At 43.2% G+C, this 60082-nt stretch overlaps 2 protein-coding genes and 1 pseudogene across 3 annotated transcripts; all 3 read right to left on the reverse strand.

Annotated features, from left to right (window-relative positions):
* Positions 1-3691: 3691 nt before the first annotated feature.
* LOC139408746 (protein phosphatase Slingshot homolog 1-like) lies at positions 3692-33395 on the reverse strand. 2 transcript variants are annotated; one of them, XM_071153029.1, is made up of 15 exons: positions 32889-33395; positions 31251-31288; positions 23891-23991; positions 18667-18731; positions 18453-18574; positions 18286-18354; positions 17676-17741; positions 16999-17193; positions 16718-16811; positions 16352-16480; positions 12013-12059; positions 11633-11779; positions 11204-11404; positions 8585-9221; positions 3692-8332 (listed from the first exon to the last, which is right to left on the reverse strand). In XM_071153029.1, the coding sequence occupies exons 1-15, from the start codon at positions 32967-32969 to the stop codon at positions 7202-7204; spliced, it is 3123 nt and encodes a 1040-aa protein (XP_071009130.1). In that variant the 5' UTR covers positions 32970-33395; the 3' UTR covers positions 3692-7201. The 2 variants fall into 2 exon arrangements, with proteins under 2 accessions (XP_071009130.1, XP_071009131.1); XM_071153030.1 differs by lacking the exons at positions 31251-31288; positions 32889-33395 and adding an exon at positions 25820-26062.
* A 6179-nt stretch (positions 33396-39574) lies between these two features.
* LOC139408759 (synaptic vesicle 2-related protein-like) lies at positions 39575-50151 on the reverse strand. Its single transcript, XM_071153053.1, has 16 exons — positions 50080-50151; positions 45639-45778; positions 44969-45054; positions 44749-44847; positions 44411-44482; positions 42678-42802; positions 41880-41943; positions 41622-41747; positions 41353-41481; positions 41149-41222; positions 40936-41012; positions 40655-40762; positions 40408-40519; positions 40150-40231; positions 39967-40056; positions 39575-39851 (listed from the first exon to the last, which is right to left on the reverse strand). The coding sequence occupies exons 1-16, from the start codon at positions 50139-50141 to the stop codon at positions 39627-39629; spliced, it is 1671 nt and encodes a 556-aa protein (XP_071009154.1). The 5' UTR covers positions 50142-50151; the 3' UTR covers positions 39575-39626.
* A 1430-nt stretch (positions 50152-51581) lies between these two features.
* LOC139408750 (forkhead box protein N4-like) lies at positions 51582-57825 on the reverse strand (annotated as a pseudogene).
* Positions 57826-60082: the final 2257 nt, after the last annotated feature.

Genomic DNA, 60082 nt, shown 5'->3' on the forward strand with positions numbered 1-60082 from the left:
TGTGAATACTTCCTGAAGACACTGTAGCAATACATGTTCAATGTTCATAGGGTGTTGATTTAGTAGACTACAAAATGGAGTGACTAAACATATATCCTATGGATGAAAACCAAATGAAGACATGTCCATGTTCCAGTATCTGTTTGATTCCGCAGGGTGACGTGATTGAGGACAAACAGGTGACAACCTCTTGACCCTGCATCACTAATCCTGCCCGCTGCCTCTCTAGCTATTTCAGGCTTAAGTGGTGCTGAGAGCCACTCACTGATTTTTTTAGGCTTATCCATGTAGGCCTAGAGAACACCCTTGTCCAGGGCTACTCGTATATGAAACATTTTCAGTAAGCTCCCCAGACAATTATACTGCATTAAACCCAGCCCCGCAGTGATCGTTTTAATAATCATTGAATATGATAACACATATATATATATATATTTTTTACTTTAAATTCTGACAGGTCAATACAGTAGGGAAGAGTGTGTAAGTTGAGCCAAAGGGGTAAGCAGAGCCACCCTTGTTTATAGGAAACCATACACAAAACTCATAATTTGACCACATTTTTAGGAAAAGGTCATCATTTCATGGAGTCTGAAGGAAGAAACCACATGGAAAAAGTGGTAAGCAAGTCAGGTAAAAAAAAAACAGATTCACAAAAAGTCAAATTAATTTGCGTTAAGAGTTTTCATGATGCTTGTATCTAAACCAAAGTAGATCATTTTAAGATTGTTCTAGACATCAGTTGGAGTCTCCATAAGCCAATGACCATGGGGTAAGTTGAGCCAATGGTTGATCCAATGTCAAGTTGAGCAAATGGAAGTGTTTTCTTCCCAGGTGTAATGCAAGGCATCACTGGGATATGAGGTAACAACAGGGCCTGGCCTATGTTAAGTGTTAAAAAAGTACAAAGTGTTTGTTAGGTGTTAAGCCTGTGTTCAAATAAATATTAAAATACAACAAGCGATTGTGTTGGGGTAAATAAAGATACGGTTTTTAAAAAGGTAGTGGTAATATTTAATTCAGTACAGACATTTGTAGGAGGCTTAACTTACCCTGTCCCGTGATTCAACTTACCCAATAAGTAAGTTGTGGGATAAGTTGTCCCAAGAGACTCCTTTTTTTTGGACAAGCTCTATTTTCAAAACTGTAATGATGACATGAATTCAGACTATTTCCAGGGATACACAACATCCGGAAACATATGCAGATATCTTTGTTAGAAAGAATAGTATACTTCCCTTGACTGAGTGATGCTGGAAAAAAAAAAATGTCTCAACTTATTCCACACAGCCTTAATTTTGTGGCTCAGTTGTTGAATTGAATAAGAGATACAAACAGGTCTGACTTTGTAACCTTCACCTGACGAGAAATGAGTCATGATCATATACACATATCACACACACTTAAGAGTGGCCCAATTCATTTATTCTATTCTCACAATGTTGTTATGTTGTAGCAACAAAATAAAAATCACAGTGGTATGCTCATCTCAGAGTTCCTTCCGTCTTGTATCGAAGGGGTTATTTTGAGATGGATGTGTACAAAGTCTTATAAATGGCAGCAGCTGGCAGCTGTGGGAGGCATCTGTGACAACGACCTCACCCAAATATCCCCTCCCTCCCGCTCTTTCCATTTCTCTCCTATCATGCGAGGACACTGAGCATCAACGAGAGACATGTGACTCAGATTGAACAAACTCTCAGCAACTCCCGAATGTCCCAACATAGGCTGTTTTGAAACAAAAAGGTGAAAGTAGTGCCACATAGGACACACATTTAAACAACTAATAGAAGAGTCAAATAGGTAACAGCTATGCAGAGCCTAGTGTGACAATAAGCCTGCTATGTAATTATTCGGTAGGCCAGAAACAGATAACTAACTACACAAATACCCCTGCTTACTTTTTTGGCCAACTTCAGAACAGCCTATTGAGAGGTGCAAACATGGAGTTGGCTCTGAATCATCATGGCCATGGATGGAGTGGGATGGTTGAGTGTCGATTCCTTTACCCGAGAGTTATATCATGACATAAACAACTGAGGCACATGCACCATGTTGACTGACACGTGAATGCAAAAATATGTCACTCAGAATAACATCAAATAATATGCTGCTCTAGTTGATTCCCCAGAGAATTAGGACTATAACATTGCTCTAACCCACACGTCGACAAATATAACTCAATCTGAATTTATGTAACCTATCCATAAAGTCTGCATCTCTGTCGTCATGGTAAGAGCATTTTCTTAATGTCATCTGAGGCTAGAGATTCAGAATGGAGGTAGGGAGGCACTCACCCCAGTCCCAGTTGTGGAATCCGCAGGCCGGCCTGCCTGTCTGTCTAGCCTGTTTCCCTGAAGGACTATAAAGTCGTTTTGTTGGAGGTACTCCTTCTTCCACTGTCAGTCTCCTTTGCTTCCTTGCACATCCCTGTCCATCCCGTGAAGTCAGAATGACTTAATTTGACTAACTCAATAAGAATTCTCTGCCTTGTGGATTTAACCAAGCCCATGCAAAAGCTAGAACGCAAACAGATACTGCTGTTCACAAGAGACAAAAACCCTCCTTGCGCATCCCTGCAAAACAAAAGCAGATCTCAATAACATCCCCTTTATTTGACGCACCGCAGTAGACCATCAGTCCTTTCTTCTAGTTAATATAAAGCTGAAACTCTGCAAGGTCTATAAGGGGTCAACACTTATCAGTCATTATATGGGTACCATAACATTAAGATTCCAGTGAACCATATTTAAAACTATAAATAAATGTCTCGCATTTGAGAAAACGTTTGTTTCACGCAGTGTGGAGGAGGAAACGGAGGGAACATGGAACTTCAAGCTGGCTGTATAATATAGCCTATTAGAGTTGCTTTTCTTCGAGGCATCATTTTGTTTGATGCAGGAAAGTCAGATTAAAGTGAGGCTTGGAATTTGTTTTCTTGTGTGGTGTGATCCAGAAAAGATTGGGAACCAACGGTCTATCTGCATGTAGTTGCAATGCAAGTGTCAGAAGAGGGACTGTCTCCTCCCCATTAAGTATGATCCACTGTAGGCCAGCAGATAGGTTATGCAGAGGAAATGGTTTATTTCCATGATTCACATCCACTGGACATCCTTTTAACAAAATGTAAAATAAATGTTTAAAAAAGTGCATTACACATTAACATAGTGCAAACAATAAGTTACAGCTTAAAATGTAAAAAAGAAAATATAACAAAAACAATCAATGTAAAAAAAACTTACTCTCAATATGATGATGTATGTTTTATGAGTTTTCATTCATTTATGCCTTATATGCAAAAACATTCTAACACTTGTTTATGGAAGGAATTGAGTATCAGGGAAAGATGGCAACTTGTACTCTTGACATGAACTACTATAAGTTCCCCCTCTTCCTATGTCTCAGGGTCTCTATACCCAGCTTTCTGTCTCACACTCTCAAAGCATTGACCAGTTTAAGGATTGTCAAGTAAGGGCAGGTGAACCCTAAGATGCCTGGGAATGTATGTAGAAAACTTTGTTCTGTGCCCATTTGCACAAATAAACCCCTCAGACTTTGGTCTCAATAATAGAAAACAAAATAATAGCAATTGATGAGCCTGTCAAGCAAATACACGTGTGGGAGTGAGAGCTTGTGTGCTCCGTGTGTATCAAGATGTAGCTTTCGAGGGGCATCAGGATAATTATTTTGGGGGGGGGGGGGGGGCAGAGGGCAAGTGGCGTTTCCATGGATACACTCATTCACAATGACTCTGCAATGCCTGTGACGAGGTTAGGACAGACAGAACTAAGGCCAGGGTTAAGGCACTTAAGTAGAAATAGATATCTTTTTAAATAAAAAAAACAGTGCAGTAGCTTTAAGCATAGCATCAGTTGTGATGGACTAGTTCAAGACACTCCTTTTGACTGCACTTAAATCCTCCGTCATATGGCCTACTGTTCACTGCTATGAGCATGACGTAACACTGGGCACCACTGGCCAACCAAACAGATTCTACAATAATGTCATCACCACACCAGTGTCGTGAAATAAATATTTGAACCTTCGGGATCTAATTCCACTCTTTATAATATTATAGGGTCTTCTGTAACCCTTTTAATAACCTGCTATGTCAGAAGTTACATCATGCTTATAACAGCTACATGAAGGCATTATAACAGTGGGTTGGAATAAAGCGCAAACCCAAATGATATATGGTGACCTCAAGTGCTAGACATCAGATTGGCTGAACTATATTCAATAAAACATTTTTTACATTTTTTAAAAAGGGACAGGGGGCAGTTTTGTAGACAAATCTCAATTTAAAACACTACTACTTCCTATTCCATTCTAATAACTGTATTTCCTGTGAGGCAACCTCTTTAAAATTGAATACCTACCAGTGAACACAGGCAAATTCACCCAGTGCCTTAAGTGCAGTAACCTTAAGCAACCTTAAGTGCAAACACCACAAAGTGTTCACTGACCACAGAACCCAACCCATTAATGTGGCTTGTACCCAAATTAAATGCAAATTTGCTTTAACCAGTACCTCGGAGTAACAAACACTGACGATAGTTGCTAATATAAAAAATGCAGAGCCACTCATATGATTAAAGGGATAGCTCACCCAAATTACACAATGGTTTCCTTACCCTGTAAGCAGTCTATGCACAAGGTATGACAGCAATCCATTCTTTGGTTTAGTTACTCTGGCACCGTTTCTACATGCTAACATCTTAGCATTTGTGGCACAAATTCCATTCAAGTCAGGGGACCGATATTAGAATTTTCCGCGTTATCATGTCCAAATCATCCGAAAGTATCCAAAATTGATTGAGAAACTCAGTCACTTATAGATGTTTTAAACATGATGCGCAAGAAAATCGAATAAAAATGGGGCCCATGACTTGGAAACAGTGCTAGGGAAACGACACCATAGCATGGATTCCTGTCATACTTTGTCCATAGACTGCTTACAGGGTAAGGAAAACAATGTGTCATTTTGTAATTTGGGTGAACGAGTAATTTTCATGTTTCTTTGTTCAGGTATCAGGTATATTCACAAATCAAAAGCAATCTTGTCTACATATAGTATAGGCCATTGCGTCAGTGGCAACGACATATGTACAGCTCAATTGAAAAAAAGTCAATTGATCCCCTACTTTAAAAGAGCTACAGATGTTTTCCACTCATACACAGACAGCTTTCCCATCGTCACATAGCACTCCTGTCACAACCATGGTAATAAACTCCTGATGTATGCATGCGCCTGCACACACACACACACTGCCACCATCACACATATTATCCTTGCACACTCAACATGCCAAATGCATTAGTTTATAAACAGCCAAACAACTTTCAAAAGCATAATACCCTTTGGGGCAAAGTAAGTTTAGGCTGGCCACAAAGAAGTCAACTACCTGCATATTATGTGCCAGTTTATCAAATTAGAACCTGTACTAAATAAATACTCTAACTGATAAATATAGGGGTTAAGTTAAGGGAACATTGGTCAAACAGCATGCGGGAGGGCAGAGCTTCCAGTCAGACTTGGCCTGTCATACTGTGCTGCTGCTCTACACACAGCTTCGGAAGTTTCTCATGTCTGCTGTAAATAAACTAAAAATTGTAGTAGCTAGCTACTGATATTCTACAGACTGCAACAGAAAGCAGAACTGTAACCCCTTTCTGAGAAACTATGACGGTAGATAATCGTCTGTTCCTTCCAATGCCTCAACTTGTTTTTTGTCCCAACTTCCTTGTTTGGCTGTTAGTGTTGCCGTGCGAATGCAAAAGGCTGAGAAAAGCTGCTTCTTTCCCAAACAGATCCAGCTAAAGCCCATTACGCTGTGCTGCTAACATCACAGACACATTTGGAACTCCCAGGTCTGTGAAAGCAAAAACAAGCTGTTCAAACAAATGTGACGTATACAGTAGTTCTGCTTCAATGTATGGCAACGATTCCATTTTTTTTTTTGTTACAGTACAAATAAAGGGAGTCCAATGTTGCTCTGGCACAATGACAGTTGAATAAAGCCGGTTTCACAAAGCTCCTACACCTACTGTGCAATACCACAAATGTGTGTCAATAGGGAGGAGAATAAATAGAAGAGGAATGCCGTCAAAAAAAACGTGAACCTAATGCATTTGATTGCCTTTTGAGAGTGATGCAGAGATGATGGAAGAAAGATATGGTGTCAGACACAGTATGTCTGACTACAGCTGGTCTGGAGAAGAGGGGACAGAGCACTAATCAGTGGTAAAGTAGAGTAATACAGCATTGTGAAATCCAATCCCAAAACAATTTGAACTCTTTCAGTTGCCCACAAATCCTCTCAAACCATACAAGGATGATGATGAGTTCTCAATCAGATCATTGAACTACTGTACCTATTTCCTTTGCACAGCAGTGGGGAAATGCCAGCTGTGGCAAAAACTAAACAAATCCAACGTTTATATGCTCCCTCTAAACTGCTTCAAAGAAACAAACGAATCCAGGAGAGAATGGAAAACGGGACTTAGTCAATATTACTTCTCTTTCTGCGTTTCTTCCCATCATCCATAGCATTGCTCAAGAAGAGGCTGTAGCCGTGACGACGAGGACACGTTGTGTAACACTGTACGGCCATGAATAGCATATTGATCACTTTTCAAGACATTATTTCATGAAGTACCTCAAATGGAGGAGGGCTGGCTGAGCCAGTCATTGAGAAGAGAGGCAAGTCAACAAAGACAGTCATGGACTAAAATATTCTTGAGATGCTTGTGTTCCGACTGAGGTACACTGCGTCGCTTGAAGAGGCAGGAAGATGCTCATATGATGAAGTCGTTATTCGGTGACACAAAAACGCAAGAGGAAAATACAGTGAGGATTCAATATTCAACCGTCAGTCTGTTCAGGGGCACATGAGGAGATGTTGAACGAAGCGAAGCAGAGGCTCAGTTGCACACATTCATTGAGCTCCATTGAGAGTACCTTCTCCAACAGTATCTCTTATTTGGATTGATAAACAGACAGTACATGTATGTATAATAGGAATTGTGTTGTTATTTTTCTTTCTTCCAGCCAACATGCTGTTAATGTCTCGTGAGACAGAGGAATCTCCAGGCATGTCTCCAGGACACCTCTAGCAAACCTGGCAAACTTCATCCTCCTTCAAACCTGCTCCCTAAGTTCTGACTGCGGAATCTGTCTGGAGGAGACACACTGGAAACACAGTCAGCTCCTGGGGGTGGATGGGGGCTCAGAGGGTTTCTCTCTCCCTGGTGTGGAGGGGCAGGCTGGTGGCTCGGTGGAGAACAGCTGGGCCTGATCGTCAGCTAGGTCTGAGAGGTCATCGGTGGAGAAGGTGAGGCCTCCCAGCTTGGCCAGGGAGCTAGAGCGTTTGAGCAGGGAGGGGAAGGTCAGGCCGGCCAGCCTCATGCGGGTTTCTATCTCCTGGGTGCGCTGCCGGACCAGTCCTTGGTGTCCCCCGCGGTTGCTGTGGAGGCTGTCGCTGCTGGAGCTCCGGGTGAGGGTGGAGCCGTGGGGGGAGGACACGGGGGTCCAGGTCTGGGCGGAACCCTGGGGGTACGACACCGGGGTGGTGTTCATCTGGGGGTCTGCGGCTGTGACCATGCAGCTGGTAGTTGGAATGGGGGTTTCAGAATGCATCCCTACATCCCCCTCCATTTCCTCCACCGCCAAGTGCAGGTCCATCTGCTCAGCAAGCCCAGCCCCTGAGAGTAGACCCTCCATGGCCAGGCCTGAAAGCCTTTCCAGCTGTTCTGCCCTCTGCCTCACCAGCCCCATCCCCAGCTCAGGCCCCGTCCTCTGTAGCTCCACTCCACCACCAGGAGGCTGAAACTCCACCCCAGCAGGCTGCAACTCCACCCCTTTACTAGGAGACTGACCTGCTGGCCTCTCCCCGTCCAGGCTGAGCTTCATAAACGTGAGCTCCGTGATGGCTCCGGTCCCAACCTCCCTGCCTGGCCTTGGCTCCTGTTCTTCCTCCTCCTCCTCATCCTCCTGCAGCTCGTCCATGTCCTCCGTCTCCAAGGAGCAGTGTCGGTCTCGGGGCAGCTCCTCGCAGCTCATGGGCGACACCAGCCGCTGGCGGTAGGCCTCCAGGCGGGCAATGGTGGCAGGTAGGGTGCAGGGGGAGTGGGGGGCAGGGGTGTTGGTGAAGTGGGTGCCAGGGGGGTCTATGGAGATGGTGGGGACCACCCCGCAGTGACGTGTGGGGTTAAGGCGGTGGGTGCGGCCTCCTGCTGGGCGCTCACAGCGCCGCCCTGGTGGCAGACGCAGGCAGTCTTTACACGACTGGTAGGAGGGCTTGACTTTGTATGGGTTTCCTGTGCTAGCACTGTCCTAAACAGAAGAAAGAGAGAGAGGGAGGGAATGCATGGTCAGACAGAGGTCTCGAAGCTAATAAAACACCCGATATTATGACACCTATAAGATGCTGGTCCCTGAAATTAATGGGATCGAATAATGACAGAAAAATTAGGCATTACAAGGCATTACAATAACCTTAACCCCAAACAAGTTCAAGTCAAAATTAACCCAACTTTTACACCCCCATTTGTATAGATACAGGTAGCTATTGACTGCCCCACTTACGTCGAAGGTAGCGGGGCAGCTGCGCTTGGCAGCCAGGCGGTTACTGTTGTTGGCGTTCTCGTTGTTAAAGCGGTTCATGTTGACCTGCTCCTTCCTCTCTTCGTCCTCTCTCGCTCCCTCTCCTCCTGCAGCAGTCCAAGCCAGGGCGGCCATCTCTGCCTCCTCCTTCTGCGCCTCCTCCTCGTCCTCCTCCTCCACCGTGCTGAACTCCAGCCTCAGCCTCATGTCCTCCAGGGGCTCCAGGCGGCCCCCACAGGTCTGGGCGGCGGTGCCTTCCCCGGGCAGAGCCAGCTGGGCCATGGGGAAGCCCTCGTCCTCCAGAAGGGCATCCCTCTCCACATCCTCGATCTCAATAAACACCCTCTCCATGCCCAGCAGGGGAGGACCACGCACTGGGGTGGAGGGCTCGCTGTCTAGGGCCGTGTCCGACAGCCGTCTGAAGTAGTAGTTGTAGTTGAGGGGGTCCAAGGGCTCCACCTCCAGGCCCAAGCTCCGGCAGGGGGAGGCTCTGCAGCCCTCTCCTCCCCAGGCCTCACCCTCCACGGGAGTCTCCTCTCCACCACAGCACTGGCCAGACGCCTCATCTGGGATGTCCTCCCCTCCCTCGGGCCTCCACAGCTTGTTGTGGCGCTGCTTACTGGGGGACAGGGGGGGCGGGGTTAGAATGACAATGTGTACAGAGCATATGTATTGTATACAGACAGACATCATAGACATAATGAGATGCTTAGCCACTAATAAACTTTGTGGCCATTATCTGCAGTCTCTCTACCAAGCTAATAATACACGAATAACCTTACAGATTGCTTAACTTAGCTGACCCCGTCTAAACAGCTACGGTGGTAATTTAACGGTCACATTTGATCTGATCTCTATGCAGCGAGTTAGGTAGAATACCTCATGACTGCAGTGGAGTGAGAATGTAAATTAATGGTAGAGACAAGGCACAGCTGGTTACACAGTGCCTTCGGGAAGTATTCATACCCCTTGACTTTTTACACATTTTGTGTTACAGCCTGAATTCCAAATAGATTTCCCCCCCTCGCCCATTTACGCACAATTCCTCATGACAGTGAAAACATGTTTAGATATCTTTTCAAATGTATTGAAAATGAAATACGGAAATATCTCATTTACACAAGTATTCACACCCCTGAGTCAATACATGTTAGCGTCACCTTTGGCAGCGATTACAGCTGTCTTTCTGGGTAAGTCTCGAAGAGCTTTGCACACCTGGATTGTACAATATTTGCACATTATTTTTTTTAAATCATTCAAGCTCTGTCAATTTGGTTGTCATCGCTAGACAGCCATTTTCAAATCTTGCCATAGATTTACAAGCCGATTTAAGTCTAAATTGTAACTCCGCCACTCAGGAACATTCAATGTAGCCTTGGTAAGCAACTCCAGCTTAGATTTGGCCTTGTGTTTTAGGTTATTCTCCTACTGAAAGGTGAATACAATAACATGATGCAGCCACCATTATGATTGAAAATATGGAGAGTGGTACTCAGTAATGTGTTGTATTGGATTGACCCCAAACATAACACTTTGTATTCAAGACAAAAAGTTAGTTGCAGTATTACTTTAGTGCCTTGTTGCAAACCGGATGGATTCTGCACAGGCTTCAAGGTCAAGGTCTATTCAAGGTCTGCTTTTTTTTATACCCATCTACCAATAGGTGTCCTTCTTTGCGAGGCATTGTAAAACCTCGCTGGTCTTTGTGGTTGAATCTGCGCTTGAAATTCACCGCTCGTCTGACGGACCGGACCGTACAGATAATTGTATTTGTGGTGTACAGAGATGAGGTCATTCAAAAAAAATCATGTTTAACACTTATTGCACAGAGTCCATGCAAATTATTATGTGACTTGTTAAGCACGCAATCTCAATTAAATACATTTTAATTTCAGCCTGTAACACAACAAAATGTGGGAAAAGTCAAGGGGTACTTTCTGAAGGACCCGTATACCTGAACAGACCTACATACCGTAAAACTTAAATTAAAACGCTGAGTCGCAAATAGCCGACTGTCCCTTTTAATAGCCGGGCCTCTGCACACATTTCAGCAAATAAACGGTTATTTCAAATAAACGCTGGGTCTATGTGAATTGTTTACTAGTAAACTTCCGTACCGTAAAGATTGCGCGAAACACGATAAAGGAGACCAACATCATTGCCATGGATGAGACAGCAGTGTCACTCAACGAGTGAGAATGGTGCTAAAGTACGAAATTAGGTTGTATGTATTTATTCTTAATGTGTGTATAGTTATTCATGTAAATTCAGCATAAATCCATAGGAAATATATTGTATTTAATATTTACATATAATAACTATGATGACATGCAGCCTAGTCTTCGCAAGTCTGATCTGTGATGGATCTGTTATTATAAGGTTTATACTGGTCATATTTTGTCACAAACAAATGTGGTAGTCTTTTCAACATTTTCTTGAGCAAAAGCTGTGTGCATTAAGGAAATACACGCCTGGCTCAAATAGAAGCCTGTCTCTAATAAGCGGTGGTTGTGTGTGATTGAAGCAAATAAACACCTGGGCTATTAATTTAACTTTTACAGTATACCTGTATAGTGCCCCAGTCTACCCTGACTGACTCACCTAGCGTCCAGGATGCCCTCATACTCGGCCAGCTGCCTCATGAAACCAGCGTTGGGCCGAGCGATGCTCCTCTTCTGCTTCACAAAGTTGTAGGCCTTCTCCAGAGTCCAGCCATACTCCTTCATGGCATACGCTATGACCGTGGAGGCTGACCGGCTCACACCCATCTTACAGTGGACTAGACACTTAGACTGGTTCTTCCTGTGGGGAAATAATATGTTTTACATTAAAACCCTGCTCATTTAGAAGATGTCTTATCCATAGTTACTAGGCCGTCCACATAGCTTATAGAATAACTTCGGCCAAGACAGAGGCACTAGCCACTATTTAATAGACTATATTGCCTTTACTGATGTTCTGTGGTGAATACTTCACATGTTAGCCGTTCAAGGAGTAGGGTTCAGTTTGTTTTGAGAAGTAGGCACTCACTTGGCTCGGACAATGAAGTTGTAGGTCTCGTTCCAGTGGGCCAGCAGGTCTGTGGCCTCCTCGTCGTACACCCGGATGTTGTGGTAGGTGAACATGCCCGGGAAGAAGTTGTCTATCTCCCTGGTCACGTTGAGGATGTGGCCCACACTGCATCAAGAAGAAAAAACATGTCAGTCTTTAGTTCAGTGGTGCTAGCGATGTTCTAACAACAGACCTTTTTGTATTGGTAGGTCTTTTGAAGGAGAGATTCAACAATGACCTGACAGACATGTATTGTCCTTGAGAATACAGAATAATACAACGCTATGTTTGTGAGCCAGGGCTGGTGGTTAGGGAGCAGTTCTAGACATAGCTTTAGTGTTTGTGAGACGCCCACTCACCCACAGTCCCGTAGTTCCTCTAGATTGGAGGCATTCCACTCAGAGCCCTAGAGAAGAAACAAACAAAGGAATGCACATCAAGACAACTTAGTCAGGTTACAGGGGTGAAATGAACTGTAACTACACCAGGGTTACAGTGAGAGGTGTGGCAGGAGTTCAGAGGTTAGCGAGGAGGACGGCAAGTTACATTTGAGTCATTTAGCAGAGTCATCCAGAGTGACTTACAGGAGCAATTAGGGTTTAGTACCTTGCTCAACGGCACATAAGCAGATTTTTCACAGTCTGCTCGGGATTCGAACCAGCGATCTTTCGGTTACTGGCCCAACGCTCTTAACCGCTAGGCTACCTGCTGCCCTAAGGGCCTCTCTTTTGTACCTACATGTACAGATAAACCATTCGATACGAAAGTAGATCTGTTTAAATTATTTTGTAAGATTAAACTTAAGCATGTGTTTTCGCAAAGCACTGTTTCGGGCCTAGAAACACATCAAAGAACTGGTACCCATTTTAAGCCCAATAGCAAATTCTGTCCTATGGTTAACAACTCCTCGATTAATACCTATTGTAGGTTAGTCGAACAAGAAGCCATGTCAGTATATAGGAGACAAACAAACCACATTCAGAATAATCTCACTAGAACAGAAGAACAGGCACTTAATTAATGAAAGATTCCTCTTTGGTTATTAAACCTGTGGATAAGGGGGGTGCTGTGGTTGTTTTAGACTATGAAAAATAGAAAGAAAAAATTCAGAGACAACTGATCAATGAACATTTCTATAGAAAACTGAGTGTTGATCCCACACAGGTGTTCCAAAATGATATACAGTGCCTTGCGAAAGTATTCGGCCCCCTTGAACTTTGCGACCTTTTGCCACATTTCAGGCTTCAAACATAAAGATATAAAACTGTATTTTTTTGTGAAGAATCAACAACAAGTGGGACACAATCATGAAGTGGAACGACATTTATTGGATATTTCAAACTTTTTTAACAAATCAAAAACTGAAAAATTGGGCGTGCAAAATTATTCAGCCCCTTTACTTTCAGTGCAGCAAACTCTCTCCAGAAGTTCAGTGAGGATCTCTGAATGATCCAATGTTGACCTAAATGACTAATGATGATAAATACAATCCACCTGTGTGTAATCAAGTCTCCGTATAAATGCACCTGCACTGTGATAGTCTCAGAGGTCCGTTAAAAGCGCAGAGAGCATCATGAAGAACAAGGAACACACCAGGCAGGTCCGAGATACTGTTGTGAAGAAGTTTAAAGCCGGATTTGGATACAAAAAGATTTCCCAAGCTTTAAACATCCCAAGGAGCACTGTGCAAGCGATAATATTGAAATGGAAGGAGTATCAGACCACTGCAAATCTACCAAGACCTGGCCGTCCCAGCTTTCAGCTCATACAAGGAGAAGACTGATCAGAGATGCAGCCAAGAGGCCCATGATCACTCTGGATGAACTGCAGAGATCTACAGCTGAGGTGGGAGACTCTGTCCATAGGACAACAATCAGTCGTATATTGCACAAATCTGGCCTTTATGGAAGAGTGGCAAGAAGAAAGCCATTTCTTAAAGATATCCATAAAAAGTGTTGTTTAAAGTTTGCCACAAGCCACCTGGGAGACACACCAAACATGTGGAGGAAGGTGCTCTGGTCAGATGAAACCAAAATTGAACTTTTTGGCAACAATGCAAAACATTATGTTTGGCGTAAAAGCAACACAGCTCATCACCCTGAACACACCATCCCCACTGTCAAACATGGTGGTGGCAGCATCATGGTTTGGGCCTGCTTTTCTTCAGCAGGGACAGGGAAGATGGTTAAAATTGATGGGAAGATGGATGGAGCCAAATACAGGACCATTCTGGAAGAAAACCTGATGGAGTCTGCAAAAGACCTGAGACTGGGACGGAGATTTGTCTTCCAACAAGACAATGATCCAAAACATAAAGCAAAATCTACAATGGAATTGTTCAAAAATAAACATATCCAGGTGTTAGAATGGCCAAGTCAAAGTCCAGACCTGAATCCAATCGAGAATCTGTGGAAAGAACTGAAAACTGCTGCTCACAAATGCTCTCCATCCAACCTCACTGAGCTCGAGCTGTTTTGCAAGGAGGAATGGGAAAAAATGTCAGTCTCTCGATGTGCAAAACTGATAGAGACATACCCCAAGCGACTTACAGCTGTAATCGCAGCAAAAGGTGGCGCTACAAAGTATTAACTTAAGGGGGCTGAATAATTTTGCACGCCCAATTTTTCAGTTTTTGATATGTTAAAAAAGTTTGAAATATCCAATAAATGTCGTTCCACTTCATGATTGTGTCCCACTTGTTGTTGATTCTTCACAAAAAAATACAGTTTTATATCTTTATGTTTGAAGCCTGAAATGTGGCAAAATGTCGCAAAGTTCAAGGGGGCCGAATACTTTCGCAAGGCACTGTATGCTCTAATCTGGGGCCCTATTAAACCACCTCATCTCAAAACCGGAATATGAATATCTTTGCTGCAAATGTGCCATACGTTCATGCTTGTACATTTTACCGAAATTACACAAACCTAAAACACAACAAGGCAACTATCCAGGCAGACCAGTGGTTGCAGGAATAGGCTCAATGCTAGAGCCGTTGTCGAACTTTGTAGACATTTTTATTAAAACTCATGTGCAAGCATTGCCATTATATGGAAAATACTCTATAGACTCCATAAACAAGATCTCACCATTAACGGGTTTAACAAATAACTATTTTGGTCACATTAGATGTCGAGAGTCTATATACCAACATTCCCAATGTGGGGTGGCGGGCAGCCCTAGCTCACTATTTGGGAGACAGAGATACTCTCGAATATCCACCAACTAAATGTATTTTAGAGCTGAATATGTTTTGACGTATAACTATTTCAGGTTTGATGGTGAATACTACCTCCAAACGAATGGAACATCTATGGGCTCCACATTCGCTCCGAGCTATGCTAACCTCTATGTGGGTCTTCTTGAAGAACGTTTTGTTAATAAAGAAAATGAAAATCCATTTTTGAATAAAGTCCTGAAGTGGTATCGATATATTGACGACATTTTTTGCATATGGGAAGGAACTGAAAAAGAGCTGTCAGATTTTAATGGCACTCCTCAATGACATATACCCCAATCTCAAATTCACTATTGAATATGATACTCGGCGTGTTCATTACCTCGATATGTGGATTGAGAAATCAAATGGAACCCTGTTTACTACTCTGTATCACAACCACATATACTTTGAACTCGCGAAAAGTGGGAGATGCGGTCAAGAAACCCTGGCATATTTTAATCATCGGACCCAGCTAGGCCGGCTGAATTTTAAAATATCCACCACTTATTGTCTATAGGTGAGGTCGCAATTTACACGATAATTTGGTTCATGCCAACTGTCAGCCACAAAAGAAAATCAGCCAGGCTCTTTTACGCCCTCTACCAAATGGTAGCTATAAATGCAGAGGATGCGCACAGTGCAACAATAATGATGAAGTGTGAATATTTCTGCCACCCACATACAGGAAAACGGTTCAAAATAAATGACATTATTACGTGTTCCACCACCCATGTTATTTACATTATTAAATGTCCATGTGGGCTCTGCTATGTAGGTAAAACCTCTTGTTCTCTCAAACAGAGAATCACTGAACATAAAAGTTAGATCAGGAGAAAGGACAGGAATTATCCAGTCGCAGTACATTTTAATGACCTAAAGCAGGACATTTCTACCTTTAGATTTTGTGGCATAGAGAAAGTTAAGATATCAGACAGGGGAGGTGATATTAATAATACTCTGAATAAATGAGAATGTTTTGGGATTTTCACCCTCCAGACATTATTTCCTAAAGGACTTAATTATGAAATGCCTATGAATGTTATGTTGTGAATTTGAACATTAATTATGCCCCTATTTAAGATTACTCTGATGTTTTTCGTACAATGTACCCAATGATTAATGAAAACTTGCTCGGTAGATCTATGTCCTCATTGTGGTTTTACAGACGTGTTTAATATATCTTATTTACACACTTTATTTGAATATTTATGAAATGCATACATATTGTTATATTTGGTAGCACTTATTTGTTTTTTCCTTCGCCTCCAACCCCTTTCCATGCGTGGAACTGATGTGGGTGTGGCTAGGTCTACATAAGGGTGCTATTTTTTTTCCTTAAACCCTCAAAAGCTCTGACGAAGGCTGTGAGGCCGATAAGTAAGCTTATTAAAAATCAGTGATACTATCAAGAGCAGTGTGCAGTTTCCTTTTTTCCTTCATGGATACAAAGAGACCATTAGGATGTCAAGAAAGGTTCTTACCAAGTAGAGGTGGTCGAAGATGAGTGTGGCTTTGTCCATCTGACCCAGGATCAGTAGCATCTCATTGTCGATGAACTCTTTGTACTCCTTCAGGTTACAGCTCATATGCTGCTCCAGCTCCACACGGATCTGGTGGGGACATATCAGGTATTAGGTTGCACCATGGTACTATACCATACACATAAGTGAAGTTGGGAGGAACTATGTACAAAAAGTGCTATAATTTCTTAACGGTTCACCCGACATGGATGAAAATACCCTCAAATGAAAGATGACAGTCTGCACTTTAACCTCAGTCATTGTATAATTTCAGAGCCTAAACAACAACATGTGTCACCGCCCCAATACGTTTGGGGCTCACAATACCTCCTTGGAAGTGACATTCTCCAGGTCACGGAACATCATGATGGTGCGTAGTTTGGCTTTGATTGCACACTCGGTTCTCTCGCTCTCCGTTGGCCTGTTCAACATGCGTCAATACATTAAGACAATTATGAATGTAACCAGCACATTTCATTTCAACAGAAAAGGCCCGGTTAACACCATAATGGACATACAGTACCTTCTGAGATTGGTAATGAACTGGAAATGAATCATACTAAAGTCAACTGAAGTGAACTTTGCCAATCGGATGAGCGAGGTCTTACCGATCGACGAACATGGCAGGTGAGTCGGGCCGCGTGGTCTCCAGGTCGGTCATAGCGTTCCACTCGTTGATGCAGCTCTGCTCGGAGGTGATACAGCTCTCATAGAAGCCCATCCAGGTGAGGGCCATGCCCCCGGGGAAGTAGTTGTACCTGCGAGACACCTCGCATGCCTTATGGAGGATCTGCAGGGCAGACCTGAAGACACGCCGGTAGCAGAAGCTCTCAGTCATAATACAGGCTCACAACAGCAACTGGTCAGTAGCTATTCCACTGATCTAATGACATGGAGAGTCAGCCTTTGGATCATAAATGTTTAATGACGGCAGGAAATTCAGAGCACATTATTAAGGCTGCTTGTCAGATCCATAGCAAAATATGAATCTGTTAAGAATGAAAGCAAATTGTAACGTCTATTTCCCAGTAGATGCTGCATGGACACTGTCAGCGTTTTTTTTTCAGCATCGCAGTGTTACCAGCCTGAATAATTCCACTAGTAGTTTATGATTTTCATTCCATTGATTGTTGATATTAAAATGAAACCAACACCACAAGCCCAAGGTGGTAAAGTACAGTCCACAGACAGTCACTATGGTTTCAGGAAATATAAGGTCACCAGACAATGATATTCTGAAGTACCTAAACACAGTAGAAATTAAAAACACAAAACAGATACTTACCACATGGCCTGCACAGAAACAGGCTTGAAGACATGCGATCGTCCTCCTGTGTTCACACTAAATCCTCTGAGGAGAGAGAAGATGGGAGGATGAAGGATTAGGTTGGGTTCATGGACAGAGAGAGGGAGATAGAGTGGTTTGAAAACACAAACAGGGGCTGAGCTATAGTGGCTCGGGGTGCTATTCAGGAAACAAACCAATGGAACATTCCTCCAGCATAGAGAGAGGGATGACTTTAACAGCTCAGCAAGAGCTCATCTGCCACATGGAGGGATGAAAATGGCTGTAGTTCACTGTACTGCCCACTGGAGGGCAAAGTAACTCATTCTGCGTCCCTTACAGGGCTGAGCCGTTTGAACGAGCAGAGATACTTCATGGTTGACTGTGTGAATCCAGCTTGGTTGTCTGTGGGATGTACTGCGTGTGACACATACCGTACCTTTGTGGAAAGTTCCATGTGGGGGGCAACTCTACTGACAGCCACGTTATAGAGGAAAAATGTCCTTTCTATGCCTGTGATGTGGTTGCCCCACCTAGATATCTGAAGATGTAAGTCTCTCTGGATAAGAGCGGCTGCTAAATGACTAAAATGTAAAATAGCAGCACTTACCCATCTCCATCCAAATGGATCTTCGTATCGCTCCAGAGCGGTAGCACCATCCCGATAGAGCAGCTTTTACTGGGAATAATACAACAGAATCAACCATTTCTCTAAGACAACAACAAACCACATTGTAGTCTATCACTGCTGGCTGAGGAGGAAAGACAGGTGGGTACCTGTCCTTATCGGTGAAGTCCATCCCTAGCAGGATATTCTCCTCGGTGTCCTGGCGACCACTGGTGTAGACAACAACCATGTACCGCACGCGGTCAGACCAACCGCTCTCTAACCGTACAGCCTGGGTTACAGCAGGAGGAATAGGTTGCACTGTGTAGCATCTGTGCGTCAATCAATATGGATGGTAAGTACATTTGTTAGGGTTTGACTCACCAGTTTAATGCGGTCCTCAGAGCGGAGGGCGTTAATCATGACCTGCAGGTGTTGCGGTAAGTCACCTAGGAGAGAAGAGAACCACATACCATCATCCAACTGCTTCAGGTGGTGTGTCCCGATCAATCAAACCGATCAACCCATCAGCCATATCTTGTAGAACTATTTCCAGCTCAGCTATCCAGGCTCCTATTTAGATGGCCTCCTGCAGGTTGATCCAATTCCAACCACAGCAACACACGTCTGTACAGAAGTTACACACGGCAAAGCCTGAACATCGCATGACGGGACATGAAAATAATTGGGAACGGTGTACCAGAACATCTAATCTCAAGTACAACCCGATTCAGGAAACTGGACGTAAGTCACGACTTAACAGGAGAGCCGTTTGAACGTGGTGTATCGGAGGATGGCTTTCAACCTTTGTCTCTCCCGAGCCGGTACGGGAGTTGTAGCGATGAGACAAGATAGTAGCTACTAACAATTGGATCCCACGAAAAAGGGGGTGAAAAACAAACAAAAAAACATTATATACATTCGTAACAACTTAACCATTAGGACACTGCTTGACCCTTCAGAAGACACAGCTGTTAAAAAATGGCGGACGGAAGACAGGGTGGTGCGGCAGGTGCCGCTTCTCATTCGAATGCTGTAATTTTATCTAAACCATCAGGTGTACGCCGATCCCAGCTAAGTAACTCATGCAAAGAGTTAAAGCGCAATTATGTGTTTTATCTCCAGTACTCTGCCATGATTGTCAGTTATGTAGCTGCTCTACTGATAATCTCAGTGCGTCCTTGCTGGGATGACACAATCAGTCTACTACCGGAGAATATCAACACCAAACACATTGGTTCACCGTTCCACGGGAGCGGACAGTACACAGCATACCATAATGTTCTGAATAATGGCCAAGTCTACCTCGCTCCTTATTCTACTGAACCGCTTAGGCGTAACAAACACAAGTCCAACATTTATCGGAAACTGTTAAACTACCTGTTCACGACCCTCCTGCTCTCCGGGGATGTACAACTCAATCCTGGGCCCAATATCACCGAGCCAGTGATACGCACCGGAGTGGAGAGCGGTGGATGTCCTCGTCCACTGGTCGTCGCCGCTGTGGAGGTGGGTGAGTGCTATGGTCCTATGGTTTCTCTCGACTCACCCGGCTCCAGGATAGATTTTGACTCTTCAAACATACCAGAGTCGTTATATGCGATCTCTGACTCTGTTTCTGATACGCAAGCTATTTTAATTAGTTCCCCGCATCCAGTGCAGGCGGGAGGGATTGTTAATTGCGCTACCGAACTGCCCCTAATCAAAACGAAACAAAACGGCCTAAACCCAGCCGTCAGAAAACACAGAAAATTTAACTTTTTTCAATGTGTCAATCACTCTCGAGTCATCTGGGACCCACGAGCTAAGCCCAAGGGACTATTAGGGGGGCACTTGAACATTCGTAGTGTCATTCCAAAAAGTGATCAAATTCAACATCTACTCACAGACTCCAACCTTGACTTTCTCTGCCTCTCAGAGACATGGCTCCATAAACACTCTCCATATGCTGCTTTGATTGTGCCTGGCTACAATGTTTTCAGGAGAGACAGGATTGAAGGAAGAGGAGGGGGTGTGATGATTTACATTAAAGAACATATCCGATGTAAACAAATTGAGTGGTCATGTGATAATGAACTAGAATGTATCGGCCTGAACGTTACACTGTCTCCCCAAATGTCTTTTACCCTCATTGGAATGTATAGGCCACCTTCCACCAAAAGTGTGTTTTTTGATCAGTTTAATACCATGCTTAGGGAATGTAATTTTGGGAAAGAGGTCATCTTAATGGGAGATTTTAACATTAATTATGAAGACAAGTGTTGTAGGAAAACCCTCAAACAAATCACTAATACCTTTGACCTTACACAGCTAGTTAAAGGGCCAACCAGGGTGACTTGTTACTCTAAAACACAGATTGATTTGGTGTTCAGTAATAAACCAGAGAGAGTGACTAAATCATTCAATATGGTTACTGGGCTGTCTGATCATAATCTGACACTTATAGCCAGAAAGCTGTCTAAGAGCAGGTTTAACCTCTCTACTGTTAGAAAGCCGGATCAACTCAGAATACCTAAGAGTGAATTAAACTATTTTGAAAAAGCAATTAAGGGAATAAACTGGAATGATCTCTTGTCCTATACAGACGTGGAAGCTGATAGTCAGGTTGTTCTATCCACAATCCAGACTACAATAAATGGCTTCCTAAAGAAAATCAAATCCAAACCTGGCCAAAAGAGCACTCTTACTTGGCTAAATGGAGAAATCTGGAAATTGATGAAAGAACGAGATTATGCTCTAAAAATAGCCCTAAAATCTAAATTAGAGCATGACAGACGTAGGTTTACCATGTTGAGAAATAAGGTGATGAAAGAAATCAGACAGGCCAAGGCAAACTTCTTTATTAACATAATTGGTGAAGCAAAGGGAAATTCTAAATTGATATGGGAGAATCTAAAAAAGTTAACAGGGAAAGACCATAGTAACACTGCAAAAAGACTAGAAATCATGGTGAATAACAATCTAACACAGGATGCAGTCGAAATAGCAATAGCCTTCAATTCCTACTTTATTGACTCTGTCAGGGCACTGACACAGAACCCCTCCACTTGTTTCCTGGGCCCAGTGCTAGTGAATGACACTCAACCTGTCTTCATCATAAGGGAGGTTTCTGAGTCAAAGGTGAACAAGGTGATTAGCTCACTAAAGAACTCTAAAGCCAAAGATGTGTTTGGGATGGACTCTACCTTTCTTAAAAACTACAAAGAGTCACTCATTGGCCCCATTACTAAGGTCACCAACACATCTATTGGTCTCGGTGTGTTTCCAAGGGTATGGAAGTCGGCCATAATAACGGCCATCTTTAAATCAGGCGACCCTGCTGACGTGAGTAACTACAGGCCCATTAGTATACTACCTGTGGTGTCAAAGGTTGTTGAAAAGTGTGTAGCAGAACAACTGATTGCCCACCTCAACAACAGCCCCTTCACATTACACTCCATGCAGTTTGGCTTCAGAGCGAAACACTCCACAGAAACGGCCAACTGCTTTCTTCTGGAAAATGTGAAGTCCAAGATGGACAAAGGGGGTGTTGTGGGGGCTGTGTTTCTGGACCTAAGGAAGGCTTTTGATACTGTTAACCATGAGATTCTCATCACAAAATTGTCCAAGTTCAACTTTTCCCCTGATGCCTTGAGATGGTTGAAATCATACCTTGAAGGCAGAACTCAGTGTGTCAGAGTGAGCAATGAGCTGTCGCCCACCCGTAGCTATGATGTGGGCGTGCCCCAAGGGTCAATACTGGGGCCCCTCCTGTTCAGCCTGTACATTAATGATCTGCCTTCTGTCTGTACTGGGTCTGAAGTTCAAATGTATGCAGATGATACAGTGATATATGTGCATGCAAAGAGCAAACAACAAGCTGCACAAGAACTCACTACTGTAATGGTCAGGTTACAAAGTGGCTCAGTGACTCGTGTTTGCATCTCAATGTGAAAAAAACTGTTTGCATGTTCTTCACAAAGAGGGCAACAGATGCTACTGAGCCAGATGTCTATGTGTCAGGGGAGAAGCTCCAGGTGGTATCCGATTTTAAGTACCTTGGCATCATACTTGATTCCAACCTCTCTTTTAAAAAGCATGTGAAAAAAGTAATTCAAATAACCAAATTCAACCTAGCTAATTTCCGATTTATACGAAATTGTTTGACTACAGAGGTAGCAAAACTGTACTTCGAAACTATGATACTCCCCCACTTAACATACTGCTTGACTAGTTGGGCCCAAGCTTGCTGTACAACATTAAAACCTATTCAGTCTGTCTACAAACAGGCTCTCAAAGTGCTTGATAGGAAGCCCAATAGCCATCATCATTGTCACATTCTTAGAAAGCATGAGCTCTTGAGTTGGGAAAATCTTGTGCAATACACCGACGCATGTCTTGTATTCAAGATCCTTAATGGCCTGGCTCCCCCTCCACTCAATATTTTTGTTAAACAGAAAACCCAGACATATGGCAGCAGATCCACAAGGTCTGCCATGAGAGGTGACTGTATAGTTCCCCTAAGGAAAAGCACCTTTAGTAAATCTGCATTCTCTGTGAGAGCTTCCCATGTCTGGAATACACTGCCATCAGACACACATAACTGCACCACATATCACACTTTCACAAAATGCTTGAAGACATGGCTAAAGGTCAATCAGATTTGTGAACATGGTCCCTAGCTGTGTGTTGCCGCTTTCCATGTTGTCTGTTGTCTGTAGCTTGTGAGGTGTGGAAACACTTTGTTGCTTTTATGAATTTTGTCTTGCTGCTTTTTGTTTTATGTTGCTCTGTCTGTATGCTATGTCTTGCTTGTCCTATGTTGCTATGTCTTGCTTGTTCTATGCTGCTATTGTCTATATTGTAATTGTTTTTAATAACCTGCCCAGGGACTGCGGTTGAAAATTAGCCGGCTGGCTAAAACCGGCACTTTTACTGAAACGTTGATTAATGTGCACTGTCCCTGTAAAAATAAAAATAAACTCAAACTCAAACTCAAACCCTTGGCTAAACTGATACAAACATGCAGAAACAGTCAGTCATATGCGTAAACACACAGACAAACCCAAGGTTTATAAGAGCTAAGCATGGACTTGAACGCCTGGTGATGTAATCAAGGAATCTGGAATGCTCCTCACATTGATCTTGTGTTTAACCTGCGTATCATAGGGGAGGAGAGGGGAGGGGTGTGTTTGGACTTCAAAATGAAGGGCTAGCACTCCCCAATCGAACAAATGTCAACAACAACCCTGCTATGAGACATGCTGTATCAGGCACACATATGCCTACGGGTGCATACACACCACCGAGGTAACATCAGCTGCACTGCGGGTTGGTTAGTCCAGCTAGGTGAGTTTATGTAACATCTTGATGGGAAAATCAAACAAGCAGGATCTAGAAAACCAGATCTACAAAGCCCCTTTACTGCTAAAAGCAATACCTGCCTTGAGGGCACTCAATCAAAGGCCAGGTAATCATTCAGTGAACATGGGTTAAACACAGGCTCAACCACAAAAGCCAACCCAACCTCAGCAAATATGACCTTTTCTTTGCATGGAGCTTTAGCAGTGGCATTGTCACGATTCACTGAACAACAGGCTCAGTGTGTGTCAAGAGTGTTTGTAGTTACCTGCGAGTTTGTGGTGTGTGGGTGTCTTGGGTCCCTGTGCATTGGTGCCCTGCTGCAGGAAAAGGGCAGCTCCTTTGACCATGAAGAAGCTCTCGCTGAGGCTGTAACACAGACAGGCAGACAGGGAAACACACACAGGCAGACAGGGAAACAGGGTTTACAGACGTCTCAGACTGCATCAGTATCTAGTGGTTTGATGATGTAACACAGAGAATGGGGAAGCATTCATTTGAGAAGTGAAAGAAAGAGCACATACTGTACTGTAAGTAGGCAACAGATCATCAGAAAACACTATTTAGGTTTGGGCAAATCATTATACTGCTTGAACAGCTTAAGCAGTGTCTGTGGCACACTGTACTTCTACGGCGTTCTACTCAGAGGACATTAGAAACATTCACTCCATTCTACACCTGTTCGTTCTCCCTTCCCCGTTTTGTTGTGCTCCATTTACGTAGGTCTACAGATGAACAGAATGTCTGTTCTCGTAAAACTACTCAGCCATAGCCTTACTTTACTTCCCATGTCTGTAACAGACACCAGTGAGTTCACTTCAGTGAAGTAAAAACAGCCATAGAAAGTTATGTGGAAGCTCTACTGTAGAATATCATAAGGTTGATGTGGTTCAATTAACTGTCCAACCCACAGTATTCTTCTCACTTATCAATAAGTGAGGCTGTTTTTCTCTAGAGCCAGGAATGGAGACAATGACCTGGAAATGTCGAAATGTACCGAGGGCAGAATCAGGGAGCAGAGCTACAGTGAGAGAAAGATATGGTGGGATGGCTGTTAATTGCTTTTCAAAGGTTCAGTGACCAGCAGAAAAGGACATTCCGAGCTCATCAGTAAGTGAATGTCAGTAGACTTTAGAGACCTTTCCTTGATGAAATATTCCCCTCAGATAATGAACTGACAGAACGTGATTAGGTCCCCTGACCTTTCGGGGAGGGGGGCGGGGGAGATAATTGTGCCCACCACTGTAATATGTCCCCTATCTGGCCAGCACCATCCCTCCCTTGTCTGGCCAGGGATGGGCTCTCCTGACTGCCCTGTGCTGGAGGCACTGACCACCCCCGGATAAAAGCTAGGTTTTCCTTGGACTCCACAATGTCCAGGAGAAACAGAGCTAAGTGTTCACTGGCCATAACATTGACCAAAAGGAACAGAGCTGGGCTTTGTTAACAGGCAGGCTGCCCTCTCGCTCTGCCACCACACAAAGACCGGTATGACAGAGTGGGTCCGTCACAAGAGCTTTTGTTTCTGTTCAGCTGTTACGTCGCATTGTTTCTTTTCAGAATGTCCTGAAAAGACGATGACGATGGCCTCGGTCAAGAGGTCAGAGAGTGGGGTACGATAGGAAATCAGTTGGGTACATAATATGTAGCTCATCTTTCAAAATGTCCAAAGTACTCTAAATCGGGATGTACTGCATCAATAATCACAATCCAGAAACAAGAGTGACAGATGGATGTATAGATGTCCATAACGGTTTATGGAATATGCTCCAGCTACTACTAATCCGTCCATTACACTATTACTGAGAACAAATCAGAGCTAATACCCATGTCTCTAAGACAGCTGGGAACAGAACACATCTAAAAAAGGAACACAAGAATCGAGACAGCAATTAAAACAATACCCGTAAGCAATTCTAACAGTACGGTCAAATGCATAATTAAAAGTACACTTTGAATTTATGTCGAAGAAAAATAAGTTGTCAATAAAATGCAGAGCTATAAAAATGGATGTTACACCTTTTTTTTTATTTGTTTTTACCAATGACTAATAAACAGAAAATGCAGGTCACACAATACATGCACTTCCAAGTTACTACCATTCAAACCATCTTTGCTACCACTTATCAAGGTAATAATGCCAGTGACAGAAACACTTAGGATTGCCTCTCCTGGAGTGAGTGTGCTGAAGACTTACATTCGGTAGATCTCGCTCTGAGTCCGGACTGCGTTCTCCACAAAGTGAGGCAGCATGGTGAGCATGGCTTCCTGCGAGGGCTCCACCACAAGATGCATCCTGATGCTGGTTACTGGATCTCTCCCTCAGTAGCTCTCTGGTCTACTGGCTTCCTCACAAATCATAGCTTCATAGCATTCACAACCATTTTATGCCTCAAAAACTAAATTTGGCTTCTGAAGCACAATAGCCAAGATTGCCTTGGGTTTCTTTTTTTTCTCATGTAGGCCTAGATTGGGTTGAACTAGTCTGATCATGTATCCTGTCTTGGTCTGGTGTGTCTCTCCCTCCTGTCCGACTGAGTTGTGAGGATTAGTCTTCAGACTTCTGCTGTGTCTGCTCAGCTCTGCTGCTTATCTCTTCCTCACAGCGTGCGCTTGAGCAATCAGCACTCCCTCCGCAACACTCCACAAAAGCTCTATTCAAGCATATTTCGCGTTGGCTGGGTTGGGTGGCAGGGAATCTAGCTCGGCTCAGCTTCAGTCTACAAAGCACGCGTCTGTAGAGTGGAGGCTGTTTGACATGAAGGATCCCTGATGAGACACTGAGCCAAAGGAAACATACTACTCATTGAGTGACATATTCAACTTTGTATGAACCACAACTCGTTCACAGAACACATCCAAGTCCATAATATTCCAGATATAGAGGTTGAAGCAATTTAAGAAAGCTACTAGTTAGACAACACACATACCAAGGAGATCTCCCCTTTCTAAGTCCCTGCATGTAACACACACACACACACACACACACACACACACACACACACACACACACACACACACACACACACACACAGTGAGCACTCTCCTTGGCTGTTGCATAACTCTGTCTGGTACTTGGGGTTTCTGGCTGAGGCAAGCAGGGTGCTGTGAGAACCAAGGGCTGCTGGAGAGTTGAATGTGGATCAGGTTTCTGCCTGTGATACAGTATGGCCTTCAGAGGGGGCAGGTTGAAGTTTATTGTCACGAGTATTGTTCTGGAGGCAGAACTGAGCCATTTCCCATTAGATATGCCAGCTGCAAAGTCAAAATTGGCTATATTGTAAAAATTCTTTAAAACAAAAACAAAAACATTTAAGGTTAGACATTAGGGATAGCAATGTGGTTAAGGTTAGGTTTAAAGTCAGATGTATGACTGTGGCTGTGCTAGCTAGTGACAACTGTAGAGCTGCCTAAAGAACAAGATTCATGATTAAAAACGCTAACCTGCTCAGAGAGGCAGACTCACTGACATCACTGGGTCCACAGGACTGAGAGAGGATGAGATGAGCAGGTCTAACGTGGATTAGGCTGGGCCGCTTCCAAAACAGACTCTTCAATAATCAATGGTGTGACTATTCTGCCCTACAGTGTGTATCTGGGTTGGTGACTCTTTATCATTATCAACACAAAAGTCTTTGTTTCCGCCCAGGGGTCCAAACTTTTTGGGGCCGGGGACTCTTTTTGTAATAGCAAATTCATCAGGGATCCCCTCATAATCAGAACACAACTTGAGTTCGATAAAAGGTTTTACTAGGACTTCAGCAGTGAATGACCGGACTAACCAAGTCTCGGGCCCTGGGAAGGAACATTTTAAAGGCCCGCCTCTTGGCATCGGAGAGAAAATTTTGCAGTTTTCAAACAAATGCCCTGCAATTCTACACGTCATCATGGGGCAGATTTTTAGTTGTTTCAGCTTTAAAGCTGATATCCTGCAATCCTACACCCTCTAAAAACATATTCCAGACCCTTTGAACAAAATTGGTTTAAACTGTTAGTAATAAAAATAAAAATAAAAATATAAATTAATATTTTTGATCTGGCCGCAGATCCCCTGCAGCACCTGGTTTAGCCTTTTAACTAAAAAATAACATGTAATGATGCTGGATTCAAAACCCCTCATATCAATCATTTGGTTTAGTTTCTGTGTGTTTTTTTGTGTTGTTTTTTTACTTCTCTCATCCTCCATGCTTCTTCTGCCAAGAGAGCAGGCAGAAGCAGCTCTGCAGAAAAGATTTTACATCATCAAAATGTCTTTCCATCCCACCTTTCAAACATTCCTCTATCTGCCTGGTGCCACCAAGAATGTAGTCTACCTTGTCAATGTTAGAATCTCAACACACCCTGTATGTATCATGTCTACCAGATGAGGGAATATGTTGTGTAAGGCTGAAACCTCCCTTGCCCAGCCAGGTTGGACTAGAGAACAGAGTGTGCAGCCAACACTGGGCCTACTACAATGGCCAAATAGGTCTTATCACCTCTCTTACCAAGAAACTCTGACAGTCTAATCTAGAACAAAACAAGACCCTTACATCACATCCTGCTGTAGCCGAGCAGAGGATTCCATCTGTGCTACTCACCCCCAGCTCTGAAATACAGCTGGATAGTGTTTCTGGTTTGATGGAATGTATGATAGCGGTTGATGGGAATGTTAACTCTGGGTTGAACCATTAACACTGTTACAGTGGATACAACTAGGCCTACATCTAGGTGTAGAAGGGGCCTCTGATAGGGACATTTAATGTACTACTGTAATGGGTTGCAATGGTGTGTGATGTTCCATCCCTTTTGCAAGCGATCATGGTGTGGGTCAACTGATTGGATGATAATTATACTAAACTCAGCAAAAAAAGAAACATCCTCTCACTGTCAACTGCGTCAGCAAACTTAACATTTTGTAAATATTTGTATGAACATAAAAAGATTCAACAACTGAGACATAAACTGAACAAGTTCCACAGACATGTGACTAACAGATATGGAATAATGTGTCCCTGAACAAAGGTACAAAAGTATCAGTCAGTATCTGGTGTGGCCACCAGCTGCATTAAGTACTGAAGTGCATCTTCTCTTCATGGACTGCACCAGATTTGCCAGTTCTTGCTATGAGATGTAACCCCACTCATCCATCAAGGCACCAGCAAGTTCCCGGACACGTCTGGGGGGAATGGCCCTAGTCCTCACCCTCCGATCCAACAGGTGGGATTGAGATCCGGGCTCTTCGCTGGCCATGGCAGAACACTGACATTCCTGTCTTGCAGGATATCACACACAGAACGAGCAGTATGGCTGGTGGCATTGTCATGCTGGAGGGTCATACCAGGATGAGCCTGCAGGAAGGGTACCACACGAGGGAGGAGGATGTCTTCCTTGTAATGCACAGTGTTGAGATTGCCTGCAATAACAACAAGCTCAGTCTGATGATGCTGTGACACACCATCACAGACCATGACGGACCCTCCACCTCCAAATAGATCCCGCTCCAGAGTACAGGCCTCAGTGTAACGCTCATTCCTTAGACGATAAACGCGAATCCGACCATCACCCCTGGTGAAACAAAACCGCGACTCGTTAGTGAAGAGCACTTTTTGCCAGTCCTGTCTGGTACAGCAACGGTGGGTTTGTGCCCATAGGTGACGTTGTTGCCGGAGATGTCTGGTGAGGACCTTCCTTACAACAGGCCTACAAGCTCTCAGTCCAGCCTCTTTCAGCCTATTGCGGACAGTCTGAGCACTGATGGAGGCATTGTGTGTTCCTGGTGTAACTCGGGCAGTTGTTGTTGTCATCCTGTACCTGTCCCGCAGGTGTGATGTTCGGATGTATCAATCCTGTGCAGGTGTTGTTACACGTGGTCTGCCACCACAAGGACAATCAGCTGTCCATCCTGTCTCCCTGTAGCGCTGTCTTAGGCATCTCACAGTACGGGCATTGCAATTAATCGCCCTGGCCACATCTGCAGTCCTCATGCCTCCTTGCAGCATGCCTAAGGCACGTTCACGCAATTGAGCAGGGACCCTGGGCATCTTTATTTTGCTGTTTTTCAGAGTCAGTAGAAAGACCTCTTTAGTGTCCTAAGTTTTCATAACTGTGACCTTAATTGCCTACCGTCTGTAAGCTGTTAGTGTCTTAACGACCGTTCCACAGGTGCATTTTCATTAATTGTTTATGGTTCATTGAACAAGCATAGAAAACAGTGTTTAAACTCTTTACAATTAAGATCTGTGAAGTTATTTGAATTTTTACGAATTATCTTTGAAAGACAGGGTCCTGAAAATGGGACGTTTCTTTATTACCCAAATTTGCTTTTTAATGGATATAACATTAACGCAAGAACAACAAATTCTTCATCCAGACCAACATAGACCTACAATATGTGTAATTCAGCACCAGCGTCCATGTTATTTCACCAGGACATTTCTGTGTGCCTCCTGCTTTGACCTAACCCTGGAATTCCCACTGACACCAGGACCAGGGTCAGGGGTCAATGTCCATAGGCTTTGGGAAACATACTCACCGATCTCCTGGCCAATGTATACCACCCCTCCCCCTACTGGAGCACAACATATCCTTCCAATGCATCCTAAACCTCTCTTGGGTAGGGGGCAGTATTTTCACGTCCGGATGAAAAGCGTGCCCAAAGTAAACTGCCTGTTACTCAGGCCCAGAAGCTAGGATATGCATATAATTGGTAGATTTGGATAGAAAACACTCTCAAGTTTCTAAAACTGATATGGCAGGCGAAACCCCAAGGACAAACCATCCCAAAAAAAGAACAATTCAGCCTACCACTGTTTTCAATGGCTGTCACTTTTATTATAGGGCAAAATCCTCCAAGATTGCAGTTCCTAGGGTTTCCACTAGATGTCAACAGTATTTAGAAAGAGTTTCATGCTGGTTTTTGGAAAAATGAGCTAGAAATTGTAGTTTTTCTAAGTGGCTCCCATTTTGGCTGTAGTGTTTCCAAGTGTGTGGAAGAGAGCGCGTTCTTTGGTATTTTTCTCCGGTAAAGACAATGTTTCTCCATCTTAAATGTTATCGTTTATTTATCTATTAGAGTACCTAAGGTTTGATTAGAAATGTTTGACTTGTTTGGAAAAGTTTATTAGTAACGTTGGGGATTCATTTTGTATGCATTTTGATGGCGGGAAACTGGGTGGATTATTGACTGAAGCGTGCCAGCTAAACTGAGTTTTTATGGATATAAAGAAGGACATTATCGAACAAGAGGACCATTTGTGATGTAACTGGAACCTTTTGGAGTGCCAACAGAAGAAGATCATCAAAGGTAAGGCATTTATTATATCGCTGTTTCTGACTTTCGTGGTGCACCTGCCTGGTTGAAATATGTTTTTCATGCTTTTGTATGCGGGGCGCTGTCCTCAGATAATCGCATGGTGTGCTTTCGCCATAAAGCCTTTTTGAAATCTGACACAGCGGCTGGATTAACAAGAAGTGAAGATTTATTTTTATGTGTTACACTTGTGATTTTATGAAAGTTAAATATTTATAATTCTGTAGTTCTATAATTCTATAATTCTGTAGTTTTTTTACGCTTTTTTTTTTTACGCTCTGCAATTTCACCAGATGCATGCACAGCTTCTCAGGGAAATATGGGGTGGGGGGCTTACCTCTGATTTGCTCTCCGGTCATCATCACTCCCAAAATCCTGCAAGACAAATACAAAGAGAAATTTTACATATAGTGTAGGCCCACTAGAAACACTAACCAGTAACCCTTCCATCATGGCTGTGCAGACAGTACAGCAGCATGGATTGCGCAACAGCAGCACATGACCATATTATGACCTGCTATGTCCTATGCTCCCTTCATTGACCTTGCTATAATAGCTCATCACAATGTCACAGTACAATGTCTCAGAGGATTCCCATCGACTGGTGGGGACATCACAGAGAATCCTTCCCTTGAAAGATTTGGGTATATAGGCCATTACTATGGTGTTTTTGATTTATGTGAACTAGTAACTCAATAAAGACCTAAGGCCTACTGTATAGTAACGGTTAGAGCAATGCTGTAACTCCTGAAGACAGAGGGCAGAGTAATTGTGGTTGTTTGTTGCATTAAGTAAAGTCTGTGCATAAAACTCTCTCTGTGTTCCATGAAAGGTTACAGAGGTTATGGTGCCCAAAAGAGCACTGACATAGACCTAAACTCTGTGCTTGACCCGTGGTGATGTCGAAGAGGTTACCTAATCCAACAGCTCAAACTAATCCAATCACTTGTAGCAACATACTCTAGATACTTTCAGGTATACAAGAGAGGAATACACAGGATTATACTGTAGGTCACCAACTCAGTATGAAATCCTTTCTGCAGCAGTATCTTTAATGATGTAATTAGTATGACATCATTTCTGCAGCAGTCAGCCATGTGTGTGTTTGTGTGCGCAATTGACTGCCACGATGGGAATTCAAGCCATAATGGGTTCATTGGCCTTTGAAAGTTATGATCTAAAAAAAATGCATCATATGCTTTATTAGGGAGATCAGAAGCCGGAGAGATGTACTACAGTGTATGTTTTAACTGAACTTAGGTTTTAAACGTTCAATACACTTGCATTGAATACAGTGTATCAGCGCTCTCTACTGGCCGTACCATCTATGATCTCATATGTTTTGAAATATTAGCTCACACCTGCCACCGTAGTATTTTGACAGTGAGTTGAACCATTAACACGAGCGGGTACCAACCGCAGCATCCCCGACTCAATAGTGATGTAACCGTGCATATTAATAGGCAAGTAGCTAGTTGTACTATTCTGATCAATCTCACTCTATTCCATATGCCAGTCAAAGCAAATTAATTTAAACAAATTACTTACAAAATGTGCAAAAGCCTGAGTTAATATTTAAATTAAAGTACCTACTGTATTAACGCATATTTGTCTTTAAACCACACAAGCTGAAGGCAGAAATAAAATGTTGCCACACGCAATGAATGCATTGTTCTGGTAACTAATCCCCAGCTCAGATTTTGTTTACAAGCTAACGTCGCGAGGCTGGACTAGTTAACCATTCTAAACGCCATGGATTCCAGGAAGTCAACTATTAAACAATGTCCATACAAAACTGTTTTGCCGTGTTAAATAAAAAGTCACAACATTTCTAAAATTCTATTGACAGCTGAAAGCGTTCTCTGCTATGCTGGGCCTAGTGGGTGAGGGACGTGGGTATCGGGCGCATCCCCGGCGTTTCCTCCACGGCGCTGCCTATAGCGAACAGCCCCCGCGCTAGACAGTTTCCACTTACCTCCCCCGCGTTGGTGGTTGCGGTACTGGCGGTGGATGCCGCGCTGGGGGTGGGAGAGCGCTGCAGGGTTACCAGGGCCATGGTGGGCTGCTGTTACGGAGGAGGGGAGTCCTTTGAATGGGAGAAAGAAAGGCGCGTTGCTCTGGGACAAGATGCGCCGAAATTGTCCCTGTCCAGCACTGGAGAAAAAGCTCAGGATCGCATTAAATATTTTTTGCCTCTGATTTCACCATGATACACCCATCACCGGCTTCCGCCTCGCTCATCCTCCACAGTTCGCTTTAGAATAGTCATCTGTAAATAGTTGTAAAGGCAAGTATAACATTTCGTCCATCTGAGTTATATGCCATTTTATCACGCAGACAAACAAAACATCGTAGATTGCATGAGGAGCAGAAATGACATGCGCTTCTGTTTTACTGCCGGATACTAGGATTGGCCAAACCAATTTGCGTACGCGCTGTCATTGGGCAAATGTCGTCAAGGTGATTCTGGACAGACTATATTTTTGAGACTATAGACCACAGACTATTCTCTGCGGAGTCCCCAACAGGCGGATGTTCCGGTGTTGTGCAGAAAAGCTCCCCCTGCCAGAATTCTTCCCCCCTTCGCGTGAATGCGCACGCACTCAATTCTTCATTGCTGGGATTTGCTTGAACGCGCACGCACTCAATTCTCCATTGCCGCGACTTGCTTGAAAATTGAGATTTCTGATCATGTTAGGCTGAGTTTCATTTAATTTGTTTTATATCGGTTTGATCGCGGTGAGGCACTAACGATTTCGGCAAGGCTATTTTCTTGCCTTCCGAAATCCCCCCCCCCCCCCCCCTTCTATTTTGGGACTGCAAGGCCTGGCACACTTCTGAATAATTTTATGTAGCTCATGTTGACCATTACTGTGTTCCACAGAAAGTATTTGACTCCAGCCACAAAATTAAGGAAATTAGGAAATTTAGAGTGTATTAGAGTGTAAAGAAACATAAACATTTGTTTTAGAAACATCTTGTAATGTTTAAGAAAATAAAGATAATATTTGTGTATTATCACACAATAACACAAAAATATCACGGAAGGTTAAGTTTGTTAACAAACATTAAATAGGAAATACACATTTTAATCTTTGCATAATAAGATGTAAAATGACAAATCAAATATAAAAAGACAATAAATAACAAACAAATTGGAAAGCTGCAACAGCTCGACTAGACATTTAGTCCACTTTTTATAGAAAGTTTTCCAGGTGATAGCGTCGCCTGGAACTCAAGCCTAACCTAGTCCTGACAGGCAGCGCAGACATGGTTTTCATATAGGACTGGTGGAACCATCGTGGCCAGCAGTTACAACCAATCTGAAATTTGGGAGGCTGCACCTGCTGGTGTGGTGGAGGTGGAGGCTGCACCTGCTGGTGTGGTGGCGGTGGAGGCTGCACCTGCTGGTGTGGTGGCTGTGGAGGCTGCTGATTTTATTTTATGAGGGATCCGACGAGTCTCCTCTATATGAGGCCTCATGTGATCCACGCTTATTTTAGGGAAGATAACCCCCTTATCATCTTCCAAGTCTGTGCTTTTCTCTACGAGACCTCGAATCGTATATGGCCGAGATAGTTGGGATCTAGTTAAATCAAATCAAATTTTTTTTGTCACATACACATAGTTAGCAGATGTTAATGCAAGTGTAGCGAAATGCTTGTGCTTCTAGTTCCGACAATGCAGTAATAACCAACGAGTAATCTAACCTAACAATTCCACAACTACTACCTCATACACACAAGTGTAAAGGGATACAGAATATGTACATAAAGATATATGAATGAGTGATGCTACAGAACGGCATAGGCAAGATGCAGTAGATGGTATAGAGTACAGTATATACATATGAGATGAGTAATGTAGGGTATATAAACATAAAGTGGCATAGTTTAAAGTGGCTAGTGATACATGTATTACATAAAGATGGCAAGATGCAGTAGATGATATAGAGTACAGTATATACACATACATATGAGATGAGTAATGTAGGGTATATAAACATAAAGTGGCATTGTTTAAAGTGGCTAGTGATACATGTTTTACATGAATTTACATGAATTTACATTATTAAAGTGGCTGGAGTTGAGTCAGTATGTTGGCAGCAGCCACTCAATGTTAGTGGTGGCTGTTTAACAGTCTGATGGCCTTGAGATATAAGCTGTTTTTCAGTCTCTACCAAGTTCCAAACTGCCTCTGGAAGCAACTCTAGCACAATAACTGTTCTTCGGGAGCTTCATGAAATGGGTTTCCATGGCTTAGCAGCCGCACACAAGTCTAAGATCAACATGCGCAATGCCAAGCATCGGCTGGAGTGTCAAGCGTCTGCCGCCATTGGACTCTGGAGCAGTGGAAAAGCATCCTCTGAGTGATGAATCACGCTTCACCATCTGGCAGTCCGACGGATGAATCTGGGTTTGGCGGATGCCAGGAAAACGCTACCTGCCCCAATGCATAGTGCCAACTGTAAAGTTTGATAGAGGAGGAATAATGGTCTGGGGCTGTTTTTTATGGTTCGGGTTAGGCCCCTTAGATACAGTGAAGGGAAATCTTAACACTACAGCATACAATGACATTCTAGACAATTCTTTTCCTCCAACTTTGTGGCAACAGTTTGGGGAAGGCCCTTTCCTGTTTCAGCATGACAATGCCCCCATGCACTAAGCGAGGTCCATACAGAAATGGTTTGTCGAGATCGGTGTGGAAGAACTTGACTGGCCTGCACAGAGCCCTGACCTCAACCCCATCGAACACTTTTAGGATGATTTGGAACGCCGTCTGCGAGCCAGGCCGAATTGCCCAACATCAGTGCCCAACCTCACTAATGCTCGTGGCTGAATGGAAGCAAGTCCCCGCAGCAATGTTCCATCTAGTGGAACATCTAGTGGAAAGCTTTCCCATAAGAGGTGAGGCTGTTATAGGAGCAAAGGGGGGACCAACTCCATATTAATGCCCATGATTTTGGAATGAGATGTTCGACGAGCAGGTGACCACATACCTTTGGTCATGTAGTGTAGCTACCAGTGGTGTAAAGTAAAGTATAAATACCTTAAAGTACTACTGAAGTAGTTTTTTTTTATGTGTACTTTAATTTATTATTTATATTTTGGACTACTTTTACTTTTCTATATCCCTAAAGAAAATAATGTACTTTTTACTCCATACATTTTCCCTGACACCCAAAAGTACTTGTTACATTTTGAATGATTAGCAGGACAGGAAAATGGTGAGAACATCCCTGGTCATCCCTACTGTCTCTTATCTGGCGTGCTCACTAACACACATGCTTAGTTTGTAAATTATGTCAAAGTGCTGGAGTGTGCCACTGGCTATCTGTAAATCTGGTTTGCTTAATATAACGAATTTGAAATTATTTATACTTTTACTTTTGATACTTAAGTATATTTTAGCAATTACATTTACTTTTGATACTTAAGTATATTAAAAACAAAATACTATGACTTTTACTCAAGATGTATTTTACTGGGTGACTTTCACTTTTACTTGAGTCATCTATTAAGGTATCTCTATATTAAGGTCAAGTATGACCATTTTGCACTTTTCCACCACTGATAGCCACTGTAACTATTTAGCTTCTTGTACCCGTTGTTGGCGCTTGTTGACCCGCAGTGTTGTGCCAATCCCGCTTGATCTGGTGCGATTCAGAATGGCCATCGACGATCTGTTTGCATCGCCAGACTCAACCCATTGTCCCGTTGTTGGCTTTCCATAAAGGGTTCATCAGGCCCACTCAGGGTCGATCCCCTATCACACAGATGGCTAAGGGGGCTGCTGTATGCATTTCCACCAATTCCCTTTCCCCCTCAGGTAGGGAGGACGATCAGTCTCGAGAGCGCATCTTTTCTACTTGTTGCTCCACTTTGGCCACAGCAACCATGGGAACTCCCTCTCCGGGCAGACCTCCTTTCACAAGCGAAAGACAAGCTTTGGCTCCCCAAACCCAGCATACTGAAGTTGTTGGTGTGGTCCCTGAACATGACCTCCTTGTAGCTGCAGTGTTGTCCTTCTTGGTAATTGATCAAATTCAGGCAACCAGGGAATCCTCTATCTGAACCCTGTATTAAGTAGAATGTGCTCAGGAAAAGATGTCGACCATGCAAAATTGCCTTTTCCTGTCCAATTTCTGTCATTTTGACTTTCCTCCAGGAGCTTCTGGCTGCAGGGAAGTCCCCATCTAAACTCAGCAAAAAAAGAAACGTCCCCTTTTCAGGACCCTGTCTTTCAAAGATAATTTGTAAAACTCCAAATAACTTCACAGATCTACATTGTAAAGGGTTTAAACACTGTTTCCCATGCTTGTTCAATGAACCATAAACAATTAATGAACATGCACCTGTGGAACGGTCGTTAAGACACTGACAGCTTACAGAAGGTAGGCAATTAAGGTCACAGTTATGAAAACTTAGGACACTAAAGAGGTCTTTCTACTGACTCTGAAAAACAGCAAAAGAAAGATGCCCAGGGGCCCTGCTCATCTGCATGAACGTGCCTTAGGCATGCTGCAAGGAGGCATGAGGACTGCAGATGTGACCAGGGCAATAAATTGCAATGTCCGTACTGTGAGACGCCTAAGACAGAGCTACAGGGAGACAGGATGGACAGCTGGGTCCGTCATGGTCTGGGGCAGTGTGTCACAGCATCATCAGACTGAGCTTGTTGTCATTGCAGGCAATTTCAAAGCTGTGCATTACAGGGAAGACATCCTCCTTCCTCATGTAGTACCCTTCCTGCAGGCTCATCCTGACATGACCCTTCAGCATGACAATGCCACCAGCCATACTGCTCGTTTTGTGTGTGACTTCCTGCAAGACAGGAATGTCAGTGTTCTGCCACGGCCAGCGAAGAGCCCGGATCTCAATCCCATTGAGCATGTCTGGGACCTGTTGGATCGGAGGGTGAGGGCTAGGGCCATTCCCCCCAGAATACTGACTGTTACTTTTGATTTTGACTCACCCTTTGTTCAGGGACACATTATTCCATTTCTGTTAGTCACATGTCTGTGGAACTTGTTCAGTTTATGTCTCAGTTGTTGAGTCTTATGTTCACACAAATATTTACACATGACAAGTTTGCAAACAATAAACAAAGTCGACAGTGAGAGGACATTTCTTTTTTTGCTGAGTTTACATTGAAAGGGTATAGGGCAGCCACCTCTATAGCTCATAACCAGGGACACGACACACCCTTTAGTTTCAAAATTCATTAAAGGTGCCCGCAGGCTACGGCCACCCAAGGCCCCTTCAGTACCCTCATTGGAATTAGATTGTTGTCCTACGATCACTTATAAGTCCACCATTTGAGCCCCTGTCTTCACTTGAGCTATGTGAGCTCTCTGTCAGACTGCTTTTTATTGACTATTGTTTCAGCCAAGAGTGTTGGAGAATTGCATGCTTTTTCTACCTATCCTTCATGCCTCACTTTAGCAGAAGATGGATCTAAGGCAGTGCTTTGGTCAAACCCAGCATTCTTACATAAAGTGCTTTCATCATCACATGCTAACCAGACCTTAACAACGCGAAACTCCATCTTAACTCCTCTTCCACATTTACTTTCCTCAAGACCAGTATGTAAGTGTAACGGATGTGAAACGCTAGCTTAGTTAGCGGTGGTACACGCTAAATAGTGTTTCAATCGGTGACGTCACTCGCTCTGAGACCTTGAAGTAGTAGTTCCCCTTGCTCTGCAAGGGCCGCGGCTTTTGTGGAGCGATGGGTAACGATGCTTCGTGGGTGACTGTTGTTGATGTGTGCAGAGGGTCCCTGGTTCGCGCCCGGGTATGGGCGAGGGGACGGTCTAAAGTTATACTGTTACATAAGGGACCTAGTTTCAGGCGTTTATTTTACGCCTGCTACGTTAGGTAACTACAGACTATCATACTCCCCACCCAGAAACAAAATGCTATTTATCATGAAATTCTTATATATACATCTTACATATTTCTTTTTTGTATTTTACCCCCCCCTGTTCGATCTTGTCTCATTGCTGAAACTCCTCAACGAGCTCGGGAGAGACGAAGATCGAGTCATGCATCCTCCGAAATATAACCCGCCTAACTGTGCTCTTTAACACCCGCAAGCCGCATCAATGTGTCAGAGAAAACGCCGTTCAGCTGGTGATCGGAGTCAGTTTGCAGGCACCCGGCCCGCCACAAGCAGTCGCTAGAGTACGATGAGCCAGGTAAAGCCCCAACGGCCAAACCCGGGTCTGTAGTAACTCCTCTAGCACTGCGATGTAGTGCCTTATACGCCACTCGGGAGGTTTCCATATTTGCACATTTTAAGTGGGAAATTCAAGCAAGGAACAATAGTACACACATTTCAGAACTCATGCACAGATATGCACCCATGTATTGCAATAATGAATATGAACACTCTTAAATTATCAAAATAGTTGTAGCAAAATTCATAGAAAAATGATCTGAGCCTCTCAGGTTACACAATATCCATAAATACTCAGTCATCAAAGTCCTGTTAAAAATGCTGGTGTGCAAACTGAAGTGTAGTCTTGCTAATGTGCTGTAACTTGAGTTCTCCCCCCATCCAATAATGTCTGCGTGGGGTTCCAGCTTGTAAACTGTCCCATCTTTAATATCCTTTTGTGTGGCATCCGTGAGAAATAACTTGATAAGACTAAAGTGGGAATAATCAAGTGCCCTTTATTTCTCTCAACGCCTTACTCCCTATTGTCCTCATCAGCTGTTATAGGATGATCCATAGCTGGTGTGCGTTGGTGAAGCCTCAGAGCCATTTGACATCTGGCCTGTTTTCATCTCCTCCTGACCGGCTGTGATTCGACTAGACTCCTGCAGGCCCAGGCCTGTGGTCTCAATGGGCAACAGCATGGACGCTCCTGTGGCCAGCAGGCAAAAGATGCAGTACACAGACAGTGTGAGGTACACAGACTTCTTGAGCAGCACCTGTATGGGCCAAAATAGCTGGAGGTTAGCAGTGCTGGGGAGCCAGAGGGCCGGGAGTCCTCTGAGGGGGCAGGGTGTCTTCGATTCGAATGAAGTAAAACAAGGTCATGATTACCTGTGACACAAAGGGAGTTAGAAGGGCACCCCCCCTGGCCATCCCACTGCAGGTCCCAATGCCCAGAGCTCTGGTGGCTGTGGGATATACCTACAGAAAAAATCATTTATACAAAAAGTCCTCAACACCAGAAGCTGTGGTTTTGGATGTCAAGTACCTACTGATGGAGAAAAAAATGCTTACCTCAGGCGTGTAGACATAAGCAACTTGGAACCCCCCAGTGATGAATGCTCTGGCGATGAAGATGAAGACTGTCAGAGCTACCCTGTAGACCAAGTGTATGAGACATCAGCAGAGCATGAACACAGCTGTCACCCCCACACAGCGTGAAGAGAATGGGTGAAGCCAAATCAGTGACTAACTGGGCCAGTTCAGATTGAAGGCCCTTGATTACCAAGGTTCGCCAATCTTGGACCTGGTCAAGGTGAAGAGTGCACTTACCTTCCAACACAAGCGTACAGGGGCAGAATGCACACAGAGAACATCAGGAAACACATTGCCATGCTTTTCTTCCTGCCAATCCGATCGATCAAAAACAATGTCACAAAAAGACCTGCAGAGACAGGAGAAAAAAGAAATGGACATAGAGAATGTCCCACTCAGCACATCAACAAAACACAAGATTCAGTTCTGTTAAATTACTGCTGAACAGTATCTATGGTATATAAATGCCTTAAATATCATTCACCTGGAAATTCAGCTAAGGTGGTCCAGAGTAGGTCTTTGTAGTCATCTAACGTCAAGTATTTGCATTCCAGGTTGCACTTTGGCTCAGTCTTTGCACCTTGGGTGATGACTGGAGGTACATATTTTGTAAGTCAAAGGTTCTAAAAGAGCAACTAGAAGGGCAGGCTTGCAGGACTGTTTACCATGTTTGATCGTTAGGGCGGTGCAGGAGTTTCTCCTTAAGACTATCAAAAAGGGAAGTTTCGACCTTTCAGAGTAACATGCAGACCAGCTGTCACTCACCACCACATGCATCTCCTGTCTGGAATAACTCAGTGGTCAGGAGGACCAGGCCATAGTAGGAGAAGGCATTGGCAAACCTGAGACAGAAACCATACAAACACAGATCACACAAAGGGCCCAACTCTGGGTTTCTGAGGTTCTATGAACTAGGAGGATGGGGTGCACTGGTTGAGCTAATGAGATGCCAGTATAATGAGAGCAAAATCAACCTACCATATAAACCACAGGAGAAGGGTGGTTCTGCGATATTGAGGAGTTAAGAGATTTCGGATCCTACCACGCTCCTCCTGCTTTACAAATATATAAAAAGCACACCCGAGCGATTGTCGTGAATACACAAAAAGTTGTCAGCTAAGATGGTCTCAGATAAACATATACCACATGAATGCACACACCACACCAATTATATGGTTTCACCTGTTTATTGGCAATAAGCCTCCCAAGAGGCATGGTCTTCCCATTGTCAGCAGCGATGAGTCTTAACGTTTTCATAGCATTTTCCCTGTTTCCCGAAAGCACATCAAAGCGGGGACTCTCAGGCAGCCACTGTATCAGACGCAGACACGTGCATATGACACACTTCATCCACTACCTATGTGTTCAGTATCAACCACCTTTGTGCTGAATGTCAACCATTGTCTCAGAACCATAGATATTGCAGGGCTCAGTTCAGTCGTAATACTTACAAAACAGAAGATAACAAAGACCACCAGGGGTGCAGTAGACAGGCCAAGCAGCCACCGCCAGCCCATGGTAGGCATGATCCAGATGGCCAGAAGGACCTCAAACACAGCGCCTAGGGCCCAGAATATCTGATGGCCGCCAAGACAAGAGGATTAAGCACTGTAGGATGGAACACCACTCAAGAAATTGTTTATTTTCTTATGAGATAAAAACTAATGCAATAGAAAAAATATGATTAAAGGCCAGTGGATAGAAAGTACCTGAATCAGCATAATGCAGGTGGCCCTTGACTTCCTTGGGAGGAACTCGGAGTACAACGTCACCCTGAAAGAAGATGTCCATTAATTAATCTAAAAATGACTTTTCTACCTGATGCAGAACACAACTATGGGGAATTCAAATAAGCACGGCACACAACATTAACTTCTACAGGTAATAGGGTAGCCCAGTATTGGTCAGAAAATTAAACCTATACCTTGGCTATAAAATAGAAGGTTCAACAGCATCAGTTACATTCAGTACAAAATAAACTACTAACAGTCAGCATTTTATTAACAAAAGGCAATATTTTCTGGTCCTGAATCATTGAGTCTGGAACCAGTTCTATCAATCAGACTCAGGGCTAAAAATACATTTGTTTTGTTCCTGGTTGGAGCGTTATTGTTGCTCTGCCATCTTCACAGGTCTAACTGTCCCAAGAGAGAATGTCAGTGTGCTACAATAACAGTGTTCTGTTAATTCAGCCTGATCAGCTCCACTGCAGATAAACCACATTTAGGAAAGGTTCAACTCGGATTGAGAGACTAACGCAGTCATTTCAAAGACATCAGTCATTTCAACAGTACTTTACAGTGCATCTCCATGATACTGTTAAAGTGGCATTTAGGGTGAATTTATGATGATCGTCTTTCATGTACGACTGTTATCATCTTGGAAATCTGGACAGTGACGTTGTTGTACAACAAAGTCTGATGTGTTCTATTCCACTGTATTGCAACAGAGTGCGGCACTGAGGAAGCCAGGTGTGCTGTATGTGCCTTATGGAGTACATCACTCACGACTGTGGGGCTCCTCCAATGCCAAAGCCCAACAGGCCGCGCAGCACCATGACCCAGCCATACGCCGGGGAAAAGGCACTGAGGAAGCCGTAGTATAGGACCCACATCATGCACATCGTCAGGCCCTGTTCACCACACAAATACACAGTGTACAAGACATTAGGAACACCTTCCTAATACTGACATTTTGTCCTCAGAACAGCCTCAATTCCTAGGGGCATGGACTCTACAAGGTGTTGAAAGCGTTCCACAGGGATGCTGGCTCATGTTGACTCCAATGCTTCCCACAGTTGTGTCAAGTTGGCTGGATGTCCTTTGGGTGGTGGACCATTCTTGATACCCATGGAAAACTGTTGAGCGTGAAAAACCCAGCAGTGTTGCAGTCCTTGACCCAAACTTGTGCGCCAGGCACCTACTACCATACCCTGTTCAAATGCACTTAAAATATTTTGTCTTGGCCTCCCGGGTGGCGCAGTGGTTAAGGGCGCTGTACTGCAGCGCCAGCTGTGCCATCAGAGTCCCTGGGTTCGCGCCCAGGCTCTGTCGTAACCGGCCGCGACCGGGAGGTCCGTGGGGCGATGCACAATTGGCCTAGCGTCGCCCGGGTTAGGGAGGGCTTGGTCGGTAGGGGTGTCCTTGTCTCATCGCGCACCAGCGACTCCTGTGGCGGGCTGGGCGCAGTGTACGCTAACCAAGGTGGCCAGGTGCACGGTGTTTCCTCCGGCGCATTGGTGCGGCTGGCTTCCGGGTTGGATGTGCGCTGTGTTAAAGAAGCAGCGGCTTGGTTGGTTGTGTATCGGAGGACGCATGACTTTCACCCTTCGTCTCTCCCGAGCCTGTACGGGAGTTGTAGCGATGAGACAAGATAGTAGCTACTACAACAATTGGATACTACGAAATTGGGGAGAAAAAGGGGTAAAATTAAAAAAAAAAAATCTTTTGTCTTGCCCATTCACCCTCTGAATGGCACACCTATGCAATTCATATCTTCTTCTTCTTCTTCTTCTGAGTTTAATGGCAGTTGGCATCCAATACGCTGCCCCCAACTGAACCATAAAAATAAATCCATTATACTTCGTAATACAAAATAAAATAACATCCTTCAAACTAACCCTACACTCACAAGCCATGTCTCAATTGTTTCAAGACTTAAAAATCCTTATTTAACCTGACTCCTCCCTTCCATCTATACTTACAGTCCGTCATTAAACTCCGAAGAAGAAGATATGAATTGCATAGGTGTGCCATTCAGAGGGTGAATGGGCAAGGCAAAGTATTTTAATTGTCTTTGAACAGGGTATGGTAGTAGGTGCCTGGCGCACCAGTTTGGGTCAAGGACTGCAACACTGCTGGGTTTTTCACACTCAACAAGGGCAGCAGGTAGCCTAGTGGTTAGAGTGTTGGACTAGTAACTGAAAGGTTGCAAGATCGAATCCCCGAGATGACAAGGTACAAATCTGTTGTTCTGCCCCTGAACAAGGCAGTTAACCCACTGTTCCTAGGCCGTCATTGAAAATACAAATTTGTTCTTAACTGACTTGCCTAGTTAAATAAAATTGAAGTGTATTTAACAGGTGGGATCATAGCTTTCACCTGGTCAGTCTATGTCATGGAAAGAGCAGGTGTTCCTAATGTTTTATACACTCAGCGTATTTCACCATCAACATGACCAAATCATAGCCGTAAGATCTCAACCTTGTATACATGTTAAACAATTGCAGACTGAAACTTACTACTTTTCTGCCGTACTTGTCAGATATATTTCCCCATAGAGTCGAGCTGAACATCATCCCAATGAACACCACCTGAGAGAGAAGAAGTGACCTGATGACATCACTGGAACATTGACACCCAATGAATGATTACTACAAATACTATCCTATTAAAATGTTGGCTGTATGCCTTCAGCATTTCCTCTCTAGCTGGTGGCTACCCTCAAAAGCCTATATGATTAGGTCTAATGTGATGATGACTACATGGCGTAATCAAACCCATGCGATAAAGCTTATGAGAGAATAACCCCAGTCTCGATGCCTGAGAGATAATGTTTTGGTGACAGAATGAGACTGACCGATGTTAGCATAGCCACCTTCCAGCTGGGCAGCATCCACTCACAGTGCAACTGAGGGGATATGACGCTCAGGATCATCATCTCCATGGCGTCCGCCATCTACAGTAAACACAACATGAGGGTCAGTGAGAGCAGCTCATGATTAGAAGGGGTTGTTGTTCCACAAATGAAAAAGATTTAAGGTCATGTCGGTCATTTGGAATCAATCCCACTCTCTCACCCACGACAGTCCAGTGAGGATAGAAAGCTTCCACTGAAACTTTCCAAAGCCAATGGCCTCCACTGCATCCTCCGCTGTAAAGGTATCTGACAGGGCAGAGAGAAAGATGTGGTCAAGTTATAATAAAATCCCAAAACAACATATGACATGTTCTATCGTTCACAAACTTTCCCATACATGCTGCTTTTTCTACATCCAGACCAGGAATGACTTCATTAATATTATGAACCATGATCAGAAATGGTTACTAAATCAATGTAACAATTGAACAAGCGCTAACATGATATTAGGTGCTGAATGATGATGTCAGAAGAGTATTCTAGTTGAGAGAGATTGATTGGTTTTTTAACTGGCATAGATGTTTGTGTACAATTAGTGTTAATTGGATGAAAAGTTGGGTAACATTCAAGATAACAATGCCACATGTTTAAAAAAATGTATAGGTGTTCTCGTATCAATAAGTAATGGTAAACTGAGAACTAGTGTTGATGAATTGAGTGGACAGTGGTTTAGTCAAGCTCAAGCTTTGGGAGACTTTGTATGGTTCAGTATTTAGTTTGAATAGCATATTTTCATAAATCCATGGGTTCAAGAGCATCGGGTAATTCTAAACGACAAATGAGCAGCAAATAGATGTGGACGAAACAAAATATAAATCAGTATGTGAAACCTTCAGTGGGGTCCTGTCCTGTCCTGCGCTCCCCGAGGTCCACAGTCTGCATCCCAGTGGTGTACACCTCATAGTCTCCACACTGCTCCTCCTCATCGTGACGCAGACTGTCTCCCGCTGTGCCTCGAAACGTCACCACACTGAAACCAAACCAAATCTTAAACAATACAGAGAAAGCAATAGATCTAGAGAATGACAACATCCTGATGTGACTTCCTGAATGCCATTGGTTTATTTCATACTGAATCTACTGTATTGTCCGTGATGACTATTCAATAGGCTACTCAAACTACTGCAAATTGAGAAAAGATGTGACTAAACTGAATAAAAAGAAGACGAAACACTACTATGAAACAAATAAAGACTGAAAATAAAAAGATTTGGTGCACCTTAAATGAAATGTTGGGCAAAAAGGTCAACTCAGCTCCATCATTCATTGAATTAGATGGCTCATTCATCACAGAACCCACTGATATTGGCAAATACTTTGATGATTCTTTTCATTGGCAAGATAAGCAAACTTAGGCATGACATGCCAGCAACAAACACTGACACTACACATCCAATTATAACTGATCAAATTATGAAAGACAAGCATTGCAATTTTGAATTCTGTAAAGTGAGTGTGGAAGAAGTGACAAGCCACCGGGGTCTGACAACTTTGATAGAAAATTACTGAGGATAATAGCGGACGACATTGCCACATCTTCAATCTAAGCCTCCTAGAACGTTTGTGCCCTCAGGCCTGAGGGAAGCAAAAGTAATTACACTACACAAGAATAGTAAAGCCAACTTTACTGGCTCAAACAGCCGATCAATCAGCCTGTTGCCAACCCTTAGTAAACTTTTGGAAATAATTGTGTTTGACCAGATACAATGCCATTTTACTGTAAACAAATTGACAACATACTCTCAGCATGCTTATAGGGAAGGACATTCAACAAGCACGGCACTTACACAAATTACCAGTGGTGGAAAAAGTACCCAATCTTCATACTTGAGTAAAAGTGAAAGTCACCCAAGTAAAATACTACTTGAGTAAAAGTCTAAAAGTATTGGGTTTTAAATGTACTTAAGTATCAAAGTAAAAGTATAAATCATTTAAAATGTCTTACCAGACAACATGATTTTCTTGTTTTTTAAATTTACGGTTAGCCAGGGGCACAGCTCAACACACAGACATAATTTACAAACGAAGCATTTGTGTTGAGTGAGTCCATCAGATGTTCTCTTGATAAGTGTGTGAATTAGACAATTTTCCGGTCCTGCTAAGCATTCAAAATGCAACGAGTGCTTTGGGTGTCATCGAAAATGTAAGGATTACATTATTTTCTTTAGGAATGTAGTGGAGTAAAAGTAAAAGTTGTCAAAAATATAAATAGTAAAGTAGAGTAGAGATACCCCCAAAAACTACTTAAAAGTACTCAAAAAGTATTTTTACTTAAGTACTTTACACCACTGTAAATGACTGATCATTGGCTGAGAGAAATTGATGATAAAAAGATTGTGGGAGCGGTTTTGTTAGACTTTAGTGCAGCTTTTGACATTATTGATCACAGTCTGCTGCTGGAAAAACGTATGTTTTATGGCTTTACACCCCTGCTATAACAGAACACAGAGGGTGTTCTTTAATGGAAGCCTCTCCAACATGATCCAGGTAGAACTAGGAATTCCCCAGGGCAGCTGTCTAGGCCCATTACTTTTTTCAATCTTTACTAATGACATGCCACTGGCTTTGAGTAAAGCCCGTGTCTATGTATACGAATGACTCAACACTATACACGTCAGCTACGACAGAGAGTCAAATAACTGCAAGACTTAACAAAGAGCTGCAGTTAGTTTCAGAATGGGTGGCAAGGAATAAGTTAGTCCTACATATTTCAAAAACTATGATTTGGGACAAATCATTCACTATACTCTAAACCTCAACTAAATCTTGTAATAAATAATGTGGAAATTGAGCAAGCTGAGGTTACTAAACTGCTTGGACTAACTCTGGATTGTAAACTGTCATGGTCAAAACATATTGATACAACAGTAGCTAAGATGGGGAGAAGTATGTCCATAATAAAGCGCTGCTCTGCCTTTTTAACAACACTATCAACAGGGCAGATCCTACAGGTTCTAGTTTGTTCGCACCAGTCGTGTGGTCAGGTACCACAGAGGGACCTCTGAAAATTACAATTGGCTCTGAACAGGGCAGCACGGCTGGCACTTAAATGTACATGGAGAGCTAACATTAATAATATGCATGTAAATGTCTCATGGCTCAAAGTGGAGTAGAGATTGACTTCATCACTACTTGTTTTTGTAAGAAGTGTTGAATGCACCGAGGTGTCTGTTTAAACTACTAGCACACAGCTCAGACACCCATGCATACCCCACAAGACATGACACCAGAGGGCTCTTCGCAATCCCCAAGTCAAGAACAGACTATGGGAGGCGCACAGTACTACGTAAAACCATGGCTACATGGAACTCTATTCCACAACAGCAACTGGAATCAATCTACTGATAACATGGCAAGCCCAGAGTACCTGGGTCATTCCAGCAATTGGGTGCCTTTTGAGTAGTGTAACTTGGTTTAAAAAAAAATATTTGATTTCACCTCATTTTAACATTCTGTCATAAAGAGCACATGTTCAACTAAATAGAAAAACATGTTTTCCCATCTCATGAGGTAAGTGCCTATTAAGTGCCAAATAAAGTAACAGGGTTGACTATAACAGATTGAATATTTCATCTGACAACAGCCACAAATCCCCATGTGACGAGACGTTTATTGTGTGCAACACGGAAGCGCAATTGAAAGTAAGCTTCACAATTTAAATAAATAAATAATTCAACATTTCTAGCCTATCTATTGGTAACACGGTTGACATGTTATCTCCGACCCACTCACTTTTCCACCACAAAATACCAGAACATGGCCAAAAACAGTAGAACCAGCTCACCTGCTTTTACACTATGGTTTGATTAAAATAGATATTCAAATGTATTCTTTTTTTTAAATATATTTTTTTAAAGGACTAGTTTCACCACATTAAAACAAGAGTTGAAGTAACAGGGTTGACCTTACAATGTGGGACAGATGTACATGAATCACTAATGAATCACACATGAAATAAATGATACTTATTTAGAAATGACTCAAACCAACTTAATAAATAGGGCTTTACAATAGTGGTGAAAACTTGGGAGACATTTCGGGTTTAAGTGGGTTAAATCTTAACGCAGAATTTGGTGAAGTTAGCTGTCACGCCTTGATCTGCTTCACCTGGACTTGTCCTTGTCTCCACCCCTCTCCAGGTGTCACACACCTTCACCACTTATCCCATGGTATTTATACCTGTGTTTTCTGTCTGTCTGTGCAAGTTTGTCTTGTTTGTTCAAGCCTACCAGTGCTTTGTGTCTCAGCGCCTGCTTTTCCCCAGTCTCGCTTTTCTCACCCTCCTGGTTTTGACCCCCGCCTGTCCTGACTCCAAATACAGATATGCATCTGTTGGTTACAGATACCTTTTTAACAAATGGGCCTCACAGTGGGCCTTTAAGAACTCGTCGCAGTATGTTTGTGCATTCCAATTGCCAATCGATAAAATGCAATTGTGTTTGTTGTCCATAATTTATGCCGGTCCATACCATAACCCCAATGCCACCATTGGGCACGCTGTTCACAATGTTGACATCAGCAAACCACTTGCCCACACAAAGCCATACACATGGTCTGCGGTTGTGAGGCCGGTTGGACGTACTGTCAAATTCTCTAAAACGACATTGGTAAATTAAAATTAAAAGAAATTAAAATGAAATGAAATGAACAATTCTCTGGCAACAGCTCTGGTGGACATTCCTGCATTCAGCATGCCAATGGCACGCTCCCTCAAAACTTGAGACACCTGTGGCATTGTGATGTGTGACAAAAGTGCACATTTTAGTGGCCTTTTTTGTGCCCAGCACAAGGTGCACCTTTGTAATGATCATGCTCTTTAATACACCTCTTGATATGGCTTTCAGGTGGATAGATTATCTTGGCAAATGATAAATACTCACTGACAGGGATGGAAACAAATTTGTGCACAACATTTTAGAGAAATAAGCCTTTTGTTTATATGGAACATTTCTGGGATCTTTTATTTCAGCTCATGAAACATGGGACCAGCACTTTACATGTTGCGTTTACGTTTTTGTCCAGTGTATAACAGGATTTTAAAATTCAATATTGGTGCACAATTTCTACTTACAATATAACAGGGCACTCATTTTATGGAACGACCCAGCTATGTAAAGTATCCCGTTTTCTTCCCCCTATGATTCCCCTACAGGTATTATCTAACGGAACACTAGGTCAGTCACCTTGCACTTCAACTTACCGTTAAGTGTGATTCCATCAATATAAAACTCCGGAAAGCTAGAATTTATGAGATTTAGATATTTACTGTACCTGATTTCAGGATCCCTCCATTGCTGGTAACTTATGTTGGATGTTTCCCCCCAGTTGCTCATGTCGATAAGGCTGAAGGACAGGGACTGAGACCACCTGGTTTCAGGTGTTGTTGAGTTGGTTAAACCTGCTGGGGCATCTTCTATCTCAAATTACAGTCAGTCATCCAATAGGAATTAAGCCCTCGGGGAAGGGAGAGGGAGGAGTTAAATCTACTGTAAACAACCTTTTGGGAGAGGAAGGAAGAAGAATGTAAAAGACAATGAACTTTAAACCATTGGCCTCATACTGCCTAATTGTACCATTGTCACTACTATGTATTACGTATACATAAGGGTTATACAACCACTTTTACAAATGGTACTTGGGATATATACAGTATGGATATGAAAATAACCACTTTGTCGCAATACTCTAGACTGACAGTAGACGGTGCTCTTGCATCACACTAGTGCCTACCAAAGTGCACGATTGACATTCAAGTGAACCAGCTGAAAAACCTCAAGGTCAAAGGTCAATTAGGGGGCGCTTATATTTGTCCAGCTTCACCAACTGTGTAACATGTACAAGTGTGAGGTGTGATTTTTTTTGTGTGCATATCCCACTTTCCCTGAGACACCATCGGAGCGGGGTCACGGACATCAGAGGGGTATAGCGGTCTGTCAGATTCATCTCAAGATTGAAGTCTTTAGTAACAATAGCAAATGGCATCGGTAAATATTTACGGTTAGACAAATCCATAGTAGGCACAGGAGTCTATTCTCAGGTTAAAGCCGGTGAATATGCTAAGGCTTTAATACCATTACGTTAACAATCTTTAGTTAAATGTTTTTAGTATTTCTGAAATAACATGTAAAAGTCCTCTATTTTACAATATAAAATAATTGTAAGGCATGGCATCAAGAGTCATTTGGAGCATTTACTCAGAACATAGTAAATAAATACAAATGAACCAAAATAAATACACAGAAAATGCAGAGATAATGCCTACCTAGTAGTACTATAGTACTACAAACATAACTTATCAAGCTACAGTGCCACAGTGAAATCTGTGAATCAGTGAAAGACTTTTCCTCCATAAGGAATAGCCTAGATAACAGATTAGTTTCCCCGACAACGTCTACATATCTTCACAGAAACAAACATTGACTCCGGCTCTTGTAGAAATAAAGTGGCATTGCATTTTACCGCCGAAGATCCACACACACAAAAACACTTCATCCTCATCACTCCAAGAAGCTGACAGACGCAATCAAACATGCCCATGCTTGTTGATTTTGGCTGCTTCTTACGTGCTTTGGTGTTAAAACAGGAATCAGGAAAAAAACACATAAAAAAACTGACATAAAAGGGGCGAGACATCCTGTCAGGTGCAGAAAAGTTCAGGATTCTCATACAGTTGGTGCGGGGACTTTCAGATTCAACAGTAATGATCTTCCCATAGTCTGTCCTGATGTATTTCAGTGTTTAATACACTGTATATCAGTGTTTCACAGTCAAAGTCAGAGCTGGGTGATGGCCTGGCCCCTGGCCTCTGTGGTTGTGATGTACTGGGAGGGGACACCTGTCGGTCCACCAGGGTCTGTCCAGTGCTGGGGCCAGTCAGCTCACAGTCAGAGTGGTTAAAGTTACCCAGAGACTCCAGGCTGAAGCCCTCCTCCCTCATCTCCTCCCATAGGCTCCCTGAAAGACAGAAACAAACACATTATCACCATAGTCTTCACCATAACTGTCTGTTTTAAACTATCTGTTTTGATAAACGTGATCAACAAATATGGCATTTTGATTTTAAACATACGGTAACATCCCTCCTATCCTCATCAGAACCCACCGGCAAACTCCATGACACTGGAGTCCAGAGCGTCCACCTCGGCTGTGACGTCTGGGTGGAGGCTGTACAAGCTGTGGCTAAAGGGGTGTCTGTAGGGCTGCTGCTGGGGGAAGGGGCTGTGGGAGTAGTCTGGGACAGCATGGAGGGGAGGGGTCCGGGCGTGTACAGGGGAGCTGGGTTCTCCTAGGAGGGTGTGATTCTGGGCCTGGAGGTGGAAGGGGAGGGAGGACTGCAGATGTCCAGACAGCGGGGGACCACAGGGCATGGACAGGACACATGTCTTCCTGGGATCACAGGCCTTTCTCTGGCAGCCGTCCGGTCGGTCTGTGATCAGCCTATCCAGCTCATCTGAGAGCCAATACAAGAGCATTAGCTATAAACACTCATCAAGCAATATTATATAATGAATCAGAATGTTGCAATTATTGTCATGTTTCCACTCCCATCATCCCCTGCCAGGTCTCACCTGGGTTGGCCATGCTGTGACGGATGGCAGTCAGGTCCTTGCGTTTCCACTTCTGCATCTCCTCCTCCATCTTGTTGATCTTGGCTGGGTTGAGGGCCCACAGACAGCCCTTACGAGAGGTAGAGGAGGAGCCTCCCTGCTTGTTCTCCTCCTTCTCAAAGCACTTGTTCAGAGACAGGTTGTGTCTCACAGAGTTCTTCCAGCCATCAGGCGCCGTCTGTAGGGTGGAGAACCATTCATCAGTAAGACACATTATACTGATCATATACAATGTTGCTGATGTTCCTAAACTTCCACGAGCCCTGAAAATCTCAGGTGTGTAAAGCAGTATCTCCCCGCTCCTCACCTTGAAGTAAGGGAAGTGCTCCTTCATGAAGCCGTAGATCTCACTGACAGGAAGGCTGCCTGTCCGGCTGTTCTTCAAGGCCATAGCAATCAGGCAGCTGGCAAAAACCGTCAAATATTATGCATTTTCGCTCACTTCCAATTGTTCTGACCACTAGTCTGCTTTACACACTGTGTTAAAACTGCACCGATTAAATGTCAATGGAAAAAGGAGGGGTCAGTGTGTTAGTGTATCCTACCTGTAGGAGTAGATAGGTTTAGGGAAGGCCTTGGGTTGTTGTAGCAGATCCTGGTTGCTGTGGGGGTTGGTGATGCTCGTGACTGCTGCTTGCTGATCATACAGGTTCTGGTTATGGTAGGAGGTGCTGTTGTACAGGCTGCTGGGGGAACGCTGGGAAAAAGCAAAACAAGATACCTATTAGGCTGTCTTTGAATCAATTACAAGTGCTAGAAATCCTCTGCATCTCTCTGACATACAGTCTTACGTTCATAAGAGTTCAGAAACACTTCTGAAACAGTCAGTGGATGTGTTACCTGTTGCACAGTCTGAGCTGGGCTGTAGGCCTGCTGGGGGGAGTGGAAGTAGTGGGCTGGGGAGGACTGGTATTCTGAGGCAGGCACAGCACTTCCTGGCAATCCTGCCATCTGAAAGACAAAGACACACAGTAGGAGGGGAAGAACAGTGTTGATTTAAAAAAGAACTACAATAATAAGACCCCAAGAAATACTTACATTTCCATTTTGATTGTTGAGGTAGTTCATTCCAATATAAGTGTTGAGCATATTGCTATGTGGAGGGGCCATGGTGTTATGTCCTAGTGCTGAACTCATGTTGCTTTGCTGGTCTGAAAAAAAGAGTTTGTTTCAGGCCAGGTGTGTATACGTGTTTTTTGGCTTGTGTGTGTGTGTGTGTGTCTGCATTGTGTCTCACCTGTGTGTAGTTCCAGTATGCTGCTCTGGGGTCCTGCGTTGTTGAAGGCCAGTCTGCCTGTGGCCATCTGCTGCAGCCTGGGTACATCCACGGTGGTTAGCCAGGACAGAGACTGCAGGTCCCCCAGCTCCTCACTCTGTTGGGGCGGCTCAGTGGTCAGTAGCCTGACAGACACACACAATGAGCTGGTTACATCTACTGTAAGGGAGCTACAGGATAAACATATTCCTTATAATGTATATTGCCACTGCCCTCAGCTTATCGAGACAAGAGGTCACTGAAACTTTTGCTAACGTGCTATTCATCTTTTTTTTCTCCGCTTGTATTGAGTTGAAATGTAAAATAAACTGAACAAAACTATAAACGAAACATGCAACAATTTGAAAGATTTGACCGAGTTACAGTTCATTTAAGGGAATCAGTCATTTAAAATAAATTCATTAGGCCCTAATCTATTGATTTCACATGACTGGGAATACAGATATGGATCTGTTGGTCACAGATACATTAAAAACAAAGTAGGGGCGTGGATCAGAAAACCAGTCAGTATCTGATATGACCGCCTCATGCAGCGGGACACATCTCCTTCGCATAGAGTTGATCAGGCTGTTGACTGTGTCCTTTGGAATGTTGTCCCACACCTCTTCAATGGCTGTGCAAAGTTGCTGGACATTGGCGGGAACTGGACAAGCTGTCGTACACGTTGATCCAGAGCATCCCAAACATGCTCAATGGGTGACATGCCTGGTGAGTATGCAGGCCATTGAAGAACTGGGACATTTTTCAAGCTTCCAGGAATTGTTTAAAGATCATGGTACCATGCATGTGAGGTGATGGCGGCGGATGAATGGCACGACAATGGTATATCTCTTCATTATGCCTGCCCATAAAGTAACCCCACCGCCATCATGGGGCACTCTGTTCTAGAGGTCGACCGATTAATCGGAATGGCCGATTAATTAGGGCCGATTTCAAGTTTTCATAACAATCGGAAATCGGTATTTGTGGACACCGATTTGGCCAATTTTTTGTTATTTATTGTTTTGTTACACCTTTATTTAACCTTTATTTAACTAGGCAAGTCGGTAAAGAACGCATTCTTATTTTCGATGACGGCCTAGGAACGGTGGGTTAACTGCCTTGTTCAGGGGCAGAACGACAGATTTTTACCTTGTCAGCCCAGGGATTCAATCTTGTAACCAGTTAACTAGTCCAACGCTCTAACCACCTGCCTCTCATTGCACTCCACGAGGAGCCTGCCTGTTACGCAAATGCAGTAAGCCAAGGTAAGTTGCTAGCTAGCATTAAACTTATGAAAAACAATAAATCAATCATAATCACTAGCTAACTCCACATGGTTGATGATATTACTAGTTTATCTAGCGTGTCCTGTGTTGCATATAATCGATGCGGTGCGTATTGTTGCTCCAATGTGTATCTAACCATAAACATCAATGCCTTTCTTAAAATCAATACACAGAAGTATATATTTTTAAACCTGCATATTTAGCTAAAATAAATCCAGGTTAGCAGGCAACATTAACCAGGTGAAATTGTGTCACTTCTCTTGCGTTCATTGCACACAGAGTCAGTGTATATGCAACAGTTTGGGCCGCCAAGAATTTTACGTAATTATGACATAACATTGAAGGTTGTTCAATGTAACAGCAATATTTAGACTTATGGATGCCACCCGTTAGATAAAATATGGAATGGTTCCGTATTTCACTGAAAGAATAAATGTCTTGTTTTCGAGATGATAGTTTCCGGATCCGACCATATTAATGACCTAAGGCTCGTATTTCTGTGTGTTATCATGTTATAACTAAGTCTATGATTTGATAGAGCAGTCTGACTGAGCGATGGTAGGCACCAGCAGGCTCGTAAGCATTCATTCAAACAGCACTTTCGTGCGTTTGCCAGCAGCTGTTTATGACTTCAAGCCTATCAACTCCTGAGATTAGGCTGGTGTAACCAATGTGAAATGGCTAACTAGTTAGCGGGGTGCGCGCTAATAGCGTTTCAAACGTCACTTGCTCTGAGACTTGGAGTGGTTGTTCCCCTTACTCTGCATGGGTAACGCTGCTTCGAGCCCAGGTAGGAGCGAGGAAAGGGATGGAAGCTATACTGTTACACTGGCAATACTAAAGTGCCTATAAGAACATTCAATAGTCAAAGGTTAATGAAATACAAATGGTATAGAGAGAAATAGTCCTATAATTCCTATAATAACTACAACCTAAAACTTCTTACCTGGGAATATTGAAGACTCATGTTCAAAGGAACCACCAGCTTTCATATGTTCTCATGTTCTGAGCAAGGAACTTAAACGTTAGCTTTCTTACATGGCACATACTGCACTTTTACTTTCTTCTCCAACACTTTGTTTTTGCATTATTTAAACCAACTTGAACATGTTTCATTATTCATTTGAGGCTAAATAGATTTTTATTGATGTATTATAATAAGTTAAAATAAGTGTTCATTCAGTATTGTTGTAATTGTCATTATTACAAATAAATAGGGAAAAAAATCGGCCGATTAATCGGTATCGGCTTTTTTGGTCCTCCAATAATCGGTATCGGCGTTGAAAAATCATAATCGGTCGACCTCTACTCTGTTCACAACGTTGACACCAGTAACCCGCTCGACCAAACAATGCAATACACGTGGTCTGCGGTTGTGAGGCTGGCTGGACGTACTCCCAAATTCTCTAAAATGACGGAGGAAAATTATGGTAGAGAAATTAACATTCAATTCTCTGGGAACAGCTCTGGTGGGCATTCCTGCAGTCAGCATGCCAATTGCATGCTCCTTAAAAAGTTGAGACATCTGTGTCATATGACAAAACTGCACATTTTAGAGTGGCCTTTTATTGCCCCCAGCAAAAGGTGCACCTGTGTAATGATCATCAGCTTCTTGATATGCCACATCTGTCAGGTGGATGGATTATCTTGGCAAAGGAGAAATGCTCACTAACAGGAATAAGCTTTTTGTGCATATGGAACATTTCTGGGATATTTTATTTCACCTTATGAAACATTGGACCAACACTTCACATGTTGCGTTTATATTTTTGTTCAGAATAATTTTTGTAAACTAATTTGCATAAAGTACATTTTCTTTATTTTAATGAGCATGTTACTTTCCATTTCCTGACACTGAAAAACAAGGTGATGTAACATCTGATGACCACTGATCCTAATGGTCCATTGGCTGAATCACAATACACAGGGGCACACCCACGGTATTGAAAATGTGGAGTAGGGTCGGGTACACTGTGTGCACATGGTCTGCAACAGTTGGTCTGGCCATTGAATAATGATTAGTTATTGTGTCCCAAACGACAGTCCCCAGCCCAGCGGCACGTGCCTCTATTGTTTCCAGAGGGCTGTTCCCGGATTGTCCCAACCCACTCCACCCCCATGATGACCAAAGCCTGCATTCATCTGGTTGAGTGACAGCTAATTGACAAGCGAGTTAAAGGAGAGCCATCTGCCTCTCTGTCACCACCAGACCCTATGCACTACAACCAACCACTCTCTAGTGAAGGGGACTCCCTGAGGGGAGCAATAGCCTGGAAGGCAGGCTTAATGCTGTTGACTCTTCTAAACAGACATTACAATAACATGCATGTTGCATACAAAATAACATCAGTCTGGCTTTAAAGCTCCACCCACACACTGCTATCAGTAGGTAAACTTATTTTTAGTCACATGATAAAAACAACCTGTTGCTTGGAGACTGTGTGGGTCGTTTCATACCAACAAGCCAATTAGGGAATGGTTAATAACTGTAAGTAATATAATGTGAAAACCCTGTCTACAAACTGGCTATTGAAGTTTGATTGTGGTTAATTTGACAGTTAGGGTTTGGTCAATGTGTTGAATTAACTCCATTGAAAGTAGGCTAATTATAAAAGAGATGATCTTGGTTTCAATCAATGGGCCATAGGCTATGAGTTAAGAAACTAGGTAATAAGCATAAGAAATTAGACTACAGTGAGAACATTACAATAAAGTCACTTAATGTGGGAACAGAATATCCAGCATGATAAAAGTGACTGTAGTTCATTCAATGACAATTTGACTGCAAACAATCTCCAAACTTGATTGCTTGAAAAGTCACTAAACATAAAATCAGAAAAAACACCAACCTTTTTGAGGGAAACATCCATGTGCCACAAATAATACCGCTCAATTTAGCTTAGCACAAAATAATGATTCCTTCTGAGATTAAACTCCCTTCACTCAACAACAATGTCGCTAGGGGAACTCCAAACAAACACAATGTGAAGGCTAGAGACAAGCAGGTCCAGTGCACTGAACAATAACCTAGTTGAAGTGAGCTCTGATTGACCAGGAAAAAAGCTTGTACTCGAACTTGTAAAAAGGGGTGTTCGATGTGTCTACCCCCTTTGATTACCAGTACAAATTAGAAAGGCAGTGAAGCAAGTCCCCCCCAGGGGTAACTACAAGCAGTGTCCCCTTGTTTTCTATTTTTGAGGCCAGCCCTTCAAAGTCCCCACAACCAGACACCCAGGGATATATCTCCCCCTCTCCTCCATTGCCCCAAACAGCAGGACTGAAAACAGAGCTGATGTATTCATTGTTGTTTTTTTTGTGTGCATATTGTCACACACACGGGGTGTGCGAGAGAGAGAGAGAGAGAGAGAGAGAGAGAGAGAGAGAGAGAGAGAGAGAGAGAGAGAGAGAGAGAGAGAGAGAGAGAGAGAGGGGGGGGGGGGGGGGGGCTCTTAGCAAACCATAACGTTAACATGAACCATCAGGTTTGCCTGCCAAGCTTTTCAGAGTTAGCTAGTTCAGACAAGTGACAGCCCGATGATGTGATTAGCTGTCTGTACCTGAAATCATGTGATGAGGTGTGATGATTAACGTTAACGTTACTCCCAGAATTTCTGAGAATCGCTGTCATTCTGGGGGTGGTATCATCTCCTGAAAGATAAATAGCCACCGTTACTGTAGCTAGCTAACGTTAGTTCAAAGATTTTCATTGTTCTATTTGTGGTTAGTTGATAAACATGGCATACTTACAGCTAGCTAGCTAACTACAGAGACACAGCTAGCTTTACATTTAGCTATCCCGGGTAGTTACCTGACCCATACCTGACTGTCTAGTTAGTTCGATAAGTTAACGTTGCAAGCTAGCTCCCAACGCCACAACAACACTAGTGTGAGACATGTAGTTAACGTTACGTCACTGCTAGCTAGATATCAGAGATAGCTAGCTGCGTTACATGAAATGCAAACAACTGTGTAAACAACACCTTGCTAACCTGTTTCTGAACGAATCCAAAGGTGTTCTTTTCAACTTTTAAGTTTGAGTCCATTCATTCACCTTTCAAACTGTTTTTAAAACTCCCTCTTCTGTCACCGACTGTCCTGTGTCGACTCCTCTCTGTCGAGGAGCTGTTCATCAGCACCACTGGTCTGGTTCGAATTCCGACCCCGCTCGCTTGCCCGCGCCGTTTGGGCTGCGGCGGGGGGAGGTGGTCGATGAGGCGCGGAGAGGAGGGGCAGTAGCGTCTGTTTTCAGGCTCAATAACAGCAGTGGAATAAACACCAGTGAAAGCAGCAAACAACATTGACAGGTTGGGATGATGCTATTTGAAAGGGGAGGGAATTCAAAAGTGTGCAAATATTGATATTGCTTGTATAAAACATGGTTAGCGTATATTTTGCTCAAATAGGACTAATGACCCTGCTAAACAATGACTTGGGTAGCTCAGGGCTAGGCCAACCTCCCAAATTAATGTATACTTTTTGAATAGTTTTTAGCCGTCCCAATGGAGTGCGCAAGTTTATCGTCCTAGTTGCTCTTGAAATGTATTTCCCCCGCAATCATCAGAACTGTTGCACATAGCCTCGTTCCCAGAATTTAATAATCCGAACACACTCTGCCTATAGAGTTGGAAGGTATGGTATGTTATCAACAGCAGCAAGCAGAAAAGTATTACTATATATTGTTTGGATCATAATCAGTATGTTGTAGGCTATACTAGTTTATATCTAGCTGACTAAACTTAACGCCGTGGTGAAGGACGTTTCTGAGTTGAGTTCATGTTAAACAGTCGGAATGAGAGGGCAATGTTACACTTCCCGCAAATCTGTCACAATCCAACACATCATTTAGTACTGAGCCGCAAGAAACAGAGAAAGTGGGACAAACATCTCTACTTAGTTGTTTCTTAAATAATCATTCTGGATAGCAATGTCGATCAATGACTAATTTATGGTTAGGTAAATCATGTATGATTGTTCTCATTTTCATTCAAACATAACTTTAAATATATATTTGTAGATGACATAAGAGCCACTAGAATACATAATATGAGTCTCTCTGACACATGAAGGTTAAGCAGGAAAGCCATCATAGTATGGTATGTCCCTCTTACTGCAGCACAGGCTGG

Source organism: Oncorhynchus clarkii, chromosome 5 (genome assembly GCF_045791955.1).
Source record: "Oncorhynchus clarkii lewisi isolate Uvic-CL-2024 chromosome 5, UVic_Ocla_1.0, whole genome shotgun sequence".
In the NCBI taxonomy this organism is placed as follows: Eukaryota; Metazoa; Chordata; class Actinopteri; order Salmoniformes; family Salmonidae; genus Oncorhynchus; species Oncorhynchus clarkii.

Excerpts from the sequence above, each read along its gene's own strand:
- LOC139408746 (XM_071153029.1), bottom strand. The coding sequence starts at position 32,969 with ATGGCCCTGGTAACCCTGCAGCGCTCTCCCACCCCCAGCGCGGCATCC. Across the intron at positions 31,289-32,888 it reads CAACCACCAACGCGGGGGAG|GATTTTGGGAGTGATGATGA; the intron begins GTAAGTGGAAAC and ends TTTGTCTTGCAG. Across the intron at positions 9,222-11,203 it reads GAGGGCATCCTGGACGCTAG|TAAGCAGCGCCACAACAAGC; the intron begins GTGAGTCAGTCA and ends CCTGTCCCCCAG.
- LOC139408759 (XM_071153053.1), bottom strand. The coding sequence starts at position 50,141 with ATGAGCAACTGGGGGGAAACATCCAACATAAGTTACCAGCAATGGAGG. Across the intron at positions 41,482-41,621 it reads TCTTTGTTATCTTCTGTTTT|TGGCTGCCTGAGAGTCCCCG; the intron begins GTAAGTATTACG and ends CGTCTGATACAG. Across the intron at positions 40,057-40,149 it reads CTTATGTCTACACGCCTGAG|GTATATCCCACAGCCACCAG; the intron begins GTAAGCATTTTT and ends TTTTTTCTGTAG.